This window comes from Leopardus geoffroyi, chromosome B1, assembly GCF_018350155.1.
Source record: "Leopardus geoffroyi isolate Oge1 chromosome B1, O.geoffroyi_Oge1_pat1.0, whole genome shotgun sequence".
NCBI lineage: Eukaryota > Metazoa > Chordata > Mammalia > Carnivora > Felidae > Leopardus > Leopardus geoffroyi.
The window spans coordinates 137,309,817-137,381,905 of NC_059327.1; the positions used below are offsets into that span (position 1 = coordinate 137,309,817).

Here is a 72,089-nt window from a genome sequence, read left to right on the forward strand (position 1 = left end):
CCTAGTTTCCTATTTCACGTAACTACAAAGCCCAGGGATCATGTTTATTAATGGTTGGGTTCCACTCTTTTCCCCTGTTGTATACCTTAAATATCTTAAGGAATGTATGTCATGAAGCCCAATTTGTCAGTACCTGCTTCCTCACAAAAAGTACCATATAAATAATATTATTGTAACCAGAAGTATCATCACAAACAATGACAGCATAAGAACCAAATCCTGGGCCAAGTTCATCCACAGGGAGGGTATATATAACTCAAGAAGTCACAAAGAACTGACAGAATCTCAACCCCGGCAATTCGCATTTTCAATCAATAAAACACCTGCGATGCAAGACAACCAATAAATAGTGGAAGGTGAATTGGGGGAAGATCAGCCCCCTTTCAGTCTTTCCAACTAGGTGTCCTTTCTTGCCAATGCAGTTGAAAAAGGAAGAGGCAGGAAGGGACTGGGGCTACCCCGTTACCGTTTTGTGATTCTTTTAACAGAGGGGATGCATTACTTAGGAATCCAGTAACAAATCAGAAACGATGTGGGAACCCAAGAGTCAAGAATGGCTTGCTGCCTACATTTGTTTGTTCCTGGGAGTCTGGAAATCGGAAAGATGGGATTTGCAACAGCAGGGCTCAGCTCCTAACCTGCAGCCTGGGCACAGCTAGTAGAAATTGCTGATTCAACCAACCTCATGAGAGAAAGCGTCATGCTCCATTTGGTGTCCCTAACCTGGTGCGGCCATGACTTACAGTGCGCGCCTGCGCGCGCGCGCGCACACACACACACACACACACACACACACACACACACCGGACAAGTATGTTAACAAAGAGGGGCAGCACCTGTCCCACGGAGAAATAAGCACATTAGCATGTTAGTTTTGATTTCTCAGCAACTACAAGGGAAACCGAAACACTTTGTTTCCCTCACTCCCTACCCCTCCCTGCTACTCACTCTCGGTTCCCATGCACAGTTTTTACTTTTTTTTCAGTATATGAAATTTATTGTCAAATTGGTTTCCATACAACACCCAGTGCTCATCCCAAAAGGTGCCCTCCTCAATACCCACCCCCCCCACCCCCCATCAACCCTGTTTGTTCTCAGTTTTTACGAGTCTCTTATGCTTTGGCTCTCTCCCACTCTAACCTCTTTTTTTTCCCCTTCCCCTCCCCCATGGGTTTCTGTTAAGTTTCTCAGTTTTTAAAAACCTAGTGTACCATGGGGCTCCTAGGTGGCTCAGTTGGCTAAGGGTCTGACTTCCACTCAGGTCATGATTTTGGGTTTTGTGGGTTCGAGCCCCGTGTCAGGCTCTGTGCTGACAGCTGAGCCTGAAGCCTGCTTCAGATTCTGTCTCCCTCTCTCTCTCTCTCTGCCCCTCCCACACTCCTGCTCGCTTGCTTGTGCTCTCTCTCTCAAAAATAAATAAACATTAAAAACCTAGTGTGCCAGAGAATTGGATTGAAATATCTTGATTAGCACCAGGATTAAAGTTAAGCCCCTTAGGCAAAGGGTATGTGCGCTATCCCTGTATTGTTTGTTACAACTGCATGTGAATCTACAATTCGTTCAAAATAAAAAGTGCAATTTTAAAAATCAAGCTACTCAGAATGTACTATGACAGGAAGAAAGAAAGAACAACCCCACTACTCCAAAAAAAGAAGCAAACAAACAAAAAAAAAAAAACCAAAAACAAACTCATTCTGAGAATCCACTTTTTGGTTTTTTTATTAAGATGAACTTCCCTCAAGCTATACTTACCTAGATGCCATTCTGTGCCTACTGGAAGATGGTATAACAGAAAATAATACCTGTTCCTTTTTTCTCCTTTCCTGTTGCCAACTGACAAGTTTCCTAATAGCAACTGAGACAGTGTCTCTAGTAATATAAACAAGAACCAGTAAGACTTTTTGCTCCAGAGAGAATAGAGGAGGGGGCCCGGAGAGAGAAGAGGTAGGTACACTTTTCATGATAGATACTTTCAGACTTTTGAATTTTATATCATGTGTACACGTTGCCCAGCCCAAAACATTATTCCTCAAATTTTACATATCCCTTAAAAGTCTAGCACAAACATAACCTTCTCTGTGAGTGTTTCTCATCCAACCAGTTTGAATGCACCATTCTCTCCTGTGTGTTACAGTGCACAATGGTTCTCAATCCTGACTGCCAGTTGAAAACGCTAAGAGCTTTTTAAAAAGAATGTCCATACTCAGGCCCCTCCTCAAACAACTGAATGAGCATCTCCGAGGGGAGGAGACTAACAGAGACTTTTTTTTTTTTTTTTTTAACTCCCCAGGTAGTGTTAAATATGTACTCAGGACTAAGAACTTCTGCCCTGGCACTTTATGGAGCCAAGACTCCAGCACTCACCCTGAAAGTAAACACTGAATAATTGATTGCAAAAATTAAAAAAAAAAACACTTTCCCACGTTTTATCTCATTTTGTGTGCAAAACCGACCTGTGAACTGGGCGTCATTGCCCTATGCTCGGAAAAGAAGGGGAGTGTCAAAGTGCTAGAAGTCACAAAGGGTGCCTTTGCGCTTCTTGGTTCTATACTTGGTTTGACCATCTCCCCTGAGTTTAAAACTGGATTCTGTGTTCCCTGCCCATATCCTAACGAGACACCTTGTGCACAGGTGGTGTCCAACAGTGAGTTATCAACACAATAAAAACTGAGTGTCCCTCAATCACCCAGAGCTCCATAGGGCAGTTTGCCAAATGTCCTCCAGGCAGCATTCCCAGATAGTAATTTATCTCCTTGTATGTCTAACCCCTTGTTTGCCCCTATCCACATCACCTCACTTGCTTGCTCAAGATGCAGATTCCTGGGCCCCGGGGTTTACAGTCTCAGGATCTCTGGAGATGACATTCAGGACTATCTGTGTGTGTGGTAAAATATACATAACATAAAGTTCACCATTTTCATCATTTTCAGTGGTACAGTTCAGTGGCATTAAGTTCACATTGTTGTGCAGCCGGCTTCACTCTACATCTCTAAGACTTTTTCCATCTTTCCAAACTGAAACTCTGCACCCATCAAACAATAACTCCGCGTTCTTTTCTCCCTCAGCCATTGGCAACTTTCATTATTTCCATCATTATGAACTTAACCACATATAACCACATTAGACACCTCATATAAGTGTCATCACCCAGCATTTGTCTTTTTGTGACTAGATTCATTTAGCATAATGTCTTCAAGGTTCATCCACATTGTATCATATGACAGGATTTCCTTATTTTTTAAGACTAAAAAATATTTCATTTTATGTATATGCCATATTTTTTTAATGCTTTCTTCCATCAAAGGACATCTAGGTTGCTTTCACTTCTTGGCTATTGTGAATAGTCTATGAGGAATATGGATATGCAAATATCTCTTTGAGATACTGTTTTCAGGGTTTTTTTTAATATATACATACCCAGAAGTGAGATTGTTGGATCATATTGTAATTCTATTTTTAAGTGTTTAAGGAAACTCCATGCTGTTTTTGAAAATGGTTGCACCATTTTACATTCCCACCAATAATGTGCAAGGGTTCCAATTTCTCCACATCCTTGCTATTTTCTTTCTTTCTTTTCTTTTTTTCTTTTTTTCTTTTTTTTTTGATATGGGACATCCTGTTAGATGTGAAGCGATATCTCATTGTGGTTTATATTTGCATTTCCCTGATGATTAATGATGTTGAGCATCTTTTGATATATTTGTTGCCCTTCTTTGAAGAAATGTCTATTTAGGTCCTTCATCCATTTTTTAATTGGGTTGTTTGGCTTTTGTTGTCGAGCTGTAGGAATATATTCTGGATATTACCCTTTTAACAGATATATGATTTGTAAATATTTTCTCCTAATTCTATATATTGCCTTTTTACTCTGTTGATTGTTTCTTTTTCTGCACAGAAGTTTTGAAGTTTGATATATTCACATTTGCCTACTTTTACTTTTATTGACTGTGCTTTGGCACAGTGATTCCCAAAAAATCACTCCAGAATACAGCGTTATAATGTATCACATGTTTTCTTCCAGGTGCTTTATAGTTTCAGGTCTTTCATTTTGAGTTAATTTTTTAGTTAAGTTTTGCATATGATGTAAAGTAAGGGTCCAACTTCATTTTTTTGCGTGTGGATATCCAGTTTTCCCAGAACCATTTATTGAAGAGACTACCCTTTCCCCATTGTGATGTCTTGACACTTGTGTTGAAGATAAGTTAACTGCATAAGTAAGAGTTTATTTCTCAGTTCTGTATTCGGTTTTACTGGTCTATATCTCTGTGTTTATGCCAGTCCCATATTGTTTTGCTTACTGTAGATTTCTAATATGTTTAGAAATCAGAAAGTACAAGGCCTACAGCTTTATTTTTCTTTTTCAAGATTGTGTCAGCTATTCAGGGTGCTTTGGAATTCCATATGAATTTTAGGATAGATTTTCCTATTTTCCAAAAAAAAAAATGTCATTGAAATGGATTTTTATAGGGATAGCATTGAATCTGTGGATAACTTTCAGTAGTATTAACATTTTAACAATATTCAGTCTTCTGATCCATGAACATGGGATGTCTTTCCATTTATTTGTATCTTTTTAAATTTCTTTCAGCAATGTTTTGTAGTTTTCAATGTACAAGTTCTTTGACTCTTTGGTTAAGTTTATTTCTGAGTATTTTATTACCTTTGATGCCATTTACAATAGTATAATTTTCTTAATGTCCTTTCCAGGTTATTCATTGTTAGCATATAGAAATGCAACTAATTTTTGCATGTGAACATTGTATCCTCCAACTTTGCTGAATTAGCTTCTCAGATCTAACAGTTTTTTGGTGGTGTCTTTATGGTTTTCTACATATAAGATTATGTCATCTTGAATAGGATGATTTTACTTCTTCCTTTCCAATTTTAATGCCTTTAATTCTTTCTCTTGCCTGATTGCTCTGACATATAGTACTATGTTGAACAGAAGTGGTGATAGTGGGCATCCTTGCCTTGTTCCTGAAAGCTTTCAGTTTTTCACCATTGAGTATAATGTTAGCTATGGAATTTTCATATATAGCCTTCATTATGTTCAGGTTATTTCCTTCTAATATTAATTTTTTGAGTAAATGAAAGAGTATTGAATTTTGTCAAATATTTTTCTGCACCAATTGAAGTGAACATGTGGGGGTTTTTCCCTCGTTCTGCTAATATGGTATATTACCTTGATAGATTTGTGTGTTAAACCATCCTTGCATTCCAGAGATAAATCCCCCTTGGTCATAGTATAAAATCCTTTTAATGTGTAATTGAATTCAGTTTGCTAGTACAGTAAAACCTTGGTTTGAGAGCATAATTCATTCTGGAAACATCCTTGTCATCCAAAGTACTCGTATATCAAAGCAAAGTTAAAGAACCACTGGCTCAGTTGTGATCATGTGACATTCAGCATCACATGCTACTCGTATTGCAAGACATTGCTCATTTATCAAGTTGAAATTTATTAGAAATGGTTGCTCAGGGCCCCTGGATGGCTCAGTTGTTAAACATCTGTCTTTGGTTCAGGTCATGATCTTGTGGTTCTTGGGTTTGAGGCCCATATCAGGCTGTCTGCTGTCAGCACAGAGCCCACTTCAGATCCTCTGTCCCCGTCTCTCTCTGCCCCTACCCTGATCATGCTCACTCTCTCTCTTGCTCCCTCTCTCTCTTGCTCTCAAAAATAAGTAAATAAGCTTAAAAAGTTTTATAAAAAAGAAACGTTTGCTCATCTTGTGGAACACTTGCAGTGCAAGTTATTCACAATCCAAGTTTTTAGTGTATTTTGTTGAAGGTTTTTACATCAGTAGTCATCAGGGATATTGGCCTGAGTTTCTTTTAGTATTTTGGCTGATTTTAATCTCAAGGTAATGCTGGACTCATAAAATGAATTTGGACATGTTCCCTTTTCTTTAATTTTTGAGAATAATTTGAGAAAGATTGGTGTTAATTCTTCTTTAAATATTTGGTAGAATTCTCCAATGCAGCCAGTTAGTCCTGGGTTTTTCTTTGTTGGGAGGTTTTTTGGTTTTTTTTTTTTTAAGATTTTTTTAAACGTTTATTTATTTTTGAGAGAGAGACAGAGTGTGAGTGGGAGAGGAGCAGAGAGAGAGGGAGACACAGAATCTGAAGCAGGCTCCAGGCTCTGTGCTGACAGCTCAGAGCCTGATGCGGGGCTCGAACTCACAAACCATGAGATCATGACCTAAGCTGAAGTCGGATGTTTACCGACCGAGCCACCCAGGCACCCCCAGGAGGTTTTTGATTACTGATTCAAAACCCTTAGTAATTATAGATTTATTCAGATTTTTAAACTCTTCTTGACTCAGTCTTGGTAGGTTGTATGTTGGCAGGAAATCATCCATTTCTTTTAGGTTATCAAATTTGTTAGCATATAATTGTTGATAGGAGTCTCAGTCTCTTATGATCCTTTTTATTTCTGTGGTATCAGTTATAATGCCTCCTCTTTTGTTTCTGATTTTTGTTATTTGAGTCTTCTTTCTTTTTTTTCTTAGTTTAGTTAAGGGTTTGTCAATTTTATTGATCTTTTAAAAAACCTCTTAATTTTGTTGATTTTTTTTCTATTGTTTTTCTACTCTCTATTTTGTCTATTTCTGCTCTAATCTTTATTATTTCTTCCTTTTGGTAACTTTGACTTAGTTTATTCTTTCTCTAGTTTCTTGAAGTGTAAATAAAGTTAGGTTATTGTTTTGAGATCTTTTTTTTTTTTTAATACAGGCATTTTTCACTGTACAACTTATCTCTTAGCTGTGTTTTGCTACAACCCACAAGTCTTGGTACGTTGTGCTTTTGTTTTCATTTCTCTCAAAATATTTTCTAATTTCCCTTGTGATTTATTCTCTGACTCACTGGCTCAAGAGCTAACTTCCTAATTTGAGGAGGTGGGGAGATGTTTCTATCTCAGCGATTTGAAGGCCAAGGGCAAAGTAGGGCAGAGCTCTCCTTATGCACAGCATGGACTTGAAGACCCAGCCTGTGAGATGCCCAGTTTGGAGAAGGGTCATCAGAACCAGCTGTGGAGACCATGGTGCTTGAGCATCTTGATCACCATCTCCACTTGAGGCTTGTGTCTATTTGTGGTTCTGTGCAGACAGAACTTTGATTTGTGGTGCAGTGACTATCCCCAGAGCATAGCACAGATGTATCTGTACCTAATCTTGTCCCCAAGCTCAGAGAGATCTAGCCACAGTCAGAGAGACAGTCCATTTGGTCTCCTTATTACTTCCTCTACCTACCCCTTCCTTGGAAGCCACTGCTCCCTTTTCTTCCCTCTACTCTCTTCCCTCATTCAAAGGCGGGGCCGGGGCGGGGGGTGGAGAAAGAGGAAATAATATACCACGTGATTTATATGTATTATCTCATTGAAGCCTCACTAAGTATTACTATCCCCATGTTACAGTTGAGAGAACGAAGGATCAGTTAAGTAACTTGCTCAATCAATGTTAAGTAAATAGACAGTTAATAAGAGGAAGAGATGGCGGGTGCCTGGGTGGCTCAGTCAGTTGAGCATCCAACTCTTGATTTTGGTTCAAGTCATGATCTCATGGTTTGTGAGTTTGAGCCCCTATTAGTGCAGAGCTGCTTGGATTCTCTCTGTCTCCCTCTTCTCTGCCTCTCTCTGTCTCTCAAAAAATAAAATAAATGAATTTTAAAAAAGAGGAAGAAATTGGACCTTGAAATAAGTCCTTCTGGATCTAACACCCAGACTCTTCCCATTGTAGCTACCTTCCCATTCATTCAACAAATACCCACTAGGTACTTGCCCTATGTAGCTCAGGGAGCTACAAAGGAAAACAAAATATGGTCCTGGAATCCAAGGAAACCACTGCTAATAGAGAGGACAGATACCAGACCTGTAATTACAAATGCTTTTTTCTTAAGTGCTAAAGAGTTGTAAATACTACTGGAGCACAGAGAAGCAGGGATTCTAGGTTACAAGCAGAGAGAAATCGCACATTTAGGGCAGGACTTCACTAGGAAAAAAAAAAAGAGAAGGAAGAAGGACATTTGGGTGGTTTAAAAACATAAATGCCAGATAGGAAATATCTCAGGCTCCGCAGGCTAGACAATCTCTGTTGTAGCCACTCAACTCTGCCACTGTAGCACAAAAGCAGACACAGACAAAAGTAAATGAATAAGCATGGCTGTGCTCTGAGAAAACTTAATTTACAAAAACAAGAAGGCAGATGGATTTTGCCTGGAGGCCATAGATTGCAGACCCCTGAAAAATCAAAAGTGATTAAAGCAGGGAAATAATCACATTTTCACTCTCAAAAGATCACTCTGGACAATGTAGTGGAAAGAGTTTATGTCTTCCCTATTCTCTCTTCAGAATAGCTCGGAGAAATGTGCACTACAGTGGGCCACAGGCTTTGGATTTTTTTAAATGAGGAGAGTAATGGGTTAGGAAATTTTCACACAACTTTCTCACTCCCTCGTTCTACTCATCTTCCCAATTCCATTTCATCCTATGTATTTTTTTAAGGTATTATTTATTTATTTTTGAGAGAGCAAGGGAGGGGCAGAGAGAGAGAAGGAGTGAGAGAATCCCAAGCAGGCTCCTTGCTGTCAGCTCAGAGCCCAGTGCAGGTCTAAATCTCACAAACCGTGAGATCACGACCTGAGCTGAAACCGAGTCAGACCCCTAACCGACTAAGCCACCCAGCGCCCCTCCTCCTGTGTATTTTTGTCTGTCCCCCTTTTGGGTATAAATTTGCCAGATTTAGCAAATAAAAACAGAGGACATCCAGTTCAATTTAGGTTTCAGGTACATAATAAAATATTTTTTACTATAAGTATGTCTCATGCAATAGTTTGGACATACTTATGCTAAAAATGTGTTCATTATTTATCTGAAATTCACATTTAACAAGGCTTCGTGTATCTCATCTGGCAATGCTACCTGGGGGCACCTTTGTTACCCACAACGGCTCCTCCTCTTGGTGGCTGCTGAGCTGAAAGACAGAACCAAGTCAAAGAATAGGAAAAGGAAAGGTTTTATTTGTAACAAGTAAAGGAGATGCTGGGAGTATTTCCCAAAGCAGTGTCTCCCTGAACAACAAAATTAGGGAAGTTTTAAGCTAAGGGCGCATACATGTTCATGAAGGGGCTTGAGCAGTGGGGAATTCACCACGGAATTGGGGCAGAAGTGGTCTTAAGGTGATGGAGTCCAGGCTGAAGTCATGAGCGCTCAGAAGGGTCAGCATGATCAATTCTCTGCTTTTAGTTGGTCTAGTATATGAGTTTTCAAATGGGTTTAGCTCCTACAAAGAGGGCTTAAGAATGCATGTCAGGCCGGTCTTTACTTTGAACCAACACTGAGAATTTTACCACCGATTTTTTTGTCCCCGATACGATTAGATTGTCTCCTATTCTTATACTCTTTCACAAGATGGCTGGAGGCCTAAATGATTTTTTCTTATGTCATGAAAGCTATGTGTTGTCTTTCTTTTTCTGGGAACCTTTCACTCTCTCTGCCTACACCTTCCGTCTGAGTTGCTCCGAATTTTAACATAAGAGCATGGGGATCAGGGCTAGATTGGGTTGTGAGTGACAGGTACATGGGCAGCAGCTACATGCAGGTAGGGCCCTGGAGTGAGGCCTAGTACAGAGAGTATCAAGGTAGATTCCAGCCCAGACCAGAGGTTGAGGGAAGGAAGATGCTGTTGAGAGGTTGCTAACAGGCCTGTGGGATGAAGGCTGGGCTGGGAAGTAAAGCAAGGGTAGATGTGGTACCTTTTATAACCCTTTCCATTTAAATAGAGCTTTACCACTTTAAAAAAGTGACTCTCACAGGAACCTTGTGAGGAGGGGGCATGAGTTTTTATAGTCAATGACCTCACTTAAAAATGATAAAACCAGGGGCGCCTGGGTGGCGCAGTCGGTTAAGCGTCCGACTTCAGCTCAGGTCACGATCTCGCGGTCCGTGAGTTCGAGCCCCGCGTCAGGCTCTGGGCTGATGGCTCAGAGCCTGGAGCCTGTTTCCGATTCTGTGTCTCCCTCTCTCTCTGCCCCTCCCCCGTTCATGCTCTGTCTCTCTCTGTCCCAAAAATAAATAAACATTGAAAAAAAAAAATTAAAAAAAAAAAAAAGATAAAACCAGGGGCGCCTGGATGGCTCAGTTGGTTGGACGTCTGACTCTTGACTTTGGCTCAGGCCATCCATCATCTGACAGTTCATGAGATGGGTCGGGCTCTGTGCTGACAGTGCACAGCCTACTTGGGATTCTCTCTCTCTCTCTCTCTCTCTCTCTCTCTCTCTCAAAATAAATAAATAAACACTTTTTTTTTTAATGATAAAACCAAAGACTCAATATAGGTCAAGCAAGTTCCCTTGGATAACCTGAGTTCATGGCCCAGTTGAGACTTAAATAAGGACTTCAAATAAGGATGAAACTTCACTTTCTCTGCTTTCTGAATGCTTGTTCTATAGTCCAAGAAACGAATAACAATTATAAGAAGCAACACCAGCCTCAGCAGCTAACATTTACTGAGCATTTGCTATGTGCCAGGCTCTGTTCTAAGCACTTTGTATATTTGACCCACTTATCTCTCACAGTATCTCTATGAAATAGGTATTATCATCCCCATTTAACTGGCGCAGAGAGATCGAGCAACTAGCTCCAGATGAGGCAGTATGAGAATCCAGATCCAGGCATTCCTGTTCAGGAGCCCAAGTACCTGATAAAGACACTCTCCTTAACTACTTCAAACTCCTCTGAACCCCGTCCTCCACTAGGCTTCGACCTTGCCCTCACCCTATCCTTGCTGTGTCTAGTTGTAACAAGAACCTTGCTAAGTCAGTTTAGAGAATCCGCCCCCTTGATATCTAATCCCCCTTGATATCTGATCAAATTCCTCACGCCCCACCCTCGCTATCTCATCAGCCTGGCCTGTCTTCAGCAGGAATCCCTTAATGTCTTAGCACTTTTCCATGCACTGACCTCTTCAGTCTGCTCACTGGCTGTCAATCCCCAGCCACCTTTGCTGTATTTGGAAGTAAGCCCCCTCCCTTTCCCCTCTTTTCTCTTTTCTTGACACCCATCACAACAATCCTGAATAAACAGTTCTTACAATTTGGACAAGTATCAGAATAACAAAATTTTTAACTTCACTAACCACTGGGGTGTGCTGCCTCCTCAGGTCAGAGGGCTGAAGACATGAAGAAGCACAGGTAGGAGGATGGGAAGCAGGAGTTAGCACAAAATGAGATAAACTGGGTGACAGAGCACCTCATCCGTCCCAGACTCCTCCTCCCTCTCATGCCTTTGCACAGGATGTCACTGAGCTGGCCCCACCACTATTCCCCACACTTCCTCACCCCAGGTTGTTTTGTCCTGTGAGAAGTTTCAGTTACCGTACAGGTGGGTTCAAAGGGTTGCAAAGTCCTATGCACCCTTCATCACCCTATTTAGATGTCACCTCCACTTTCCTAGATAGTGTTTAGAACTCCTCTCTCTGAGCAGCGGACTTCTCTCTTACTGCCAGTACTAGAGAACTGTATTGCCATCATTCACAAGCCTGTCTCCCTTAATATGCTGCGAGGGGCCATGCCGCCTTCAACCCTAAACTCAAAACTTTTTTTTTTTAATTATTTTTTTAATGCTTATTCATTTAAAAAAATTTTTTTAAATGTTTTATTTATTTTTGAGACAGAGAGAGACGAGCGTGAGCAGGGGAGGGGCAGAGAGAGAGAGAGACAGACAGACAGACAGAATCTGAAGCAGGCTCCAGGCGGTCAGCACAGAGCCCGACGTGGGGCTCGAACCCACAAACCGCGAGATCATGACCTGAAGTCAGACGCTTAACTGACTGAGCCACCCAGGCACCCTTGTCTTTATTCATTTTTGAGAGGGAGAGCGTGAGCAGGGGAAGGGGCAGAGAGAGAGAGAGAGACAGGGTCAGATTTAGGTCTTGCTAAATTCAAGATTTTTAAAACAATGCCTAATTTCTTGGTGGCTTACACAATAGAAGTTTTTTGTGAATTTTAAAGAGCAATTACTGATCTGCAGGAGGGCTTTCATGTGGTAATTTAAAAACCCAGGTTCCGGGCTCCTGGGTGGTTCAGTCAGTTAAGCATCTGACCTCAGCTCAGGTCATGGCCTCACAGTTGGTGAGTTCAAGCCCTGCGCTGGGCTCTGTGCTAACAGCTCAGAGCCTGAAGCCTGCTTCGAATTCTGTGTCTCCCTCTCTCTCTGCACCTCCCCCTTCTCTCAAAAATAAATAAACATTAAAAAAAAAAAAACCCAGACTCTTTTCATCTTGCGGCTCTACCTTCCAGTAAAAGCTTGAAGTTCTCTATATTCAGCAGGAAGATGAGGTAAGGCGATGAAGGGCTGCAGATGCAAGCTGGAGGTAGCTCCCTTCACTTCTGCTCACATCCCATTGGCCACAACTCAGTCACGTGGCCACAACCTAACTGCTGGGGAGGTTGGGAAGTAGAGTCTCACTGTGTCGCCTGGAAAAGGGGGACATGGGCAGCAGCCAAACTGCCTAGGTTTGAATTACGGTTCCATTACTTACCAGCTGTGTGACTTTGGACAAGTTACTTAATATTTCAGCCATAGTTCCATCATCTGTGTAAATGAGAATGATACCTACAGGGTTGAAATAGGAAATAAGTGAGTCAATATACATAAAGTACTTAGAACAGTGTCCAGCATCTAGTAAATGCTGTGTGAAGGTTAACTATTACCAGCATTAATATCCTCTGATCAAAATTCTCCTGCACCTTCCCCTCAGAGCCACAGTAAAAACTGAAGTCTTTACAATGGCCTATGAAACGCTTACATGAGCTGAACCCAGTTATCTCCTGCTTCGCTCATTACGCAAGCCACCCTGACCTCTTTGCTCTTCCTTGAAAGTGCCAAGCGCATTCCCACCTCATGCCTTGACATGCAGTCTCTCTGCCCAGAAGGTTCTTCCTGGGTTTCTGAGTGGCTTAGTATAAAACTCCCTCAGATGTCTGCTCAAATGCCGCTGCCCTGACTACTCTGTCGAAAACTGCTAACAGCCCCCTCCTATGCTTCCCATTTCCCTACTATTTCCCTACTACTATCCTCTCTTTTTCTGGGCCATCACAAGGGCAGGAGTTTTGGCTGTTTCCTTCCCTTCGGCATCCCTACCACCTACAATAAAGTGGGGCACAGAGTAGGCCCTCAATAACTGTTTATTCAACATTCAATAAATCAGCAAATAAATGAATGGCGATTCTCCACTGACACTCTAACATCTCTGGCCTTACTAAATGTCTGTCACATGGTGGGGACTATGATTTCTGTATTGTCAGACATCCAATTCATCTATTAAGCACGTACAATACACAAACACTCCGAACCAAGGGACAAATAACAAAGAAACTTGTTCTCTTATTTTTTGCTTTCACAGGGATGAATTCCTCCAGGTGTTAGCGTTAACTTTTGTAACTGTGTCTTGTTAGTACTTTCCTGCCAACTTTTTCTCTGTGTCAATTTGGGGAAAGAGAGGAACGTAGACAGGAGTCAGTTTTGCAAGATTTGCATCAAGCAGCACTTTTTTCCTCACAGCGATGTGAGAGATGGCCTTCCTTTGCTTCAAGTAACACTAACAGAATAGGTGAGATGTCCGGTATCACTTCTCCACCCAGGGGCTAACTCTAATTCTTGCTTCACACTGGGTGTATTTAAAGACACACTTCACAGAGTGTGTATTTCCCAGGCTGTGAAAACACTGAAACCGGTTTCGGCTGGTCTGGGTGGAGACTGGACTTGCTACTCACAAGTCTATTGAACCCACCTGTACGGCAACGGAACCTTCCCACAGAACAAAACAAGCTTCAATATGTCTGGCTGCTGCCAACAGCAATTAAGGGCAGGGTCCTGAAACTTCATTTTCAGAGGAAAACAAAGTCTGTGATGCCTTTCACTCCCCCACCCCCACCCCAGCCTCGGCGGCGTTCCTGAGCTTTATTCTCCCAAAGCACCCCTTTGCAATGCTTAGCATTTGAGGTGGTCTATACTTTTCTGTCTCCCCGCACTATAGTCAGCTCAGGAAGGGACCGGCTCTCTTGGGTCACATTCACTACATCATACTGGATGCGTGGCTCAGTAAGTGCTCAATAAATCCGTGTCTTGACCACCAACTGCCTGACAACCTCCTAGATGTGATTAATGTGTAGGGAAATGTAATAGGGCACCATGTTTAATCAGAATACCTGAGTCCCATCCTTGACTCCACCTTTTTTAGCTTTGTGACTCTGGAAAAGTTACCTAGCCTTTTTGAGCCTTTATTTCTTCATCTGCATCTGCAAAATAAGAATGATAATAATGCTATATACTCCTCTGGGGCATTTCTAAGAAGCAAATGTGATGACGGCCTTCAGAGTACTCCAGAGACACTCAAAGCACATCAGCCACAATCAGTTTACGTGGTCAACACACTAGCATTGGTGCTATGAAAGAACTTGATGGTGGAAAACCAAATGAGAAATTCCTCATTCGCTTTTGCTTCTTAAAGCATTCAGCATCATTGCCCTCGCCTCCTTCGTGAAAAGTTTCTACTGCACCGTCTCCAGGTGTGGTTTTCTCTGCTTCTTCTGCCTTCTTCGAGTCTTCCTGCCGTCTTATTGCCCTTGCTTTTCTCTTGTGTTCACTCAATATTTCTGGAGGGACTGCCGTGTGCCAAGCACCGGGCTCCCAGCAGGGACCAGAACAGATGTACCGTCTCCTTCATTGGGGTGGTTAAAAAGAAAACCACAGGCCTGAGACAGAGTCACTTATGCCAGGCCAGGTCACCAAACTGAGGCTAAACATTCAACATCACTGCAGTTTCAAATTCCCCCAGAAATGTAATTCTAACAGGTTAGTCGGGAATTTTTTGCCCCAGTGAGGCAATCTGGCCCTCTAGATCCCAGAGAGGAAGATGAGGATAAGGTAATCCACATGATAAAACCCCTGTTCTTGCCCCCTTAAAATAACACTTACAGACCAGGTGAAAGGGACTATGCCTGAAACAATTCTGCCTTTTCTTTTTCTCACAACTTCCTTGCCCCAGGAAGTTATTAAAACCTTCATTTTTTTTACAACTCCTGAGACTATCTCTCTACTTACTAGGTGAGGTGCCTGATTCATGAATTGCTTAATAAAGACAATTAGATCTTCAAATTCACTCGGTTGAATTGTGGTTTTCAACAGGGTGCCCCCAACGCTGGAGAGACGGGCGTGCAAGTCACCCAGGGAGAATGGGCCTGCAGTGACAGCTCGCAACAGGGGCCCCGGGTCATGGGGAGACAGGAAAGGCCACTGAGGCACAGATCTGAAGGAGGAGTCTATTAATCAAATTTTGGAGTCATTTTCAGCAGGTTTTGACTTAATTGTCCTTCTTACTGTTTTTATCCTATTGTTGTTTCTATGTATATCATTAATCTTAGCTTTTACCTTTATTAATCCCAATTTCCTGATTTATTTTTCTAAATTTTTAAGATGAGTATTTAGGGACACCTGGGTGGCTCAGTAGGCTGAGTGCCCCGTCTGGGCTCAGGTCATGATTTCACAGTTGGTGAGTTCGAGTCCCACATGGGGCTCTGTGCTGTCAGTGCAGAGCCTGGAGCCTGCTTCAGATCCTCTGTTCCCCTCTTTCTCTCTACCTCTCCCCCGCTCACGCTCTCTCTCACAAAAATAAAAATAAAACATTAAAAAGAAGATGGGTATTTAGTTCCATTATTTTTTTGGTTTCACTTTTAAATCACTAAGGCATTTTAGAGCTCTAAATGTTCCTTAGTATTACTTTCAGGGTCCAGCAGGTCTCAATAGAGAGTGGTTTGCTTTTCATTGGTTTCTAAAGAATGAATGAATTCCCTTTTATTTCCTCTTTCATCCAAGACTTACCTAGGAGTTTGTGCCTTCATTTCTGACAATTTAAGGTTTTTCAGTCATCTTCATCATGTATCTACCATTTTTCATTTTTATGAAAAATTTTTCTTTATTTGTGGGATGTAAGAAGTCCTTAGATGTACTATCTCAAGTTATTTGATTATATGACTCAGTTCATCTGAATAAAGTTTTGGCTAGTATAACATCATATTACTTGTAAAGCTGAATGATTATTTTTTTTTTTTTTGACTATTAATTCTGGCTGATTGTGAGAAAGGTATTTTGAAATCTCTCATTATAATTGTATAAAGTTCTCCTTCCTGCCTTTATGTATTTGGCTGCTATGTTCCTTGATGCCTACCTTGACTGTTATATCGGCTTATTTGTGCCTTTTATCACTACATACGCATGTTCCTTACACTCTAAGTGTTTTTAGCCTGAGGTTCTGCCTTGTCTGACATTAACATTACCACTCCTGTTTTCATTTGTCTTCATTTGCCCAGTGTCTCTTTGCCTGTTACTTTCACCTTTTTATCATTTTATTTCAAGTATGAATCGGTATGTCCAAAGAGCCGTATCTTTGCATGACCGTTTTTCTAACACTTCAAACTTCAAATGAGCTCATCATTTTCTCCCTAAAGCCCTTTCCTCTTCTTTCTTTTCCATCTCAGTCAGGATGGAAATCTCTTGTTTTGCTGTCTGTTCTGAAAAGAGTATTCAGATGCTGTCCTGCCAGGCTGTCCCTCCCCTTGCCCAGCCCAGGAGCCCTGCATGGCGTTTCCTTGCGCCCACCCCCAGGATGGGCGTGCGACTGCCACTGGCCAAGTAGACATCACTTCCCCTAGCCTTAGGGACCCAAACAAATTAATATAGTACAAACGGGTCCCAAAAGATGATGGCTGTTTTTCAAATGAAGCACTTTAAAGCACAGACTTTGAAACCAGACCCCTGGGCTCAAATCCTGGCTCTATCTCCAATTGGTAACTTTGGACTAGTTACTTAATCTGCCTCAGTTTTCTTGCCTACCTCATTCTTGTGAAAATTATAAGTATCACTATCTGTAAAAATAATTAGAACAGCAGGTGTTTGGTTGGCTCCGTCTGTAGAGTATGTGACTCTTGATCTCAGGGTCATGAGTTCAAGCCTCACATTGGGCATGGAGCCTACTTTAAAAAAAAAAGAACAGTGCCTATGATGTAGCATGCAAATGTGGGTGTTAACTCTTGTTATTTTCTCTTGCCCCAGGATCTGGGAGAACAAGCCTGGAGCTGTAGGCAGCCCCCGTGCCACCACAGGGGATGTGAAGTGTGAGTAGGAGTGAAGTCAGCATGAAGAAGAGGAAAGCCAAGCGGAGGAAAGACTCAAGCCCTGATCACAGGGTTGAGCCCTGGAACAAGTTGGTCCTAAAGCTGGGTGTACCCAGGATTTTTCAGACATGAGGCAATAAATCCCTTTTTTGTTTAATATTCTGTGACTTGAGGGGTCTGTGGGTGGCTCAGTTGGATAAGCATCTGACTGCTAGTTTCGGCTTAGGTCATGATCTCACCGTTTCGCGAGTTCAAGTCCCACGTCGGGCCCTGCACTAGGCAGTGCAGAGCCTGCTTGGAATTCTCTCTCCTTCTCTCTCTGCCCCTTCCCCATTTGTGTTCTCTCTGACTCTCTGGAACAAATAAGTAAATAAATAACTTAAAAAAATATTCTGTGACTTGATTCAAAAAGCCTTAAATGATTCAGCTATCGAGCAGTGTACCAGGCTAGAAAGTTGGGAACAATTTTGGTTTTCCCTCTCCTCACTGTCCACCTCCTATGTGGCAAGTCCGCACATTCTATTTCCTCAATTTCTTCTCACTATGATTCCTTGTTTCTGGGTTGAAAAAAGATCATTGATATTTGCAAGCACCCGTTATATGCTGATAGACTTCTAGGCCATGTTCATTTTCTAATCCTGTTAACAGCCCTGTGAGGAATCTGAAGCCAGTCCCAGGCCACACGCTGAGCCATTGGTGACTCCAACTCCAGAGGCCACACTTAGCAACCACTCTGCCTTCCTGTCTTGATAAACATTTGCTGAATGGCTAACCACAGGAGCCGTATCTATAGAATTCACTCCGGGCGTACCCCACGTCATATGGGCCAGTGGCTACTTAGTCCTTTTTGAAAATGGCAATGACCCTAAAGCAGTTTGCTCATGTCAGAAGTCACACACACCTGTCCTGACTATTTTTCTCAGGGAATTGGTCATCAACCACTAAATCTACCCATTCTCAGCCCCAAAGCTTGCTGAGCCTGTTTGCAAAGAGAGGAGCAGCAGAAGCTAGGTTGTGGCTGTTCCACTTCCTTCCATCAATCATGAAAAGACAAACAAATGGCCTGGTGATTTTCTCAGCATGAATTCACACACATGTACACACATGCATGTGTACCAACGATCCAGTCTGCCAGTCCATCTTTAAAATACAGCATTCCATGGAGTCTTTCCTGAAGAGTCCTATAAAACTACGTCTACCTCCATTCCTGGGCTCTTCACATGGTCCATTAGAATGTTTTTTGCTTGTCCCCCTCTCAGTTCCTTAAAATCTGCTGAGCTTAGGCTGGGACTTTTGTCTGTACCGAGATGCTCCTCCCACCCCTCTCACGACCGGCTCCTGCTCTTCCTTTGGCTCTGCTTCAGGGAGGCCCTTCCTGCCCCCCTGTCCAAGGTAAGCCCCCCTTCTTCCTATCCCCCCCCCTTATTGAGAATCTCAGCCCCTTGACAGTTTTCTTTAAGACCCTTAGAACCATGTGTGACTCTTTTGTCCATTTATATGTTTCCTTACGTTTTATTTGTGTTTGCGTGTGTTTTTCTTTTGTCTTTCTCCCTTATTAGAATAAAACCCAACAGGCATCTCAACAGCAGGGCGCCTGCCTGTTCCTGCTGGGTCCCCTAGTGTTTCACATAGGCCTGAGGTGTATAATAAATTCTCAATAAGGATTTGTTGACTGAATGGTAAAAAGGATCAGAGACTAGAACATAGGTCCTGGGAAGTTGATTTCACCCCAATCACAGATGACCTGGTGAGCATCTTTTAATTGCTTGATTGGCATAAATGGGCAAAATCCCCCAGACGTGGATCCTTCTCCACTTGATAGATTCCTTTTCCTGTTCATGAGCGGCTGGCTTAGACTATAACTCTAAAAACACTTTAATGTTATTCCGCGAGATCCTGAATTACATGCCTTTGCCTCGTGTGGCCCCAACTGTAAAGTCGTGCTGATGACAAAGCCTTACCTTCTCCAAAGGTCTCAGCGTCCAGCTGAGAGGCTAGGCAGGTGCAACGTCCAAGGCAGGTGGAGGAGAGGGTACTTAGGGGACTGGAGTGGAGTCGTGAGGAAGGGCAGGGATGACAAGGGAGGAGGGAAACACAGCTCTCTAATGCACACTTTTCCCGTGGCCACATCCTTCCCTCCCATTATCTCATTTAATGCTCACCACAGTCAACACACTTAATACTTTTATCACCATTTATAGTTAAGAATAGTGGCAAAACGTGGGCCTGGGCTCAAGTTTCACCGTCCCAGATTATCTGCTCCAGGGCTCTTGGCCAAGGCACTCTGTTTCTTTGTCTTAGGAGGATAAAAACAACTAATATATAACTGATACATTCCTCAAAATGAAGCAATTCTGTGCTTGGCACATAGCAGGTCCTCAATAAACCACCACCTTTTTTTTTTTTTTTTTTTTTTTTTTTTAAGAGATCTGCCCAAGAGCCACATAGTCAGTGGCCTAGAACTTGATGGCCTCTTGTTTTGTAAAATGCCAAGGATACTTTCTATACGGTCTGTGCAGTGTGTCTACCTTCCCCGGCTGTGAGCTCTTCCAGGACAGGCATGACATCACCTTTTTTATCAAGTGGCCTATGTGTGCAGTGACTATTGCTCGCACGGTAAGGTTCCGAAATAAGATAGCATTTTATACCGATAGTGTACCCAGCGGTACATGTGAAATGTTAATAGTCTAGGCAAATGTCCCTCGGAGATAAGTGAGCACTCATGAACCCTTTCCCACTTATCTTGTGCCTCCAGGAACAACTCCCTCTGTACATACCTCTAACCTGGGGGAACAGAAAACAGTGTAAGTGATGTGAGTCATTCAAGCTTTATGTTCAAATACCATGACAGAAAGTACAACTCATTAGGGTCACACCAATAGGAATTAAGGACATTTTAACCTTGGCTAAGCTAACACATTTTTAGTCAGCAACCTGGAAGCAATTGAGGTTTTATATAGAGTATTGTGTATTTATGTGCCTCTCTAATGATTCCTTAAGTGAATCATTCCCTCTTCCCTTCCCTCGCCCAATTCCAAAGAGCTGCTGTTTCCTATTAGGATTTTTAGTTAAATCCCTCCTCTTGCTCTCCTCCCTGCTCAGGCCCTCTGCATCCTTCATTCACTATGAAGTTGTGAGATGGACGTCGGTCTCGCTTTTCAGAAACCAGGCTCCACGCTGGCACCAGACAGGTGGCATCAGCTTGCCACTGACCACATCCCTGCTCTGCCCCCTACCCTTCAAGAGATATTCTCATCCAGCTCCTTAGCTAGGAATGTAAGTCCCAACAACCCAGCCAGAAGGAAGGTTACATATCTCTTCAGCATTTCTGAGACCTCAGACCAGCTGCCCAATGCTTACTTTTAAATGCATTTCATGCCCCTTAAATGCCTTGGGGAGTCAATAAATTAGAGAAACCCTAAATAAATAAACAAGCCTTGGATCTTCATAAAACATGTTGTTGTCTAATCATAAATAAATCTCACCATGGTGTCAGGCAAATGTCACAGAAAATAATATAATGAAATTAAATGCAGTGTGTATTTTCTTAAATAGAAGAACATTGACCCCCAAGGCAAAGAGACAATTCCCACAAGATTGCAGTCCCCACCTCCTAATTTTCCCCACCCCTAACCCCTCCCTCTCTGACTCCAGCCCTAAGGCTGAAGCCAACAAAGCAGTCGTGTTCCTGAGGCTTCTCCAGTTTGACCCGGGCTGCTGTCCTCTGTAGTTAACCAGAGTGTGGTAAGTATTATTGCGATACAAAGTAATACATTTCAGTTGTGTAACCTTTTCTCTTTACCATCTTCTTTAAAAAGAAAAAAATTATTAAAAAAAATAAGAAACTATAAAGCTAGTAAATTCTTACCATGTAATTAACACAAGCCAGGGCAGAATTGAATGGTAGGTATTCATCATGTGTCTCACCGAATTTTTTTTAAAAAGCATATGTCTGCAATATGCAATTGTCTTTTAAATTAAATTTGGCTGTAGTGACTCTTAAGAGCCTAGGTATATCATGACTGTTTCTTTAAAATGTGCTACTGGAAGATACATTTGTATGAGGAAAAAATATTCTTTATCCTTAAAGAAGAAATCATCATATTACCATTAAGACTCGTGTGTTTAAACATAATATTTTAAATTGCTTCTAGAAAGTTTCTTGTTTTATGATTGGTTTCAGGATTTGCTGTTGGAATTAGTTTTGCTAGTAAGGAGGCACGATTCTGCTTTCCATCATTTTGAGGTTTATCATTACTGTCAGAATTAACTCTAAATGTCTCTGTTTTGTTAGGGGGAAAAAAAACCATTTTTTTTGAAATTGTTGGGATCTGGCCACTTGTTACCTTTCCTGATTTGTAGCATTGTTATTATCAGCAGTAACACCAAGGCAGCTCTCAGTATTTTCCCTGTCGAGGGAATGATTAGCTTTTCTCACTGGCATGATTTAGAGGAAAAGGAAAAAAGAAACTTTTTTCCCTTCCTCTTATATCCAGCCCCTAAGAAAAGCACATTTGTTATAAATGGTATTTCTGACATCTAGATGTCTAAAGACTTTAAAATTATGTGTATGAAACTTACAATTTCTATATTCATACATTTTTCATTCAGATGTTTAAAAAAAAAAAAATACCCATTGAGTGTCTGCTCTGCTCCAGGCCCTGTGGTGGGATAAAAAGTTGAGTGGAGTTATGTCTCTGACTCCAGAAGAGGAGAAGGACCTGAGAACAGCTTACCTTAAAAATATCCAGGACCAGACAGACATCTTTAAACGTCTTAAATGCACTGAAATATATATGATGTGCTACCTGTCCACACCCTCTCATACGTAAATAAGGGTGAAGTCCAATATCATTATGATTATTTCCCTCAAGGATTACATTTATTTGAGCAGGGAGGCTAAATATTTTTCTAAAATTTTCTCTCATTTATTTTACTTTATTGGCCCAGCTTTATTGGTGCCCTAAGGATGTGCTTCATTTACCTCCTGGTAGGTAACCAACCTTGGGAGCACTTGATGCGTTAGCAAAATGTACAGGAAGCCCAGAGGACTGAGCAGGCATTCCATGGGTGGCCATCAATTTTACTGAGAAATCTGCACTTAACATTGCATTGATGCTCTCTTGGGTTTAACTTGGGGGTAGTGAAAATGGAGACAGATGTGGATTTCATGGATGACCCTTTGAGCATATAGACAATGTTTTGGAAGAGTACATCTGGAGGCTTTTGAAAAAAAAAAAAAACCATTATAATCAAGTGTTTGTATAGTCTGCTGCCTCTTCCCTGAACTAAATTTGTCATCATTTAAGTGTTCCATGGCCACAAGTAACTGTATTCTCATTGAAATTTTGAGACCTACGTATACCAATGAAAGCATTTGCAATGGTTTTGTTGTTTTCTTATAAAGTACTGGATGGGTCCTGCTCAAGTTTTAGATTACTGACACCATCCAAATTCAACAATCTGGAAGTTTTGATTATTGATTTTGTGGCTAAGGACCAGAACTATCTGAGCCTTATTTCCATCACCAATATGAGTAGTTAGCATTGGGGATAGGGGATAGGGGTGTGGAGGGAGAAATTCTTCCACCCACCCACCACAAAATAAAATTTAAAATCATTTAACAAACTTGACTGTTTACCAAACACATTTTTTAAAAAATAAAGTCTGTTCAAGATGTTCTGTACTGAAGTGGATGCAGCTGTTAGCTAGCTGTATTGACTTACCAGGTAAGGGACCTTAGGCCCACATAATTAAAAAGGACAGGTAATTCCAATTCAAATATGAGTCACAGCAAGATTTAAAATCGAGTGCATGCTTCCTAAGTCTTCTAGTTCTTTTAGCCAAACTATTAAGTCTAAGACATCTACAAGGCTGCTATACTGTGGATATGACCAGATACCAGATATGCTATACCAGATATGGGGGAGCCAAGCCCTCTGCAAATCCAGGAGATGGTGATACCCTCTTCTCCTTTTGAGATTCCTCTTTGCTGAGCTCCTCATGGAGACAGAGTTCCAGAAAGACTTGAAGAGAGAAACCGAATAAAGGCAAGGCACCAGTCTGAGGAAACAGACCATTACCTAAGTGAGAAATCTGGTTTTAAGTTGAGGGATGTCAGAGTCTTTGCATATGAATTAGGACTTTAAAGTTAACTCAAAAATTGATTCAGTCAGTTAATTGTATTTATTTTTTTTTTTCAAGTTTATTCATTTATTTTGAGAGAGAGAGAAAGCACCAGTCATGGAGGGGCAGAAAGAGAGGGAGAGAGGGAATCCCAAGCAGTACTATCAGTACAGAGCTCCATGTGGGGCTTGAACTCATGAACCATGAGACCATGGCCTGAGCCGAAGTCAGATGCTTAACGGACTGAGCCACCCAGGCACCCCTCAATTAATAGTATTTCAACCTTTAATTATGCAGATTGAAATAAATTGTGCGGTGAGCTGGAAAAACTCCAACTAAATTGTTTCTTAGAAAGAAAGACACTCTCTGCTCTTTTACACCCATCCAAGAGTCATAGTAAGGGTCTTGGCCAATCAGAGAATAACAATCCTGAGCTGGAGCACAATGATTGGATACCACTTCTACAAGAGGTGAACACCTGCTCCCCAAGTGTTAATGAACAGCAAGGGGAGTAACCTTCTCTATACTGTAGGAGAAATGGATTTATCGCTTAATTTAAAAGAATCTTCATTAAGACATGGTCCTGTACATGAATTGGTTTTTACTGGGCTCAATACAAGGCCATTACATCACAAATCTCGGTAAGGTTAACTTTGTATGGTAGATTTACCAGAGATTTTTTTCTTTTGATCGTTTTGTGATTGTTAGAGTATCTTCACTGAGCATATTATTTTGGCTACATTTTTATAATTATATGTATTTGCAGTAAAACTGTAAGTGGTAGGAAAAATTTGAAATTGGGGGGAAATAGTGTTTTATTTTTGTGTAAAAGACTTAAGTGCCACTACTTCAATATTCAAATCATCATTTCTGATGGACTTTCTTTAACACAGCGATTTGCAACCCTCACCACATCTTGGAGCCTCCTGGGACACATTAAAACTATCGGTTCCAAGGCCACTAACCCCTTTGCCCAGGCAGTGGTTCCGCAGAATCAGAGTGGAGCCAAGTGGTTGGTATTTTTAAAAGGTCAACTCATTACATTATCTAAGATTCCATGTTGCAATTCTTTTATCTCCATAGTACTGACCAGGAAATTGGTTCCCTAAAATTGTACTCCAAGAGTGTTTTACTGCCTTCTTTTATTGTCACAGTGGGTGGGTTTCATTAACACCCGACATAAGCATTTTCCCGGTTCTATGGTACACAACTTCGGGACTTTGATCACTCCTATGGTCACATGCAATTCATCAGCACATGCAAAAGATGTACCTCTTAGTGTGGAGGTTCCTCAGAAAATTAAAAATAGACCTACCCTATGACCCAGCAGTAGCACTGCTAGGAATTTACCCAAGGGATACAGGAGTACTGATGCATAGGGGCACTTGTACCCCAATGTTTATAGCAGCACTCTCAACAATAGCCAAATTATGGAAAGAGCCTAAATGTCCATCAACTGATGAATGGATAAAGAAATTGTGGTTTATATACACAATGGAGTACTACATGGCAATGAGAAAGAATGAAATATGGCCCTTTGTAGCAACGTGGATGGAACTGGAGAGTGTGATGCTAAGTGAAATAAGCCATACAGAGAAAGACAGATACCATATGGTTTCACTCTTATGTGGATCCTGAGAAACTTAACAGGAACCCATGGGGGAGGGGGAGGAAAAAAGGAAAAAAAAAAAAAAAAAAAAAGAGGTTAGAGTGGGAGAGAGCCAAAACATAAGAGACTCTTAAAAACTGAGAACAAACTGAGGGTTGATGGGGGGTGGGAGGGAGGGGAGGGTGGGGGATGGATATTGAGGAGGGCACCTGTTGGGATGAGCACTGGGTGTTGTATGGAAACCAATTTGACAATAAATTTCATATATTAAAAAAAGAAAAAAGATGTACCTCTTAACAAAACACTATATACTTCTTCTAAATGGATCATTCAAATGTCAATTGTATGTAGCCTTTGTTGGCCATTTTTCACTTCTCAGCTTCCCCCTCAGGGAAGGCCTAGAACTGGTGTCTGAGGAAAACACAGGCTTCTCATAAATACGCTTTTAACTTATCTGCACTTTGAGTTAGGATGGCTGTTAACTCAGTCTGTGCTACACTAGGGTGGCCTTCTATTCAGGTGTGTGTCTTGACTGCCTCATTTAATTTTGATGACAATACATTTGCCTTAAATGCCTTCCCTTCTGCATCCCTGTTCCTATGCATAAGCAACCTTCATGGGGAATCCAAACTCTGGTTCTCACCAAACACTTTTAATTCAGCCCCATTGCTGCCCAATTCTTACCATATCGTAGCTGGTTAAAATACTCATGGAGGGTTGTCCGAGCATATACATCCAGTGTTTCTCTGAACAATCTACAAAATTTGATTTTTAATCCTGAATCATCCAGATGATCAGGGGGATAAGTAGTTTGCTGGGATCATTTTAGTTTCTCATAGATTGCTTTCAGTGATTCTACTCCAGCATTGTGCTTTAACCCTATACTAGGAAATAAGTTCATGAAAGTCACTGTTCTATTTATTGTAGAGATTCTGTTAAAGGCTTTGACCACCACATGTCATACATCATCTCCTTTTCGAGGACCTTGATGAGAAATTTCTCTAGGTCTCAATCTGTTCTTATTTTATAGACATGGTCAGTTCCCTAAATGTTTGTGTTCCCTCTTTGCTTTGCCTGATGGGAAACTCAGAATTTTATTTGTAGCCCATGTCCAGCAATATACAGAAATTTTAAAGCATGTGCTAAATTTGCTTCAGACTTTACTTTCCCTGTGCCCAATTTCTTCATTTTCCATGTTACATCTTGTTATATTTGTAAGTTTGTAAGACGCTCAAATCTTCCTAAGAACAGCATAAGAGTATTAATCAAGAGTTTCTCAGCCTTGACACTATTGGGCCAAATAATTTGTTGTTGGCAGGAAAGAGGGATTAAATGGAGGATTAGGAAGAAAGAATGGGGAGTGATACCCTTGACCTCTCTCCACTAGACGTCAATAGCAGTTCCTGGTACTGGGGAGGTACCTTGCCCATGACAGATTTATCTCCTACTTTTAGGGAAGAAGGGCGAGAAAAAGAGGTCAAATGACCTTCCAGCCTCTGCCATTTTCTCCAACTCCTTTGGCTTAATACAGTCAACATGCCAACTTGCCATATTTTAGGGTGGTGTATCCTGAACCCCAACACTTAGTGTTTTCTAGGCTATGTGCAAGTCACTGTCTTTGGGGGATGCAGATAACTGGAATCCACTTTCACCCTCAGAAAACCTGCAAATGAAAAAACAAAACAAAACAAAATAAAAAATGTAAGTGTTCAGTTTGCACATATCTGAGTCTCATATCTGAAGCTGATATAGCTTCTGAGCGCTTCCCCGATGACCCTGGGGAGAAGGAAGTCGAGACACTGTTATTGGCTTTTAGAGGCAGCCAAGTATCAATAGTGTGGCTCGTGCCCAGTGTGCTGACCCCTATGTCCAGTGGGCTCTGTGCCACATCATGAGAGAGTTGAGCAAGGCTGAGTAGGAAGACAGGCAAATCCAACTTGGAGGATTAGGAACGGCTTCATGGAGGAGGTGGCATTTGACATGAGAGCTTAACGGGTAAGTAGGGAAACAAGGGGCAGGGTCTCACAGCAGGAACAGGGCGGAGGGAATTCCTGAAGAGTGGTGTGCAAAGTGGCCTGAGAAGGGAAGGAAGTGGTAATCAAAGGACTGGAAAAATAGGGTGGATCATTTCCTGAAGGTGACCAGTTTGGGAATGAAAAGGCATTCTTCCCCTGGAACCACTTACGCCTGAGAGCACATTAACAAATTTTAAGATAAAAGTAGAGAAGAAGCTGAATGAATTAGGTCACCGAAGAAGGAGTGTGGGAGAATGACAACAGAGACCTGGGAGGTTCCAATATATCACTGTTCTTTATCCCTGACCTTTGCCCCAGTTCACGGTTTTAATAAGAACCTTTACTTCCTTGATGAAAGGAGGATCACGAACTCTCCTGGTGTCAGGAAAATTCCCAAGCACAATCAAATAAATAAATATTCCTGAGAGGCTCCTCATTTACGGATTACCAAGCAAGCATAAGGGGCACCTGGGTGGCTCAGTAAGTTAAGCATCTGACTTTGGTTCAGGTCATGATCTCACGGTTCATGAGTTCGAGCCTCATGTTGGGCTCTGTGCTGACAGCTCAGAGCCTACAGCCTGCTTCAGATTCTGTGTCTCCCTCTGTCTCTGCCCCTGCCCCACTCGTACTCACTCACGTGCTCTCTCTCTCTCTCTCAAAAATAAATAAACATTAAAAAGAACATTTTTAAAGGATTACCAAGCATAAGCACCATTTTTAACAAAAGGGAAAACGTTTTGGAGTGGCTTTTTGGTTATAAAAATTATTTAGTTTAGGGGCACCTGGGTGGCTCAGTTAGGTGTCTGACTCTTGTTTTTGGCTCAGGTGATGAGTTCACGGTCAAAGGGGTGGAACCCCACGTTGGGATCTGCACTGATAGTTCAGAGCCTGCTTGGGATTCTTTCTCTCCGTCTCTCTCTGCCCCTCCCCTGCTCACGCTCTCGCTCTCAAAATAAATAAATGTTAAAAATAGACATTATTGGGGCGCCTGGGTGGCGCAGTCAGTTAAGCGTCCGACTTCAGCCAGGTCACGATCTCACGGTCCGTGAGTTCGAGCCCCGCGTCAGGCTCTGGGCTGATGGCTCAGAGCCTGGAGCCTGTTTCCGATTCTGTGTCTCCCTCTCTCTCTGCCCCTCCCCCGTTCATGCTCTGTCTCTCTCTGTCCCAAAAATAAATAAACGTTGAAAAAAAATTAAAAAAAAAAAAATAGACACTATTTAGCTAAAATTAGGAAATGCCATACCTTCAATTATACACAATCGTTTTTAATTTTACATATAACAGAGTTTTCGTTGTTCGGGCTAACATTTCAGAAATGATGCGATTGGTGGTACATCATCCAAGGATCGTACTGTGATACAGATAATGCAGGGTTCTGTAGGCGATCCAGATAACTGACTCCAGATGCAGACTCAGACCCAGGACTAACAGCAGGCCTGTTGTGGTGTTTCTGGGTGCTGGAGAAGCTCAGGGAGGAAGATTCCCTGGAGGAGCAGGATCTGAATGTGTCTGGGGAGGGAGGGAAACCGAGAAGTCAGATACTGGTAAACCTCCTTTCCCCACTCCGAGTCTATAATATGCAGAAGGGATGTATCCTCACCTATGGCCTACCATGGAGGCTTCACTAAGTTGTGCAGAATGCCCTCCCCACATCACCCCACCACCCCAGACAGTGACCAAAGGCTTTTTGTTTCCAGATATTATTTAGTTTAAATTCAGAAATGTCATACTTTCAATGATGCATAATCATTTTTAAATTTCCTTATAACTGAGAGTTTCCATAGTTTGGCTAAAATTTCAGAAATGATTGTGTAGGCGATGAAAAATAATTTACGCTCTATGCTTCCAAGTTCTCAACTGGGGCCCCTGAAACAAAATACGGATTAAGAAGAGAAAAAACAGAAGTTTATTATGCATGTATCTCATGTACACGGGAGATATGCAGGAAAATGAATAACTCTCAGAGGTGGCTTACAATTTGGGCTTACACACCAGCTTTCAGCTGAAGTCACTGGAGAGAAAGTGTAGGGAAAGCCAATTTTGGGGAGGGGAGCAGGTTAACAAGGTTAAGGTTTGTAATGAAGATTTGAGTCCATACTTTTTCCATTGATAAGAGTTTCTTGTGGTACAGAATCATCCCTCTCTTCCTGATATGAGAAGGGGACACTTACAAATGGAGATTTTTCCCTTATAAATGTAAATTTCCCTTATTGGGTAACTTCCTTGTTTTCAGAGCTTCTCCTATGTGTGCTGTCTCTCAAAATAATCAACTAAAAATAACTCTTATGCCAGAGAGGCATATTTTGGAATGGCATTTTCTGGTCTACACACAACAGGTGCAAAGTCAGAGTCCCCATGTGATGCAGAGACTGCATAATTCTGCTTGAGACGCAGGGGAGTGGGACAACTGGTTCCAGATGCAGATGAGACCCAGCACTAAAAAACAGGCCTGCTGGGGGCTGTTTGGGTGCTGGAGAAGCTCCAAGTGACTCAAAGCAGGGGCTTTCCCAATTGAGGTAATTTACTTTGCTTTTCCAGAAATGGGTTGCATACAACCCATGGAATGATCTGGTAGAAAGCTGAGAGCTGGAAGGAGGTAGAGGAGAAAGGCAGGATGGAAACAGAGGGAATGAGGGGACTAGGGAAACTCAAGTCAAGTGACATTCAGCAGTTTGGCGGATCCCAAGAGCATAGCTGAGACTGGTGGAGAGAAATGGAGCCCATGCAGGCCCTGGGCCAATCAATTGGACTCCTTCCTAAAGATAGGACTTGGTCGAATGGAAGAGCATGGACTTCAGCCTTAGCTCACCCACCTGGGAACCTGGCTGCACTGCTCCACGTATTTGGTTTCAAATTAGGAGAAAAGATTATTATGAAACTAGAATCCCCTCACATACCTAAGATTGCTTAACATGAACTCTGGCAGTAGAAACTGCTCAAGAAATTTCCGTTTCCTTCCCTTATCCATGAATAAACAACTGCATTCCCAGAGGAAATGCTCTTGTAAGAATTTAGATAGAAGTAATAAATCATGACCACCGACCGTTAGTGCCCTTTGGCCTCTCCCACTCTGTGGGGGGTGGGAGACAGCTTCCTGCACAACCTTAGGGAAGCCTCTTTGTTCTGGCCTCCCTTACACCAATCCCAATCCTGTAAACTGGGAGGCAGGAACCGCCCCCCACCGTGGAATTATCTAATTCCAAAATCATTCTCACAACTGTCCAAATAAATGCAAAATGCCCGGTTAAATTTCAATTTCAACTAATGGATGAAAAACTTTTTAGTGTAAGTATGTCTCACATATTGCTTGAGTCTTACTTATTCAAATTTAACAGAATCTCCTTTATTAATTTTCCTAAATGCGGCAACCCTGTTCAATCGTTTAACGCTAATTTCTGCTTTTCTGAGTCTTAGGCCTAGGCTTCTGCTTCCCAGCTTCTGTAGCAACCTATGGGTAAAATGAAAGATGGTGGTACCAACAGGTATTCCAAGGACATGGGGCAAATAGAACTCTCATCCTTTACTGATGGGAGTGTAAATTCTACTACTTCACAATACTGTTTGATACTTTCTACCAACCCTAGGGCCCAGCAATTCTGCTCCTAGATGTAGACACAACTGAAATACATACCTGGTCCGCCTAAAGATGGGTACAAGAATGTTCATAGCACTGCTATACCATTTCTAATAGTCCAAACTAGAAACAATACAATGGTAGCGTGGATAAATAAGTTGTGCATATCTACAGGATGATTTATTATATGACAATGAGAATAAGTGAATTATTGCTATACACGACATGGTTGAATCTCACAATCTTAAATTTGAGCGAAAGAAGCCAGACACAGAAGAATAAATAGTGCATATAATTAAATATATGTAAGGCTCAAAAGCAGGTAAAACGAGGCTCTGGTGTTTAAAGACAAAGTAGAAGTTGGGCAGAGGGGTATGAGTTCCTAAGAGAGTTCAGGAGGGCTTCTGCGGTGCTGGTAATGTCCTTCTTCTTGAACCTGCTGTGGTTACAAGGACTGTTCACTGTTAAATTCATCAATCATGCTTATGAGCTCTGTACTTGACTACATGTATATTGCACTTCAATTAGATGTTTACTGAAAGAGTTGAGGTCTGCCCTGATGGGGCTTTTTTCTCTGCAGACCTACATTGTTGGAAACACCTCGTGGAGTACATGTGTGGTTTCCTTATTCACGGAACTATGTGTTAGATCTGTGGGAAAGAACTACAAGACATCTCTCTGCTAAAATTATGTGAAAGACCTAATAGTCAACTTGTTTAAATCTTAGGTATTGGCGTATCCCAGCAATCTGTACAATTCTGGGGTGTGACAGTGTAGGGGTGAATATGATTCGAACTCATTCATGTTTAGAGAGTGTCTGAAATTGAGAACCAGGCCGATCCCTCTACTCTGACCCTAAACGTGTCCCTAAAGTAAAGAAACTGGATCCCAAAGAGTACAGGTGGAGAATTTGTGAAGCATGTCCATATTCAAGTAAAGGTCAAAAAAGCCCAACCGAAAGAACTCTGGACTGACAGTGACAACTGTAGATTGAACAAAAGTTCTTTTTTTTGTTTCTTAATGTTTGTTTATTTATTTATTTTGAGAGAGAGAGAGCAGGGGAGGGGCAGAGAGGGAGAGAGAGAGAGAGAGAGAGAGAGAATCCCAAGCAGGCTCTGAGCTGTCAGTACAGAGCTTAATGCAAGGCTCAAACCTATGAACTATGAGATCATGACCCATGCCGAAATCAAGAGTGGGATGCCCAACCAAATGAGCCACCCAGGTGCCCTGACCAAAAGTTATTTTTAAAAGACAATTTTGGCGGCACCTGGGTGGCTCAGTCGGTTAAGTGTCCGACTCTTGGTTTTAGCTCAGGTCATGATCTCACTCACGGTTTCGTGAGTTCAAGCTCCGCATCGGGCTCTGCGCTGGTAGTGTGGATCCTGCTTGGGATTCTCTCTCTGCCCCTTCCCCACTCGCACTGTCTCTGTCTCTCTCAAAATAAACAAATAAACCTAAAAAATAATAAAAAATAAATGAAAGGGCTGTTTTGAAGATTATGATTCTGGCTTTGGAGCAACTATAGTGATGGGCAGTAGAAGTTACCTTTTCTTCCTGAACAGGTCTTGTTTGCTTTCGCTGGCAAGATTATAATCCCAGACTGGTAGAGTCTGTGGAAATAATAATAAAAGCTTTAGAGTCCCAAGAACTGAATTTAAATCCCAGCCCTGCCACTCTGTTACTGCAGACACGTGACTTTCTGTTTCTTTCCCTTTCATCTGTGGCCTCATAGAAGAAATGCCCTTGTCTTTGAATATATAGGAGAGTGTAAAGGAGGGGTGGGGATTCTACTTGTTTCCCTCCAGGGCCAAGTACTCTCTTTAATGTAACTACTACTCAGGAAGAATTTACCCCATGCCAGCCACCACTCTAAGAGCTTTTCAAATATTATTTATTGCACCTGACAGCTTTGTTACTATGTAGTGTGCATATCCCCATTTCACAGATTCAGGACAATGAGGCACATAGAAGGGAAGTAACTCCCCCAAGGTCATTAGCTAGTGACTGCGGAGCTGGAGTCTGGCCAGCGTCCATGATGGAAACCACTGGATCCTGCTGTCTGGTCCACCTTCCCATCTTTGGGTTTCCATAATGTTTCTTGCTAGCTGTCCCATGTCTTTTCCCTGAAAGACTGGGAAGAGGGTGCAGGGCAACACTCCGTCTTCAAGACAAGCCTCATTTCCTCATCTATAAATTAAAGAGGTTGGACTAATGATCCTGACTTTCCTTGGCTCTGGCATGTAACCTCTCTGCCTCCATTTTCATGTCTGCAGTAGAAAGTGTCTTACCAGCCTTTATTCCCTGAGTGCTTCAGCGTGCTGGGAACATTAGAGATCAGGGTTAACTAGAGATCAAACACGAACACACTTTGGAAAGTAGAATGCTCCTTGCGAACATCAGCCATTGTTATATTGGCAACATATCACATTCAGGTTTTTTTCCATCTGCTTTCTTGCCACTGAAACTCTCTTTAGATTCTCCCTCATGTATATGGTAGTTTGCAGTTTTCAAACTTGATCTTACTTGAGCCTGCCAAATACCAGCAATGACTAAAATCCAAGCCTTTAGGGGTGCCTGGGTGGCTCAGTCAGTTGAGTGTCCAAGTCTTGATTTCGGCTCAGATCTTGATCTCAAGGTTCATGGGTTTCAGCCCCATGTCGGGCTCTGCGCTGACAGTGTGGAGCCTGTTTGGGATTCTCTCTCTCTCTCTCTCTCTCTCCCTCTCTCTCTGCCCAACCCCCAGCTCTCTCTCTCTCTCCAAATAAATAAATAAACTTAAAAAAATAAATAAATAAAATAAAATCCAAGCCTTGAGATTCCTACCCCATTGTTTACTTTATCACCACACTGTCATTAGCCTTCTGGAGCTGTGACCCCACCCACTATCCTTGCTACTTAGCAACGTTTAGTCTAAAATAGACACAGGGGAGCATATGTCAGGTCACTGGCATACAGGAAGCACAGTGCTTAATAGACATAGTCTATTGACATAGTCTTAGAGATGACTGCAATACAACAAACCATGAGAAAAGTGGTATTATACCCATTTTAAAGATGTTAGGGCACCTGGGTCGCTCAGTCTGTTAAGCATCTGACTCCGGCTCAGAGGTCATGATCTCGTGGTTTGTAGGTTCAAACCCCGTGCTGGGCTCTGTGCTGACAGCTCAGAGCCTGGAGCCTGCTTCGGATTTTGTGTCTCCCTCTCTCTCTGCCCCTCCCCCCACTCACAAGCTCACACGCTCTCTCTTTCTCTCTCTCAAAAATAAACATTAAAATTTTTTCAACATTAAAATTTTTTCAAAAAAAAAAAGAATATAGACTTATTGGTATACTTCTTTCTTTAATGATACACATGCAGCAGCCACAGCTATGCGTACATTTTGTCTGTAATGATTTTTCCAGTATATATTTTGAAGGTAATGGATAATTCATCCTTGAGGCCAGAAGTATATCTATAGCATTCCATACTGAGCAGCCCACTACCTGCACAATTTATTCATATTCTGTAACTATTTCTTGGATAATAGATTGAGCTCACACTGTGTGCCCGCTCTAATTAGACGGTGGTAGGAAAGGTATCATAATCCTCCTACATAATCAGAGAGGAGAAAGACCTTTGGACTCCAATGAAATATCTATCTAGCCCTGCAGTTTCAACACAGTTCCTAATGTGATTTGACAGTAAATATAGAGCCTTCTCAACCTGGTGGTTTTCCCTTTGTGTCATAAAGCAGGTTCTCGATAATAAATATTAGAGGCACCTTTCCAAGGCAGTCCAAAGTGCCTTGGCTTTTATTATTCCATAAAACCTCCACCCCCACCTTTTGTTTAATTTTTTTTTTTTTTTTTGATGTTCACGTTTGAGAGAGAGAGAGACACAGAGCGAGCAGGGGAGGAGCAGAGAGAGAGGGAGGCACAGAATCCGAAGCAGGTTCCAGACTCTGAGCTGTCAGCACAGAGCCCGACATGGGCTTGAACACACAGACTGAGAGATCATGACCTGAGCCGAGGTTGGATGCTTAACCGACTGATCACCGAGTCAAAACCTCCACCCCTTTTATAAGGACTCACCTGTTGGGGGAATCAGCTGATCACAGCCATGGATTTCAGCATATACAAAATCAATCAGGAAAAAGAGCAGGGCAGAGGAAGAGCTGAGAAGACTGGCAAAGGCTGAGAGAGACCTGTAAATCAGATCTCCATTGTTGTCTGCTTCACAATTGCCTCTTAAAATGTTACTCACCCAGGGTCCACCCCAGCTAGTGAATCAGAATCAAGTATATGTGTTTTGCAGCCAAGCACTAAGGATGAACCTAGTGCACAGCCAGGACTGAGATGCACGGTGGGAGCATCTTTTTTTTTTCAATGTTTATTTTTGAGAGAGAGAGAGAGTGCACAAGCAGGGGAGGGGCAGAGAGAGAGAGGGAGAGGGAGACACAGAATCTGAAGCAGGCTCCAGGCTCTGAGCTGTCAGCACAGAGCCCGATGTGGGGCTCAAACTCACAAGCTGTGAGATCGTGACCCGAGCCAAAGTCGGAGGCTTAACCAACTGAGCTACCCAGGTGCCCTGCAAGTGGGAGCATCTTTGACTGGGGCCTTCCCTGACAACATGGAGGAACAGGTGGACAGATAACAGGGCCTTGCACCTGGTTAAGGGAAACGTTGCAGGTGAACAGGGACCAAGGCTACAGAGCACTGCATATGGTTAGATATGAAGTAGTAAAGAAGAAAGCTTTAACATTAGTCGTTGTGAAACCAAACACATTCTCTCCCTTGGGAGTTCTGACTGGTTAAAGCTCAGGAGACTTCACTTGATCACTTGATGAAATCTAAAAAGTATAGGTACCACTTTGTTCAAGGGACACTATTCCTTAATGGTTTTTCAACTATTGCATTTTTCTGTGGAAGCTTGAAGCACCACCCCCTCACCCTTTTTTTTTCAGATTCTGGACTGACGATTTCACACAAAAAAAAATTAATCATTTTTTGGGGTGCCTGGGTAGCTCAGTTGATTAAGTGACCGACTTTGACTCAGGTCATGATCTCACAGTTCATGGGTTTGAGCCCCACGTCAGGCTGTGTGCTGACAGCTCAGAGCCTGGAGCCTGCTTCAGATACTGTGTCTCCCTCTCTCTCTCTCTGCCCCTCCCCCATTCATTCTCTCTCTCTCTCTCTCTCTCTCTCAAGAATAAATAAACATTTAAAAAAATTAATCATTTTTTTTAAGTAACCTAAGACATCTGTTAGCTATCAGGACACCACTAGTAATTATGCAATGAGGGCTGACATTAGCTAGAAGCATCTGTGTGGTGGCAATTTTTTGGAGAAGTAAAGAACTCTATATCACAAAGTTCTCTTAAGGAGAAACTGAGATAATGTCTGTGCAATCGCTTTGGATTCTTTTTATGTTTTTTTATTTATTTTTGAGAGAGAGAGAGAGACAGAGACAGAGTATGGGGTGTGGGGCGCACAGAGACTGGGAGACACAGAATCTGAAGCAGGCTCCAGGTTCTGAGCTGTCAGCATAGAGCCCGACATGGGGCTTAAACCCACAAACTGTGAGATCATGACCTGAGCCGAAGTTGGACGCTTAACCGACTGAGCCACCCAGGCGCCCCTCTGTGCAACAGCTTTGTAAAAGTTATTAGAATTACTATTAAATAAAACACCTCATACGCAAAATAGATATTGTTCAGGATACGGTTGTCTTGAAAAAAGAAGAAAAAAATCCTCTTGCCAATAAAAAGAGAAAAAGATCAGAGAAAGGGGCTACAAACCCCCCCAGAAAACCTGTGAAAGGAGCCCTCACCCCATCTCCTTGATGTTTCTAATTGCCTAGTATCGACAATATCTGGAAATGTCTTGTTAAGTCAGTTGAGTGTGGCCACCCCTAATTAAGAGAAATGTGATGAAATGTCTTCTCAACTGGAATCTGCGTGATATCCAACCAATACAGGCAGGCGTTTAATACTTTTTTGGGGGGCGCCTGGGTGGCGCAGTCGGTTAAGCGTCCGACTTCAGCCAGGTCACGATCTCGCGGTCCGTGAGTTCGAGCCCCGCGTCAGGCTCTGGGCTGATGGCTCGGAGCCTGGAGCCTGTTTCCGATTCTGTGGCTCCCTCTCTCTCTGCCCCTCCCCCGTTCATGCTCTGTCTCTCTCTGTCCCAAAAAAATAAATAAACGTTGAAAAAAAAAAAAAAATTTTTTTTAAAAAAAAAATACTTTTTTGGGTTTGTTTTCACAGGCAGTGCCCTTCGGAACTTAGCCTTAAAAATGAATCCCGTTGTTTCACAGCCAGGATATGGGACCGGGGGTGTGATGCATAGTGACTGGCAATCTGGCGTATTTGACTGCTGTGATGACCTGGGGATTTGTAAGTACACGTGTTATTGTTCTTCCTCGGTTCCCATAATGCAGGCTCCTGACTTAATAAAACTCATCTACTCATCCTGCCATTGAGCTCCTGCTTTATGGTCAACTCAGAAGTCACAAGCCGCAAGCCCGTGGGTGGATTTAGCCGCCAGATATGTTTTGTTTGTCCTGTACACAATGACCTCTCTTCATGCATTACTTTAAAAATACTAGGAAACAGGGGCGCCTGGGTGGCGCAGTCGGTTAAGCGTCCGACTTCGGCCAGGTCACGATCTCGCGGTCCGTGAGTTCGAGCCCCGCGTCAGGCTCTGGGCTGATGGCTCGGAGCCTGGAGCCTGTTTCCGATTCTGTGTCTCCCTCTCTCTCTGCCCCTCCCCCGTTCATGCTCTGTCTCTCTCTGTCCCAAAAATAAATAAAAACGTTGAAAAAAAAAATTAAAAAATACTAGGAAACATATAAAATCAGATTTCACATAAAAATCTGGCCTCACACTGTGGATTTCCAGCTTCTCTTGGAAATTGGAAAATATGGAGAGATGAGCCTTCAGCACACATGGTGGGAGTCTGCTGCTGCTTAGCATGAGCTAATCCCACTGAAAGAGATTCTCATTCTAGTTTGCCATATGTATTTATGTCCACCATTGTCTATTCTGTGTTTTTTGTCTCAATCTATTTCACTCATTTTAGCTGTGCGACCTTGAGTTTGTGATCCTTGCTTAGATCGATCACCTTTTGCAATTTTCCACCTCTTAGTATCACCATGTTCTTGACATATCGGTCTGGTTTGTCTTCTATTTACTTCTCCCTTTACCTACAATGCCGTCCCGTGTTTCCCAGCTTTCAGTGATGTTCTTGCGACTCTTGTCATTGTTCCATTTCAGGAAGCCTTGCGGGTTTTTAGCTTTACTGAAATCTAATTGTTTTCTACAACAAAACACACTCTTTATATGAGAAACCTTTTCTTATTTCAGAGTCTCATGCCATATGGGTTGCAGACATCCTCTGTGGGGCTCATCTTTCCATTGTGTGTAAGAAATAGCCTCCTTTTTTGTATGTGATGGAAGTTCCACCAGGTTCTTTGGAGATAGCCAAAAACAATCAATCAAGAAACCACAGACTCTCTTATCATACCAGAACTCCACCCCAGAACTTTTCAAAACAGATTTTTACTCAAAGCATATTTGAGAACAGTTTCCTGTTTGTTTCTATTTTCTTTTTTTTCTTTTTTATTTTTTTTAAACATTTATTTATGTTTGAGACAGAGAGAGACCGAGCATGACCGGGGGAGGGTCAGACGGAGAGGGAGACACAGAATCTGAAACAGGCTCCAGGCTCTGAGCTGTCAGCACAGAGCCCGACACGGGGCTCGAATTCACGAGCGAGATCATGACCTGAGCTGAAGTTGGCCACTTAACCGACTGAGCCACCCAGGTCCCCCTGTTTCTATTTTCTTAAGCCCTTTCTCTGCCTTACAGAGACTGTAAAGTGAAATTGCGCTCAACTTTTTAAACTACCAATACACATATCCCTTAATTCCTGCTTGCTTCCATCCACATGATGAGGACAGTGCCCTCCTTTTGCCTGAATGAACACCTAGAAACTATTTCTGCTCTTTGTAATGATTTCTTTACTCAGTGTTTTCTGCCCCTAAACACCCTCCCATGGTTTTTCCAAGGCTTCTCAGACATCCTGACGCCACAAACTTCCTCTGCAAGCGTGACCCGAATGTAACAAGGGCAGGGAAGAAAGATAATGGGAACAATCTCAGACTGGCAAGGCAGGAGCTTTTGCAATTAAATCTGACCCGGTAATAATGACTCACAAATTATCCCCAGTTCCTGGATAGCCGGCTCTAGAAGCAAGACACTGAGAGCCAGGTGACAACATTGTTTCCTCCAAGTCCCCATTAAAGTCATTTCCTGAGCCAACATCTTTTTGAAAGAGGTGTGATTTCATTGAAAGCATGGTGACTTTCACTAACTCTTCTATGTGGCTTCCCCCTCTTCCTCCCCGCACCCAGGCCTCTGTGGGACCTTCTTTCCCCTATGCCTTTCCTGTCAGATCGCCTCTGACATGAACGAATGCTGTCTGTGCGGAGCGAGTGTCGCCATGAGGACCTTGTATCGGACGCGATATGGCATCCCGGTAAGTCACCCGTGTGCACGGTGAGGCGTGAGCCCAGATACCAGAGGGCTCCCTTCAGTCTGACCACAACTGTGTGATTGCCCACCTTGCCTTCATGGCTTGGCCCTGATCTTTTCTCCACTCCTGTCCTAAATGTGTCAAGTGATTACCAGGGGCTGTGCTGCCACGGACACCAGGGAACAAATTAGTACCACAATCTTAAATTGTTCCAGTAGGTATGTCCCTGAAACAGTTGCTGGAGGTGAGTAGGTGAGGAACGGAGGGCCCTTAGCCTCTCCTGGCTTTACTCAGAGTCAGACATAGGACCCTACAAATCTGCAGGCTGAGCCACAGTTAGAAAGCCGTGGGGAGAAATGGGGGTGTAGTGGATCCCTTCACATCTGGCACGTCTGCCTTCTAAGCCAGTGTTCATTCATTCAAAAGTGATTATTGAGCATCTGGACCCTGGCTAAGTCCTATCGTATTCATTCATTCAACAGGGATTTATCCCGTACATGGGACATGCCGAATCCAGAAGCTAGAGACACCTCAGTGAACAAAGCAAATCAAAAGCCCTGTCTGCGTGTAGCTTACATCCTTTTTCTTCTTATGTTTTTGAGAGCTTTATTTGCACATAGTTTCAGACTTAAAGAAAAGTTGCAGAAATAATACAACAACAAAAAAGAAATAATACAAAGAATTCCTGAATACCCTTCACCCACATTCCCCAAATACTAAAATCTTGCCACCTTTGCTTTATTTACTCTTTCCTCAACCTCTCTGTCCATTCTGTTTTATTTTTTCCAAAACATTGAGAGGAAATTACAAACTTGATGTCCTATTACGTCTGTTACAGCATGTATTTCTTGATAGCAAGGACGTTCATTTATATAACCATAACATAATGATCAAAATCAGGAATTTAACACTGATACAACACTATCAGCTAATATGTGGATCTTATTTAAACTTTACCAATTAACCCAATTAACATTCTTTGGATGAGAAGAAAATCAATCTGGAATCACACATTTGTTCAACTGTCATCCCTAGTTAGTCTCCTACAATAGGGAATAGTTTCTCACTCTTTCCCTGTCTTTTTTTCCTCCCAAGTACAGATCAGTTATTTTGTACACTACCCCTCAATTTGGTGTGTCAAATTTGTCTTCATGGTTAGACAGGTTTTACACTTTCGCAGAACCTCCACAGAACTGACCCAGTATGTGCTGTGCTTCATGTCAAGAGGCACATGACATCGGTGTATCCCATTATGGTTGTTTAATTTGATTACTTAGTTAAGATATAGCGTCTGCTAGGATTCTCGACGGTAATGTTGCCTTTTTCCCCTCTATAATGTGTAAGCACCTTGGTGAGAGATATAAATATTTTATTCCTCACCAACCTTCATCCACAAGGAATAATAGCCATTGACAATTCTCGCCTGGATCAATTGTTACTATGATGGCTGTCAATGGCAGAGCTTACATTCTAATAGGAGAAGATGGCCACAATGTAACTAAGTAAACACTTTCTAGGGTGCTGATGAGCGGTACAGAAAAAATAAAGCCAAGATGAGGAATAAAGAGTGTTGAAGCATTCTAATTTTATTTTATTTTCAGCATCATAAAATGTATTTTCATCTAAACAAGGTTTATCCCAGGAATGCAAAGATGGTTCAGTATCAGAATACTCTATTTATAGATTCAAAAAGAAAAGCCATATGATCATCTCAACTGATGCCGAAAAAAGCATTCAACACAATTCAATACTCATCCACATTTTTAGGAAGGGAGTTCTAATTTTAAGTATGGTTATCAGGGAAGGCCTTGGTACAAAAGTAAAGACCTAAAAGGATGAGAAGTTGACCCACCTGGGGGTCTTCAGCCAGGCAGAGGGAAGGGCACCACCAAAGACTTTTAAAGTAGAGTTTATCTAGAATGTTCCAGAAACTGCAAGGGGCTAGGGAGGTAGGTATAGAGAGAGTGAGGGGGTGAGGGTAGAATGTTATAGAAAAAGATGACATCAGAGCAAGAGTTAGAACTTCTAGGGCCTTGAAGACCATTATAAGAACTTTAGCTGTTACTCTGAGTGAGCAGAGAAGCCATTGAAATGTTTTAAACAAAGAAGTGACATGATAGATTTTTTTCCTGAAAACTTAGGGGCGCCTGGGTGGCTCAGTTGGTTGAGCGGCCGACTTTGGCTCAGGTCACGATCTCGCGGTCCGTGAGTTTGAGCCCCGCGTCGGGCTCTGTGCTGACAGCTCGGAGCCTGGAGCCTGTTTTGGATTCTGTGTCTCCCTCTCTCTGACCCTCCCCCGTTCATGCTCTGTCTCTGTCTCAAAAATGAATAAACGTTAAAAAAAATTAAAAAAAAAAAAAAAAAAAAAAAGAAAACTTAGCCTCTGCCCCAATCACTGCTCCCATAGAAATGGGAACAAGTTCTTAATCTCCCTACGCCTCAGCCCCCTCACTGATTGAATGGTCATAATGATACCTCCCCTTGGTGGTGTAGTAAGAGTCATGTGAAATAATGTATGGACAATGTATATACTATCTATAGCACAGGATCTGGCAATTAGTAAGTGCTCAGTAGGGGCGCCTGGGTGGCTCAGTAGTTTGGGCGGCCGGCTACAGATGATCTCGCGGTCTGTGAGTTTGAGCCCCACCTTGGGCTCTGTGCTGAGAGCTCAGAGCCTGGAGCCTGCTTTGGATTCTGTGTCTCCCTCTCTCTGCCTCTGCCCTGCTTGCTCTGTGTCTCTGTCTGTCTCTCAAAAATAATAAACATTGGGGTGCCTGAGTGGCTCAGTCGGTTAAGCGTCCGACTTCGGCTCGGGTCACGATCTCACGGTCCATGAGTTTGAGCCCCACCTTGGGCTCTGTGCTGAGAGCTCAGAGCCTGGAGCCTGTTTCCGATTCTGTGTCTCCCTCTCTCTGACCCTCCCCCGTTCATGCTCTGTCTCTCTCTGTCTCAAAAATAAGTAAACGTTAAAAAAATTTTTTTTTAAAAAGTAGTAATAAACATTAAAAAAAATTTTTTTAACTAAGTGCTTGGTAAACAACTACTTTTACTTCTGTTCTTTTCTTCGAGAATCTCTCAGCTGTTTCACAGGGCAGAGGTGTGTTCAGAGCCTGACTCATTTCTCCTGCGTGTTTGCTCAGCTGCCTGACTTGCTCAGCAGCTGCAAGTGAAGCTGCTCTCATTCATGCTATTCTTAAGGCAGCATAATACACAGAGGTTCTTAATATTGTGCCCTGACCTTGAACTTCCTGAATTGCATGCAAAGTGTCATTCATATGTACTTATGTATATGGTGTGAGGGTAAGATTCTCAAAGCAACCCAAAACCTCAACATGGAATATAGGAAGGGGAACTTAGCTGGATCCTGGAGATAAGGGGTTAGGAAACACTCAACATATAGCAAACTGTTTGACTCTCTGCTAAGTCATTTGGTGGCATCAATTTTTTCATCTGTCATGAGGAAGTTGTGCAAGATGATTCCTAGTTCTAGGATTCTAGGATAAGGTATGGTTCCTCGATGTACAATGAAGCAATATATTTATAGACAGTGTATCTCTATTTCCTCCTTAGAACAGACCTAAAAATAATTCCCTGGACTGATTTGTATCATTCAGGCTCTCTGCTTCGTTTCTCTTTCATATCTATGCAAACTTTTATGGGGCTGGTACAATGCAGCCTCTCTGATCTGCGCACCCCCCCCCCCCCCCCCCCCCGCTTCATGGACACAGTCAAGAAAGCATCCCTTTGGCCAGGGCATAAGAGAGAAGGAGGAAGAAAAGAAAGAAACAACCACTGATTGTACTACTACTTGCTGGGATATTATTTTGATGTATATTTACTCATTTACTACTTGCAAACTCCTGTGGTACAGGAATTGTTACCTCCCTTTATAGATATGGAAACCATATATATGAGAAAATGAGAAAGGCTTAAGGTCATAGAACATGTGAATGTTGGAATTGTTCACCCAGTGTCTCCTGCACCAGAATAGGAGTCCTTTCAAGGGCATGTCTCCCAGAAGGTCGTTGAAGACCCAACTGGACCCTTCCATTGAGAAGGCCCCCAAATCCTTGCAAAGTACTCCATACCATGGTTTGCCAAACAATATTCATTACTTTCTTCTTTTCCCGATAATTTGCGTATCTCCTTTTCTCCTAACACCCCCCTTTGCAGAACTTGAGAGAGGTCAACGAAATTGGCTAGAGGGATGCAGTGTGGGGCCTGGGCTGGCACTACTTGCAAGCTACAGAAAATTTGTGCATTTCACAATCAGCTTTAAAGGGAAGCATTTTAGAAGAGATGACAGAGGACTCGGGCTATAGTTGTAAACTGCAGATCATTTGACATAGTGTCACAAGGGCACTGGCTTGAAAAAAGAAAGACCAAGAGCTGCCACCAATTTGTTATGTGATCTGAACAAGTCATTTAGCTTCACTTGGTCATCAGAAAAATGAGGATAATGTCACAGAATTCTCATGATAAAGCAGTTACATACAATGTACCTTTTTTTAATGTTTATTTTATTGATTTTGAGAGAGAGAGAGAGCAAAAGTAGGGGAGGGTCAGAAAGAGAGAGAGAGAGAGAGAGAGAGAGAGAATCCCAAGCAGGCTTCATGCTCAGCTCAGAGCCCAACACGGGACTCAAACCCAAGAACCATGAGATTATGACCTGAGCTGAAATTAAGAGTCAGACACTTAACCGACTGAGCCACCCAGATGCCCCCAATGTACCTTTTAAAGAGTTTTGAAAAACTATACAAATGCAAGGAATTGTGTGAATGTATTTATGGGATATATGTTGACCCACTGTTTGTTTTTCCACAGGGATCTATTTGCAGTGATTTCCTATGGCTGGGATGTTTCCCTCATTGCACCCTTTGCCAACTCAAGCGAGATATTGAGAAAAGAAAAGCAATGAATGCTTTCTAAAAAGGGCTTACAACTTGGTAAGTTGTTGGGAATTCTTTGATTTAGGAGTAACAAAACAAATTCTCAATAACATCTTTTATTTCCTTGGTCTTCTCTCACAAACACATGAAACATACCTTACAAAATGGGGGACAAATGATTTTTAATTGCCAGGCCACACCAACAGTCGGTAGTCAGCTTCCATGGTTTGACAGGACTAAATTTGATAGGATAACAACGAATTCTGGGATTTTTTAGGTTGTCTGCCACAGGAGGGGTGGCTGTGTGATGCACCAAGTGAGCATGCCACATATCAACCACGTATATCTTAACTAGACCATGACTTAAGGTAGTAGAGATATGTATGCGACCAGACCTTCATTTCCCTAAGTATGGTTCCTAGATCTACTGTTACCAACAGTAACCAGTTGAGGTGTTATACTAAACGTGACTGCGTAATGTGCCTAGTTCTGTGTTCTTGATGACATCAGAATGTTAATATAACAATCCTTCCTCCAAAGTGATGGGAAGCTAGTTTTTAGTCTCTATAAGTGTGGACAATTCACCCAGTTATGCCAAATTCCCAAAGCCCCCACTATGAAAAAGAGTTACTGACTTTTTTGTGACTATGTTATCAAAATTGGGTAGCTGCTCATTTACCTGGTTTCCTAAGCTCCCCTACTCACATTTTTAATCTTCTGAGTTCCTGCTTCTCTCAGGCAAGCAGGTAATAGTTTACTTGTCCTGTCTTTCAATCTCTTATTGCCAGTCCCCGTGGAATTTGCAATTAATGTTTAGTTTTCACGTGGAAATGGCTATTATCTATAAAATCCTATCTCCCAAGAGGCCTTTGAGAATGTTTGATTAGGATGGTACATTCATGTGCATAATAAGTTGTCACTGGCCCAATCTGTCCTTTTTTAGCTATTTTGCCACATGCTCCACAAAACAATGTCCTCTCCATGAGCATTTTAGTTCATTTCATGTTGCATTTTCATACCATTTTAGTATCCGAGCATTTGTCTCCCAATTGCTTTCAACCCTCAATGACTGAAATGCAGAGTCAAGATGGGGAGTTTTCTTATCATCCCTCTTCCTCCTTTACTCTACCTGCTGAGAATTGACTATTATCTCTCTTTCCAAGCAGTGACGTTTGTTAAAAGGCCTGTGTTAATAACTTGACTCAGAACCTGATGCCAAAGTAGCCCTAAGGGAAGGAGGATGTGACAGTTTACTGGCATAGTCATCCGGTCAATGAAAAAGATTGTTTAGTGTTCTCTGCCCTTTGGAGACTCTTAACTTGGCATGGTTGATGATTCATTGACATTTGATAACAGAAATTAACTCTGGCAATCTACAGAGTATTCTATTGGTTCCCTCAACCACCTAGCGACAGTGCCTGACACTCAGTAGGCACTTAATAAATATTGTGGAAGAATAACTCAATGCAACTTTCAAGCAAGGAAGCATAATGAGGCCCTCACCTAGGAGATTCATGTAAATCTTAACTGGTGATTGTGATTCTTTCTAATAGATTGTACTGAACCAAGGACCATGATTTGATGTAAATTTTAAATATGTAGCAATTTGGCAGTAGGGTTGGGGTGGAACAGAAGTTTCGATTTTTGGAACAAGATAATATAAAGAAAGAAACTGATAAGTCCTGATTTGTTCATTCATTCTCTCTTTTCTTTTCTTTTCTTTCCTTTTTTTTTTTTTTTTTTTTTTTCCTGATTTCTACAGGTCATATTCACAATGTGGTGAAAGAAATGCTGGAATGACACACTGCACCTGCTGTGCTATCTCACCCCAAATCTTAGAAACTAATTCAACTAATCATATGGCTTCCAATGGCTTCAAGACCTTTTTAATCTCCAGTTTATTCCAAAAGAAGTATATTTCCCATGCTGTTCTCTAAAATGACTGCTATTAAAAAATGAACATCCTCCACATTTCTTGTGTCTTTAAATCTAACTTCATGAAAAATTCAATATGATTTTTTAAAAAAATGAACCCAAGTTTGTTAAAATGTTAAAGTTGAATGATGGGTACATGGAGAGTTTTTTTTTCTTTCTTTTTTTAATTTTGAAAGTCTTTTTTTTTAAGTATAGTTGACACATAAAGATTCTTTTTTTAAATGTTTATTTTTATTTATTTTGGGGGGGGGGGAATGAGTGGGGGAGGGACAGAGAAAGAGGAGAGAGAGAATCCCAAGCAGGCACCATGCCCAGTGCAGAGCCTGATGTGAGTCTCCATCCCACAACTGCAAGATCGTGACCTGAGCCAATAACAAGAGTCAGATGCTTAACCTATTGAGCTACCCAGGCACCCACCCAACACATCAAATATTTATCCTACTCTTCTTTCATATATATATATATATATATATATATATATATATATATATATGCTTGAAAATGTCCAGAATAAAAAGTGTTTTAAATGTTGTCAAGTGAAAAACTTTTCTAATTGTAGACTTTCCCACCACTGGCAGACAAGGTGTCACCCTGTGCAATCTCTCACCCCAAAAAAGTGTGGTATTTTGATTCACCTTAGGCTTCCTTTGGTTGCTAAGATGGCATCTGGCACTTCCATACTTTAAAGTAAATACACTCCAGGAGTATTTGCTGAGCAATGTAGAGTTTACTGTAGGTTATACGAACCAAAGAGAGGATTTCTGTCATAAGCCACATAGCAGATCTTCTAATTGAAATTGCCATCAGACATTTCTATCCTCCCTAAGGTCTTATGCAGCAAGCCAGCCACAGGAGCTTCAAGTACATTTTTTTCTTTCTTTTTTCTCCACAGGTTAATGTGGCATTTTAAAAACCTGAGATAGAATTGATATATGATATTGTATTAGTTTTAGATGTACAATATTATGGTTTGATACATGTATGCACTGCATACACGTACATATTGCAAAATGATCACTACAATAAGTCTAGCTTATTAACATCCATCACTGAACATAGTCACAATTTTTTTTCTTGTATTGAGAACTCTTAAGATTACTCTCTTAGCAACTTTCCAATAGCAATACTTTACAATATGCAACACCACACTATACATTACATCCCCATGACATATTTCTTTTATAACTGGAAGTTTGTACCTTTGACTCCCTATCCCACCATGCCTACTTCTGGCAATCACCAATCTGTTCTATCTATGAGTTCAGGTCGTTTGTTTTAGATTTCACACATAGGCAACACCATCCAGTGTTTATCTTTTACTGACTTAACACTTAGCTTAATGCCCTCAAGGTCCATCCACTGCTGTCATAAATAGGATTGCCTTCTTTTTTATGGCTGGGAAATATATATATATATATATCACATCTTTATCCATTGATCCTTCAGTGAACACTTAGGTGTTTCCATGTCTTGGCCACTGTAAATAATGCTGCAGTGAATGTCGGGTCAGTCCACATACCTTTTTTTTTTTTTAAGTTTATTTCTTTATTTTGAGAGAGAGAGAGAATCCCAAGCAGGCTTCATGCTGTTAGCGCAGAACCTGATGTGGGGCTCGAACTACAGGTGAGATCATGACCTGAGCCAAAATCAAGAGCCAGATGCTTAAACAACCGAGCCACCCAGGCACCCCAGTCCACTTACCTTTCTTACACAAAGCAATTTAGTTCTATCTCGGCTTTCTAGTCTAGGAACCACAGCCCCAAAGGTGCAGGATGAGGGTGGAATTCTTAAAAAATGTTTTCCAGATCGCTTATTGGAAAATTACAACATACTTCATATGTGTTGTATATAAAAGTCATGATAAATAGGAGTTTTCTTGTAATCTTTGCTAGAACTGAGAAGTGTTATTATTTAGATTCATTCTCCCACTCCTTGACATCATGTTTCTTCTGGGCACTCCAAATGCCTAAGGCTGCCTTGCATCAAGCTCCTTCCTTTAAACCAAACCCTCCTTAAATGCTACAAGAGGCTAGAAATTGCTAATACGAAGGAGCAGCAACTCCTTTGAAGAAGATGGGGTTTGGAAGGGAGACATGTAGATGATTTACAAATTGACAAAGCAAAGAATAGCAGAAGACAATTTTTCTCAACTTCCAGGGTACAAAATGATTATCCGTACATTCCCCCCTCCCATGGATGTGGCATCAGAGTCAGCTGTGCCTGCTTAGTGGCTTGAACAACTAGAGTCATTTCTTCTACTCAATGGTCTACAATTTGGGGCAGAATCCCCCATCTCTGCTCATGCTGTATGACCTGGGGTGGCTGGCTTGGGGCTGGACCATCCCTTTTAGATGATGTACTCACTTTGCCTCTTGGCTAGTGGTTCAGCCAGGGCTTGAGCCTAGGGGCTTGGGTTGCTCTCCATATTAGCCAAGAGGCTGCTTGGATCGCCTCACAGCATGTTTGTTGGGTGTCCAGGGTAAGAATCGCAAAAGAATGTTATGGAAGTGCACATTTCTATGACCTAGCTTCAGAGGTCAGACGGCATCACCTCTGCCGAACTCTTTTGGTTGAGGCAGTTGCAAAGGTCCACCCAGGTCCAAAGGAGAGAGGACATAGAACCTAACTCTCAGTGTATTGTGGCAAGGTCCTTGAAGAGTAAAAGGGACAGGAGATATTGTTGCAGCCCCTTCCGGAAAGTACAATCTGCCACAGATGTTGTGAGGGGCTCTGTGTTGTGTTTCTTGGTATCGGACCTGTAATCCACCTATTCTCAGTAAAGCCCCTCTTCCAGGGTGGCAGGAGAGGGACGGCCAGCTGCCCAGTTCAGGCTGCCAGTTACAGTGGCATAAATTCTGTAACACCAGCTAAGTCTTTCTGGCGACATGAAAAGGTTTCCAGGGCATAAACGTGGTTAAAGCTTGTAACAAGAGCCTACTCATCCAGAGATTCTGATTCACACCTGTGCTGGGATGCAGGCGTCCAATTTTTCAAAACAGCAAGTATTTCTGATGCAGGTCATCTCTCTGCCATGAGATCAGTACTTTTCCCTGTGGGTCATAATGAGGAGTTCTAGTGCAGTAACTCAGGTATGAAACATGCTTACAGGGCCAGGAGTTGAAGTTATGAGCTGGGAGACATTGCTTTATCTGCCCCTTCCCTTCTGCTTCCTCTCCACTTTGTTTTAATTTCCATTTCTGCTCTGACCTCTGCATCCCAGCAACCTGGTTCCCTTAGGGATACAGCCTCTGTTCTATTTTGGGAGTAGGACAAAGCACAATGGAACGAGTCATTCTTTGCATTTCCCATCTAAGCCTCCTGTTAATCAGCCTGGTTTTCTCCACCCCCCATAGAATATCCAGGTTTCAGAGGCCAATTATCCTACAGTAGCTGCTTTCAGAGTTTTGGGATCTTCTCCTAGGGGAGGTGTTGTTGTGGCGTCCTCTGACTGGACAATGCCCCTCAGACACTTCTGACTGGGAGTCATTGTTGAGGTCATCTTAAAGCCCAATGCAATTGTCCCCTAAGCTTTGCCTTTACTCAGTTCTGATTCTGGCTTTTGTGTAATATCCACTCCAGAAGTAATAGATAAATCCCATTCTGCCACAAATTTCCATAGAGCAGCAGGTTCTGAATCTGCTCCTAGTCTTTTTTCCAAAGTGTTTTGTTGTGGTAAAATACACATAACATAAAATTTACCACTTTCAATTGTACAGCTCAGGGGTTTTAACTACATCCATATTGTACAGCCATCACATCATCCATCTTCACCGTCCCCCTTGTAAAGCCGAAACTCTGTAAACTCCATACCCATTAAGAACTAACTCCCCAACCCAATGTCCCTCAGTCCATGGCAGTCACCTCAAGATTCGATCCTCAAGATTCATCCATGTTGTACATATTCCAGAATTTTACTCCTTTTTAAGGCTGAATAATATTCCATTGTATACATAGACCACGTTTTCCTTATCCTTTCTTAGGTCAATGGACACTTGATTTGCTTCCACATTTTAGCTATTTTGAATAACACTTATATAAACAGGGGTGTCCAAATATGTCTTCAAGACCCTGCTTTCAATTCTTTTGGATATATACCCAGATAAGGTTTTGCTGGATCACGTGGTAATTCTATGTTTAATTCCTTGATAAACTGCCCTTATTTTCCATAGTGGCTATAGCATTTCACACTCCCACCAACAGGGCACAAGAGTTTTAATTTCTTTATATGCTCACTAACACTTCCTATTCTCTCTTTTCTTTGATGGTAGCCATCCTATTGGGTGTGAAGTACTATCCCATTGTAGTTTTGATGTGTGTCTTTCCCTAATGGTCAATGGTGTTGAGCATCTCTTCCTAGGCTTATTTGCCATTTATATATCTTCTTTGGAGAAATATCTTCAAGTTCTTTCACCATTTTTGAATTGTGTTGTTTATTTTTTTAATGTTGAGTTTTAGTTGTTCCTTATGTATTCTGGACATTAGTCTCTTGTTAGATATGATTTGTAAATATGTTCTCCTATTCTGTAGGTTGCCTTTTTTTGTTCATGTAATTCTTGTCTGGGTGGGAAGACAGATTCCTGGTGCTTACTACTCTGCGCTCCAAGGCTCACCTGAGTTTAGTCACAAACACTGTGAATGGGAAAAGGAACCATGCTCCATAAATTCAGTTCTTATAACACCACAAAAACCCCACTGAGCATTGGCCTTATTCATTTGCCAAGAGGGAAGAGAGGGCAATAATAACATAGCCATGTATGTAGCCAGAAATCTGTTTATCATTTGGAATAAAAATAAGTAACAAGGGATATACTCAGGAGCAGTGAAGCCTGACAGCCTGGTGGACTTTGTCTGCAAAGTAATCCCTTGGATGGGTTCCTTTATTGGTTTCAAGAATTTTTGGCTGGTGGTAGGGAAGAGAATTCAATTGTGAAAGATGTCAGAGTGAGAACTGAATGTCTGCACCTGGAGGTGGATCCAGACTGCTCCTTTCATCACAAAACCACAACCCTCAGAGAGGGACTGGCAGAATCATACACCCTTGAACTGGGGCCATGGGCAGATGGATGACCATGTGATTTCAGCAGAAACAGCAAGCACCTTCTCTGAAAGCCACACAGCACATAGTATAAACTTAAGGATAAGCAAGGAAACTTAAGAATAATTCAAGGGGCCCCCTGGTGGCTCAGTTGATTAAGCTTCCAACTTTGGCTCAGGTTATGATCTCACAGTTCATGAGTTCAGGCCCCACTTCAGGCTCTGCGCTGAGGGCATGGAGCTTACTTTGGATTCCCTGTCTCCCTCTCTCTCTGCCCCTCCCCCACTCATACTCTTTCTCCAAAATAAATAAATAAACATTTAAAAAATTCATTCAATGCTACATATTGTTTTCAGAAATAAACCTCAATACAGAACTGTTTAATGGGAAAAATGAAATCAGGCACTGAGCAATCCTATCCTTCTCTTAAAGCCTTTTGGGGCGCCTGGGTGGCGCAGTCGGTTAAGCGTCCGACTTCAGCCAGGTCACGATCTCGCGGTCCGTGAGTTCGAGCCCCGCGTCGGGCTCTGGGCTGATGGCTCAGAGCCTGGAGCCTGTTTCCGATTCTGTGTCTCCCTCTCTCTCTGCCCCTCCCCTGTTCATGCTCTGTCTCTCTCTGTCCCAAAAAAAAAAAAAAAAAAGCCTTTTTCCCCATTTGTTCTTCTCCCCCAACTCAGAGACGGTCAAAATTTGTCTTCTTCTCTCCCTTTTCTTCATGGCATCTTATGAAAAACATCCCCCTGGTGTACTCTCTCCCCTGCCCACCATGTCTCCCAAACTACTACCAGGGGTCCAACTTCTAGATTATTAAGCAACATATTTAACATCCTAATCTGATCTGTTTGCCTTTGGACAACTTCATCAAAGTCCAGATGTTCCCAAAGACAGTAGGGGGGATAGCAAAGGGGGACATTGTCAGGAAAACTGGTCTTATATAACTATGCCCCAAAATGTTCATCTCACTGTTCATCATTTTGTTTTTATTGATTGAAACAAAATAGAGAAATGTTTATCTGAGTCTCTGAGGTGGATGTATCTCTAGTTTTAAATCTGAGAAGAGAAACCAATATGTTTTCCCCTAAATTACTATCCCTTTATGTTCCTTTAGTCCCTGTTCCAGCACTATCCCAGTCCGCCCACTTTCAGAATACAATGCATACCAAGTCTTTTCAGTCTGGCCTATACCAACCCAGGAATGGCTGGTGAGGGGAAGAACTTCCTGTTTTGTGTGTTCAGGTTCAGATATGACTACTAAGGTACTTATATTTGAAACCATACTCATTAGGTGCTTCTGAGCACTCTAGATCTGCATGTTAAAGATATGCTTTTAAAACATCTGATGATTAGCTCAAATAAAGAAACTACCTTTTCTTCCTAAAACTTAAAATGAAATTGTTTCTCCCAGAACGAAAGAAGTATCTTCCCTACAAATTTGCAATTTTCACTGAATGCAAAAGATATAATTTCTGGCAGTTAAATTTTAAGTTTATTTACTTATTTTGAAAGACAGAGAGAGAGAGAAAGTGAGAGAGGGCATGAATGGGAGAGAGGCAGAGAGAGGGAGAGAGAGAATCCCAAGCAGGCTCTGTACTGTCAGTGCAGAGCCCAATGCAGGGCTCAAACTCACCAACCATGAGATCATGACCTGAGATGGAACTAAGAAACCTGACTGAGCCAACCAGAAGCCCCAAAGATGGCCATTTTTTAAATGTTTCTAGCCTTTAAGAATATGTAGGTCCAAACTCTGAGAGACCCAATGAGGAAAACTATACAGTGATGGATTTTATTGGTGGTGGAGGGTGGGGGGGGGTGGACTTTTCCCTTCTTGAATGGCCTAATAATTAAATTGACATAGATTAAGAGAAGAAAAACAAATTTAATTTCATATATACATGAGCTCTTGAAAATGTGAGACTCAAAGAAGTGACCAAAAGCAGGCAGCTTTTATACTTTTTAGACAAAACAACAACAACAATACATTTGTGAAGAACTGACACGACTAACATACACCCCCCAGACTTCCTGTGAAAAAGGCCTACCCACTTGAGCTGGAGCTTTAGCCAAGAGACAGGCATCAGGTTTACCACACATTGAGAAACTACAGAAGTGCTCTGAGGGAATATAGGTCAGGGGAATGCAATTTCTGAGCTCTCATTTGGCTTCACTATAGCTCATCTCCCAGAAAGGAGTTCACTAGTCTAGAGCCCCAAATTTTGCAATTGTCACTAACTTGACACTTCCAGGTCATTTTGTCTAGAGATTAGCACAGACTATAATTATAGTCTCACAGGACTATATATATTTGCATACCTTAACAACTGCTGCTTGAGGGTCTAGCTTCCAACCAGCCTGAAACTGGGTGCTAACTAAGATCCGTCCTTCCAAAACACTCACAGGTCTCAGTACAATTCCATCAATTGGAACTTATCAAGAATAAATCAGACTGCTTAGACAATCACAAAAGTTTGAGAGTCATCAAAGAGCTAGGGCAAGGTAAAACAGTTTTATCTCCTAAGGCCACTCCTGCAAGACTAGGAGAGATAGCCATTTTGCCTAATACATAAAAACAAACACAGGAGTCAAAGCAAAATGAGGAAATAAAGAAATATGTCCTAAATGAAAGAACAAGATAAATTTCCAGAGAAGGGGGAAACCCTAATGAAACAGAAATAAGTAATTTACCTAATAAAGCATTCAAAGTAATGGTCATAATTATGCTCACCAAACTCGAGAAGAATGGATGAACACAATCAGAACTTCAACAAAAAGAAAATATAAGAAAGTACCAAAGAGAAGTCACAGAACTGAAGAATACAATAATCAAACTGAAGAATAAAGTACAGAGGTTCAACAACAGACTAAGTGAAGCAGAAGATAGAATCAGTGAGCTAGAAGATAGGGCAGTGGAACTCACCCATTAGAGAGTAACAGCAACAAAAAAGAATTTTTAAAAGTGAAGATAGTTTAAGGGACCTATAGAACAGCATCAAGCAGAATCACATTTTCATTATAAGGGTTTCAGAAGAAGAGAGAAAGAGACAGAAAATGTATTTGAAGAAATAATGGCTAGGGGCGCCTGGGTGGCTCAGTCAGTTAAGCGTCCAACTTCAGCTCAGGTCATGAACTCATGGTTCATGTGTTCGAGCCCCGCATGAGACTCTGTGCTAACAGCTCAGAGCCTGGAGCCTGCTTCAGATTCTGTGACTCCCTCTCTCTCTGCCCCTCCCCCACTCATGCTCTCTCTCTCTCTCTCTCTCTCTCTCAAAAAATAAATAAATGTTAAAAAAATTTTTAATTAAAAAAAAAAAAAAAAGAAAGAATGGCTAAAAACTTTCCCAACCTAAGAAAGGAAACATACGTCTGGATCCAGGAAGTTCAGAAAGTTCCAAAGAAGATGAACCCAAAGGTACCCATGCCAAGGCACATTATAATGTTACAAAATGTTGAAAGTGAAGGATAAGGAGAGAAGCTTTTTTTTAAGTCTTATTTCTTTTGAGAAAGAGAGAGCACAAACAAGGGAGGGGCAGAGAGAGAGGGAAAGAGAGAAAGAGAATCCCAAGCAGGGGCCATGCTGTCAGGACAGAGCCCGACACAGGCTCGATCCCACAAACTGTGAGATTATAACCTAAGTGAAAATCAAGAGTCAGATGCTCAACCAACTGAGCCACCAGATACCCCTAAAGAGAGAATCTTTAAAGCAGCAAGGGAAAAGAAACTTGTTACATCCAAGAGAAGCCCCTAAGGTTTTCAGCATATTTCTCAACAGAAACTTTGAAGGCCAGAAGGAAGTAGATGATATATTCAAAGTGCTGAAATGAAAAAAATGTCCAACCAAGAATAGTCTACCAAACAAGGTTATCCTTCAAAATTGAAGGAGAGATAAAGAGCTTTCAAGACAAACAAAAGCTAAAGGAGTTCCTCAACACTAAACTAGCCTTACAGGAAATGTTAAATGGACTTCTTCAACCTGAAAAGAAAGGGTAGTGATTACTAATCAGAAAAAAGTACAGAAGTAAAAATCTTATTAGTAAAGGTAAATATGTAGTAAAGGTAGCAGATTAATCACTTATAAAGCTATATAAAGGTTAAAAGAAAAAAGTAGTAAAAATAATTATAATAATTAGTTAAGAGATACACAAAATAAAAAGGTGTAAAATATGCCATCAAATACATAGAATATAGGGGATAAATAAAAATGTAGAATTTTAGAATGTTTTCAAACTTAACTTGCTATCAACTTAAAAAGGATTGTTATATATGAGCCTAGTAGTAACCACAAAGCAAAAACCCATAGTAGATTCACAAGAGATAAAGAGAAAGGAATCTAAGCATAACATTATAGAAAGTCATCAAACCATAAAGGAAGTAACCAAAGAAAGAAAAAATGAAGAGAAAGTTACTACAAAACAGTCAAAAAAACAATTAACAAAATGGTAATAAGTACATACCTATCAATAATTAAATGTAAGAAACAATTAAGTGTAAGTGGACTAAGTTCTCCATCAAGACAGAAAATGTCTGAATGGATTAAAAAAAAAAGACTCATCTATATGCTGCCTACAGGATACTCATTTCAGATGTAAGGACGCACACAGACTGAAAGTGAAGAAATAGAAAAAGATACTTCATACAAATGGAAATCAAAAGAAAGCTCAGGGTAGCTATACTGATATCAGACAGAATGGATTTTAAAACAAATACTTTAATAAAAGACAAAGATGGGCATTACATAATGATAAAGATCAATCCAGCAAGAAGATACAACATTTGTACATACGTATGCAACCAACATAGGAGCACCTAAATATATAAAGCAAATACTAACAGATCTAAAGGAAGAAATTGACAGCATTGCAATAGTAGTAAAGGACTTTAATATCCAGGTAATGTCAATGGATAGGTCATCCAGACTGAAAATTAATAAGGAAACATCAACCTTAAACAACACATTAGACCAGATGGACTTAATAGATGTATACAGAGCATTCCATCCAAAAGCAGATGGATACACATTCGTCTCAAGTGCACATGGAGCATTCTCCAGGATAGATCACATGTTAGGCCACAAAACAAGTCTCAATAAATTTAACAAGATTGAAATCATATCAAGCATCTTTTCCAACCACAATGGTATAAAACTAGAAATCAATTATAAGAAGAAAATTGAAAAAATCACAAATATGTAGAAATCAAACAACAATGCTATTGAACAATCATTGGGTCAATGAAGAAATAAAAAAATAAATTAAAAAATAGTTTGAGACAAATGAAAATGTAAGTAAAATATATCAAAATGAGTGGGATGCAGCAACAACAGTTGTTAGAGGCAAGTTCATAGCAATACAGGTCTACCTCAAGAAAAGAAATCACAGACAATCTAATTTTACACCTAAAGAGACTAGAAAAAGAAAAACAAATAAATCCTGAAATTATTATCATAGAGGGAATAATAAAGAATAGAGCAGAAATAATTGAAATAGAGACTAAAAATACGTAGAAAAATCAGTTAAACTAAGAGCTGGTTCTTTGAAACAATTAACAAAATTGACAAATCTTTAACTAGACTCCCTAAAGAAAAAAGAGAGGGTTCAAATAAATAAAATCAGACAAGAAAGAGACGTTACAACAGATATCAAAGAAATGCAAAAGGTTATGAGACTACTATAAACAATTATATGTCAACAAATTTGACAACGAAGAAAAAATAGATACATTCTTAGAAACATATGCTCTTCCAAGACTGAATCATGAAAAAATAGAAAATCTAAATAGACCAATTACTAGTCAGGAAATTGAATCAGGAATCAAAAATCTCCCAACAAACAAGAGTTCAGGACCAAACAGCTCCACTGGTGAATTCCACCAAACATTCAAAGCTTTAATACTGATCCTCCTCAAATTCTTCCAAAAACTAAAGGGGAGAGAATGTTTCAAAACTTATGAGGGGCGCCTGGGTGGCTCAGTCAATTAAGCATCTGACTTTTGGTTTCAACTCAGGTCACGGTCTCACTGACAGTGTGGAGCCTGCTTGGGAATCTCTCTCTGTCTCTCTCTCTCTCTCCCTCTCTCTCTCTCTCTCTCTCTCTCTCTCTGCTGCACCCCTGCTTATGCTCTGTCTCTCTCTCTCAAAATAAATAAACTAAAAAAAATTTTTATTGAAACTTATTTTATGAGGTAAGCATTACCCTCATATCAAAACCAGAAAAGGACACCATAAAAAAAAGAAAAGAAAAAAAAAAGAAAATTATAGGCCAATATTCCTGATGAACACAGATGCAAACATCCTTAACAAAATATTAACAAATTGATTCAACAATTTTTTAAAAGGATCATACACTATGATCAAATGGGATTTATTCCAGGGATACAAAAATGGTTCAACATCCACAATTCAATCAAAATGATATACCACTTTAACAAAATGAAGGCTAAAAATCATGCTATCATCTCAATAGAAGCAGAAAAAGCATTCAACAAACTTTAATGTCCATTAATGATAAAACTCCCAACAAAGTGGATATAGATGGAACATACCTCAACCTAATGAAGACCATATAAGACATGCTCACAACTAACATCATACGCAATGGTGAAAAGCTAAGGCTTTTCCCTTAAGATCAGGTACAAGACAACTATACCCACTCTCGCCACTTTTATTCAACATAGTATTGGAAGTCCTAGACGAAGCCATTAGGCAGAAAAAAAAATAATAATATAAGGCATCCAAATAGGAAAGAAGTACAGCTATCATTTATTGAGAATGACATGATTTTATATATAGAAAACCCTAAAGACATCATCAAAAAACTGTTAGAACAGTTAATAAGCAAATTCAGTAAAGTTGCAGGATACAAAAATCAATACACAAAAATCTGTTGTGTTTTTATACACTAATGATAAACTATCAGAAAAGAAAAATTGAGAAAACAATTTCCTTTACAATTGCATCAAAAAGAATAAAATCCCTAAGAATAAATTTAACCAAGGAGGTGAAAGAACTATACACTGAAAACTATAAGACATTAATGAAAGAAACTGAAAAAGACACACATAAATGGGAAAATATTCTGTGCTCATGGTTTAGAATTAGTATTGTGAAAATGTCCATATTACTCAAAGCAATCTATGAACTCAGTGCAATCCTGTCGAAATTCCAATAGCACTTTTCACAGAAATAAAACAAACAATTCTAAAATTTGTATGGAATTATAAAAGATCTTGAAAAGCCAAAGCAATTCTGAAAAAGAACAAAGCTAAAGGCATCGTGCCCTCTGATTTCAAACTACTACAAAACTATGGTAATCAAAATACTATGGTATTGGCACAAAAACAGATACATAGGTGAATGGAACAAAATAGAGAGCCCAGAAATAAACCCATGGATATATGGTCAATTAATTTACCAAAAAAGGAGGTTAGAGTATACACTGGGGAAAAGACAATTTCTTTGACAAATGGTGCTAGAAAAACTGTACAGCCATAGGCAAAAAAGTAAACCTGGACGACTATCTTAAACTATACACAAAAATTACTCAAAATGAATTAAAGGCTTGAATTTAAGACTAGAAACCATAAATTTCCTAGAGGAAAATATCGGTGATAAGTTCCTTCATATTGGTCTTAACAATATCTTTTTGGATCTGACTCCAGAAACAATGGCAACAAAAGCAAAAATAAGTAAGTGGGACAACATTGGGGCGTCTGGGTGGCTCTGTCAGTTAAGTGTCCAACTTCAGCTCAGGTCACAATCTCAGTTCATGAGTTCGAGCCCCGTACTGGGCTCTGTGCTTACAGCTCAGAGACTGGAGCCTGCTTCAGATTCTGTGTCTCCTTCTCTCTCTGACCCTGCCTCACTCCTGCTCTGTCTCTGTCCCTCAAAAACAAAAACAAAAATAAAAATAAAAATAAAAATAAAAAAATAAATATATACATACATACATACATACATACATACATACATACATAAGACTACATCAAACTAGAAAGTTTCTCCACAGTGAAGTAAACCACCCACAAAATTAAAAGACAATCTACTGAATGGGAGTAGATATTTGAAAATCAGGGGCCCCTGGGTGGTTCAGTCAGTTACATGTCTGACTTCGGCTCAGGTCATGATCTTGCATTTCTTGAGTTCAAGCCCCACCTTGGGCTCTGTGCTGACAGCTCAAAGCCTGGAGACTGCTTCAGATTCTGTGTCTCCCTCTTTCTCTGCCCCTCCCCCACTAGCGCTCTGTCTCTCTCTCTCTCTCTGTCTCAAAAAATAAATAAACACTTAAAAAATTTAAGTATAATGAAAATCATATATCCAATAAGGAGTTACTATCCAAAATATATAAAGAATGCATACAACTCAAAAACAAAAAAAACAATCAAATTTAAAAAATGGGCAGAGGAACTGAATAGATATTTTCCAAAGAAGACATACAGTTGGCCAACAGACATATGCAAAGATGCTCAACATCACTAATCATCAGGGATGTGCAAATCAAAACCACAGTGAAATACATCTCACACCTGGAAGAATGGCTCTTATCAAAAAGACAAAAAAAAAAAAATCTGGTGAGGGTGTGGAGAAAAAGGAACTCTGTGCACTGTTAGTGGGAATGTAAATTGATGCAGCCACTATGGAAAACAGTATGAAGTTGGCCCTTTAAAAAAAAAAAAAAGGACCAACAACAAAAACAGTATGGAAGTTTCTCAAAAAAAAAAAAAAAAAAATCCACCATATGATCCACTTCTGGGTATCTATGTATAGAAAATAAAAACATTAGTTTAGAAATATATAACCACCTCTATGTTTATTGCAGCATTATTTACAATAGACAGGGCATGAAAACAATCCAAGTTTCCATCAGTGAATGAATAAATAAAGAAGATGTGGTATAGGGGCACCAGGCTGATTCAGTTGGTAGGGCATGTGACTCTTGATCTCTTGTAAGTTCAAGCCCCATGTTGGGTGTAGAAATTACTTAAAAATAAAATCTTTTAAAAAAAGAAAAAAGCAGAAGAGATGTGGTATATATATACAATGGAATACTATTCTGCTATAAAAAAGAGAATGAAATCTTACCATTTGCAACATGGATGGATCTTGAGTACATTATGCTAAGTGAAACAAGTCAGACAGAGAAAGACAAACACGATACAATTTCACTTATTTCTGGAATCTAAAAAACAAAACAAATGAACAAAGAAAACAAAACTCATAGATACAGAGATTGGTGGTTGCCACAGGGATGAAGAATTAAGGGGTGAATGAAATGTATGAAGGGATTCAAGAGGTACAAACTTCCAGTAATAAATAGGTCATGGTGATATAATGTACAGCATGGGAACAATAGTCTATAATATTCTATCACAAATTTGTTGATAAGAAAGTAAATCTTTTTTTTTTATTAAATATAATTTATTGTCAAATTGGTTTCCATACAACACCCAGTACTCATCCCAACAGATGCCCTCCTCAATGCCCATTACCCACTTTCGCCTCTTCCCCACCCCCATCAACCCTCAGTTTGTTCTTAGTATTTAAGAGTCAATAAGAAAGTAAATCTTAAAAGTTCTCATCACAAGGGGGAAAAAAAACTGTTATAGAGAAAAATAAGTAGAAGCTTCAAAGAAAAAAAATGCCTGACTCACCAGCTAACTAATTCAGTGACGTTTGGCAATTTGCTTAACCTCTCTGCCTGGCAGTTTCATCACTAATAAAATGAAGTTAAACATACGCTTCCTGGGGCACCTGGGTGGCTCAGTCAGCTAAGTGTCTGTCTCTTGATTTCAGTTCAGGTCATGATCCCAGGATCCTGGGACAGAGCCCTGCACCTGTCTCTCTTTCTCCCTTTGCCCCTCTCCCCTGTTCACACGTGCACACTATTTTTTTTCTCTCTCTCCCTAAAATTAAAAAAAAAAGTGCTTCATCATAGGGTTATTACAGAACTAAATTAGTTAACAATTGTTGAGCAATTAGAAAAGTGCCTAGCAGTTAATAAGAGGTTAATAAATGGATAAAAGAAATTGAAGCTTGGCTATGCCCTTAACAATATTCACATAATCACGATAATGTTAACATTGACTTTTTAACTATTGAGATTTCAACCATTAAAATTGTTAACCATTAACAAATTATTTAATTATGGGTACAGAACAGGATGTAAGTTTTATCAACTTTGAAAATATACAAGTAAAAGTAGAGATTTACAGAAGTTGAGAGGTAGCAATGAGGAGGTGAGCAAAGGGCATGGTACTGACACTGCTCTTCTCATGTTATAAATGGGATAACAAGAGGCACCTGGGTGGCTCAGTTGGTTAAGTGTCCGACTCTTGATTTCGGCTCAGGTCATGATCTCATGGTTTGTGAGATCAAGCCCCCTGTCAGGCTCTGCACTGTCAATGAGAGCCTGCTTGGGGTTCTCTCTCCCTCTCTCTCTGCCCCTCCCCACTTGCTGTCTCTCTCTTTCTCAAAATAAATAAACTTGAAAAAAAAATAAAAAAGAAATCAAGGGATACTTTTTAAAGTAGACAGAACCAAAAATAGAGGTTTATATATAGCACTTAAAATTATAAAGGAATTGAGGTGGGAACTAAAAATAGAGTTGGTGCTACGTTGAGAAAGAGGAGGAAGGGGAGTGCTATAAACTCTTAATCCTCCTCCATCATGCCAAGTCATAGATTATGCCTAAAACTATTCATCAAGACACAACAGTTATAATATATTATTCAGAGATACAGAGATAAACCCCAGGAAACCTAAAAACAGAAACAAAAATAATTGAGTTAAAATTACTTCTCTCTGTGGAGCAGGACTTCAACAATAGAAGGGTAGAGCAGGAAGCTGTTGCTTTTCATTATAAAATCTTCTATATTATTTGAAAACTTCTAGTTATTTGCTTATACTACTTTGAAGAAAAATGAAAACTTAAAAAAATACGCATTTATAGTTTTTCTTGAGACAATGTTACAATTGTGAGGTTCTTAAGTGATTACTATAATTAGCCATCATTGGCATCTTAAATTTTTTTTTACTTCTCCAGGATTAAATTTCTCTTATAAAATAAGGTAGTTAAGGAGATGGAAAACACAGCATAGGGAATATAGTCAATAATACTGTAATAACTTTGTATGGTGACAGATGGTAACTATACTTAACTGTGGTGAGTGTTTTGTAATGCATATAATTGTCAAGTAACTATGTTGTACACCTGAAACTAATATAATATTATATGTCTGGGAATGCAAGCTGGTGAAGCCACTCTGGAAAACAGTATGGAGCTTCCTCAAAAAACTAAAAATAGAACTACCCTGTGACCCAGCAATTGCACTAGTAGGCATTTATCCAAGGGATACAGTTGTGCTGTTTTGAAGGGACACATGCACCCCCATGTTTATAGCAGCACTATCAACAATAGCCAAAGTATGGAAAGAGCCTCAATGTCCATTGATGGATGTATGGATAAAGAAGATGTGGTATATATATATATATATATATATATATATATATATATACACACACACACATATACAATGGAGTATTACTCGGCATCAAAAAGAATGAAATCTTACCATTTGCAACTATGTGGATGGAACTGGAGGGTATTATGCTAAGTGAAATTAGTCAGTCAGAGAAAGACAAAAATCATATGGCTTCACTCATATGAAGACTTTAAGAGACAAAACAGATGAACATAAGGGAAGGGAAACAAAAATAACCCAAAAACAGGGAGGGGGACAAAGCATAAGAGACTCATAAATTTGGAGAACAAACAGAGGGTTACTGGAAGGGGTGTAGGAGGGGGGATGGGCTAAATGGGTAAGGGGCATTAAAGAATCTACTCCTGAAATCATTATTGCACTATATGCTAACTAATTTGGATGTAAGTTTAAAAAAATAAAAAGTTAAATTAAAAACATTTTTAAAATAAATTGATAATAAAACAAATTTTAAAATTTTAAAAATAAAATTAAAAAAAGAAATAAAAATGAATTAAAAAAAGAAATTAAATACTCATACATGTTGCAACATGTATGAACTTTCAAAACATTATGCTAAATGAAAAAAGTCAGTCACAAAGACCACACATTATATGATTCCATTTGTATGAAATGTTCAGAACAGGGAAATCTACAAAGATATAAAGCAGATTAGTGGTTGCTTAGGCCTGGGAGTGGGAGATTAGGCAATAGGGGGCTGATAGCTAAAGGGCATGAGGTTTCTTTTTGAGGTAATGAAAATGTTCTAAAATTGACTGTGGTAATGTTTGTGCATATGAGTGAATATAACAAAAAACACGGAATTGCACACTTTAAATGAATTATATCTCAATATATTAATTATATCTCAATAAAGCTGTTTAAAAAATAAAAAATATAAATATTATATGTCAACTATACATGAATTTTAGGCTGGAATGTTGAACAAAAATGTTTAAGATTGAAGGGGTACAAATTACTTGCCTTCCTAGAGAGCCCACAAGCTTTGGTCTCTCACTGTTTTAATTCTGTATTCTTTTTTCCCCCAAAATTGGCAGTTTTGCAGAATCATTAGTTTTCTAATGCCTTCAGAAGTTTCCACAATAGTCACAATTTCTCATATACACCTTAGTTTTCTTTCCTGATTGGCAGGGGGAGGAAGCTAAGAGGAATCAGGAAGACTCCTTGATATTCGGGATGAAGTTTAAGATCTCTTGAGGGTCCACAGACTCAGTAACAGAACCGAGTCCAATAGTCTTAGAATACAACAGTGGTATAATGCCCACAAACCCGGAAAAACACAGCTAAGATCCCAGGTTCCGACTAAGCCATTACACAGGGACCAAAAGACACACTGGGGCCACTGTGCCTTCTTCCCCACACTTCTCCCAGGTTCCAGGCAAGCCTGAGCCATCATAGGTTGAACCTTTGCTGCTCCCACCTATAGAGAGGAATCTCATCTTTTTATATGATTTTTGTCTACCTAGAACCATGTGACTACTTACTATTTCTGAGAATGCCAGTCTGCAATAAAAAAGAACAAAAATGAAATACTTGGTTTTGGTTATTTCTTTTTTTGAGGGGGGGGGGTTGGTTATTTCTAAAGATTATTTATATCCCTACTCTCAGGCTCTTGTTTCTTTTTTTGTTTCTTTTGTTTTGTTTTGGTTTTGTTTGGGGAAGAGGGCAGGTAAGTGGGTTCTATTACCTGTAGCCTAGACGTGGTCCCTGCCAAATGAGAGTTATGAAATTTCATGCAGAAAGCCCGGCCTACCTACAGGTCTGTAGCTATTGAGCATGGAGCCTGTTCCCCCAAGAAATGGAAAGTGTTTCATCAAGATACACACCAGGATTTTAGTCTGCAATGAGGAGCCCTGCAATAAAGATACAGTTTGCCCAGAGGAAAACAATCTCACAACCTTTTTCATATAACCTACTCATTACCATAAAACCATATCCCTGGGTATAACCTTCTGGGACTGTATTTCCACCAAAGATTGACCAGTTGCTGGCATGGGCTAGAAGTGAATGAGGAACTCACCACAGAAATAGATTTCCACAGAAACTAGTTTTAAAATATTTATCTTTTCCTTTACCAATTGAGTTGTAAATCATTAGGTCTTTGTTCATTTCATGTTCCTTCCCACTGAGGGAATGTTTGGGTAGGGAAAGAATTATGTGAACTGGACTACTTCTCTGCACCATGCTTCTTGTTAAAGCTGGTTCCTCAGCATTTAGAGGATATAGACTCTGCGGTCTTCTATTCCCAGTAAGCTTTATTATGTGTATTTAGTTTGCATGATTTAACTAAAAAACAAGGGAATATATGCCAAAATGATTTTTGCCTTCAGTTCTTTTAGGATATTACTTCATTTGGATAAATGCCATGATTTCCAACAATGTTTATAGCAATGGGCCCAGTGTACAAGCAAAGGAAATTAAGATTCATTTGCACATGACTTTATAAAAGCCTGTCAAGGAATATAAATGTTCTGCTCTCATTCACATCTGGAGAAGTTTAGGCTTTCTATAAAAATATTTATGTAATGGACAACTTTCTGGCTAGAAGAATATTAATGATTTCACAAGAATCTTTGTGATTTCACAAACAACTGGTTCTTTGTTTGATATGAATGGTTTAGCTCTAGTTATTCCAGGTGCTGATTATAAAAAGGTATGAATTGAATGCAGAGTTTAGCTCCATCTGTTAATTATCTTTTTAAATATGGAAGTAAAAGATGAGGGGCACCTGGCTGGCTCAATTGATAGAGCATGTGACTCTTGATCTTGGGGTTGTAAGTTCAAGCCCCATGTTGGGTGTAGAGATTACTTAAAAAAATTACATTAAAGGCCAAGATGGAGGAGCACCATGGAAATTCCCTGCTACTTTCATCCCTGAAATGCAGTTACATCAGCACCAAACAATTTTTCACACCTAGAAAATTGATCTGAGGACTAACATATCTGCATAACTTGAGCCTCAGAACTCAGCAGATAGACGGTGTGGAGAGGTGAACTAGGGGAGATAGAAACCGCAGAGGGTGGGGAGTTGTTTTTGTTTGAGGAGAGAAGATGGAGACAGAGGGGAGAGTATAAGAAAACCACTCCCCCCCAAATGTAGCTGGAGAGAAAGGATGGAAACACCCACAAGGAACTGAATAAGAAAGGGAGAAAAAAGAAAGGAGAAGAGGGAAGGTTTCAGTACCATTAGGGCCCTATAAACAGGCTCTATAAACTGCGGAATTAGAAACTCCACAGCTCGATACCTGGAGGTGCTCTGGCAGGAAGGACGAATACCCAAAAGCAGACAGCGAGGTCTGAGGGGTCCTCGGTCACATGGGGAGAGGCGGTTTTCCTGCTGGGAGGACATTTGTTAGAGGCCATGCAGTTTACCGACAGGAAAAGATCCCAGAAGACTCCAGATTACAGTCATTTTTGCTGGTATTGGAACAAAGACGCTAGGGAGTGGTGAAGCCTGGGGACAGATGTGTGTTGTGATTTACTATAGTCCCTGAATGGCTGATGCTACATGATCATGTGAAAATTTTCTGGGCAGGATGGCACCAGCCAAAGTCTCTGGGCCTCTGCAGCAGCACAGTCTCATGACGACTCCCAGGAATGAGCCAGCATCCGCCCATAGCCTGGTGAGACCCTCCCCCAGAGGGTTGGAGCTGGTTCAAGCTGCAGGACCCTCAGAAGTGAGGGGTTTGGAAACACAGCCCCATCTGAGATAAAATTCAGGAGGGAGGGGCTACTTGACAGGCTGACAGCTTGGTTGTGGACAGTGGAGAAGCAGGGATTGGACAGAGACTGGAGGCAAGGAGGGGTGCTTGATTGCTGGTTGGCAAGAGTACAGAGTTCTGATACTAGAGACTGGGAATCTGGATGTCGCCATTTTCACCTCTCCCGTGCATGTTCATGCACACATACACGTGCCACACCAACCCACCCCAGTAAGCTAAGCAATGCCTCTTCGTGGAGAATGGAGCTGTTACACCAAGCCCCATCCAACTGTGCCACCCAAGCCCTAGAGGAAAGCCACAATGTTCTCCACCAGCTTAGTGTACGGTCTATAAAATGCTTCATAGTTTGATTTCTAGGGGAAACTGGATGTAATTTCGTTCAGATTTCATTCTGTTTAATGGTCCATTCATTCGGGTTTTTTTTTTCTTTTCTTGGATAGAGAAAGAGAAAGAATTTATTTTTACTTTCCGTTTTTATAAAAAAAATATTTTTTTCCACTATATTTTTTATTATTTTTTTGTTTTTTTGTAATTTTTTTCAGTCTATTTTACTTTCATCATTTCATTTTACTATTTTATTGTATACATTTTTAAAAATTTTAAACATTTTCTTACCTTTTTTCTTTTTTTTAAATTTTATTTTCTTTCCCTTTCTTCTCTAGTCTATCAAGCTTCTTTCAGAAACCAGATCAACACATACCTAGAATCTAGTTTCCTTTATTTGATTTTTTAATGTTGTTTTAAATTTTTTATTTAAATTTTTTATTAATTTTTTTCTTTCTCCAAAATGACAAAACAAAGGAATTCACCCCAAAAGAAAGGACAGGAAGAAATGATAGTGAGAGATTTAATCAACACAGATATAAGCAAGATGTCAGAACCAGAATTTAGCGTCACGATAATAAGAATACTAGAGGGGTTGAAAAAAGCATAAAATCCCTTTCTGCAGAGATGAAAGAAGTAAAATCTAGTCAGGATGAAATTAAAAATGCAATAACTGGGGGGCGCCTGGGTGGCGCAGTCGGTTAAGCGTCCGACTTCAGCCAGGTCACGATCTCGCGGTCTGTGAGTTCGAGCCCCGTGTCAGGCTCTGGGCTGATGGCTCAGAGCCTGGAGCCTGTTTCCGATTCTGTGTCTCCCTCTCTCTCTGCCCCTCCCCCGTTCATACTCTGTCTCTCTCTGTCCCAAAAATAAAAATGCAATAACTGGGATGCAATCTCGAATGAATGCCATGGTGGCAAGGATGGATGAAGTAGAGCAGTGAATCAGTGATATAGAAGACAACTGTATGGAGAATAATGAAGCAGAAAAAAAGAGGGAAACGAAGGTAAAAGAGCACAATATAAGAATTAGGGAACTCAGTGACTCATTACAAAGGAATAACATCAGAATCATAGGGGTCCCAGAAGATGAAGAGAGAGAAAAGGGGGTAGAAAGTTTAAGTGAGCAAATCATAGTGGAGAACTTTCCTAACCTGGGGAAAGACACAGACATCAAAATCCAGGAAGCACAGAGAACTCACATTAGATTCAACAAAACCCAACCATCAGCAAGGCATATCATAGTCAAATTCACAAAATAAACAGACAAAGAAAGAATTATGAAAGCAGCAAGGGGAAAAAACATCCTTAACTATATGGGACGGTTCACAGCAGACCTATCCACAGAAACTTGGCAGGCCAGAAAGAGTGGTAGGATATATTCAATATACTGAATTGGAAAAATAGGCAGCCAAGAATTCTTTATCCAGCAAGGTTATCATTCAAACTAGAAGGAGAGATAAAGAGTTTCCCAGACAAACAAAAACTAAAGGAGTTTGTAACCACTAAATCAGCCCTGCAAGAAATTTTAAGGGGGACCCTCTGAGGGGAGAAAAGACAAAACAAAACAAAAAAGACCAAAAGCGACAAAGACTAGAAAGGACCAGAGAACACCACCAGAAATTCCAACCCTACAAACAACACAATGGCATTAAATTCATATCTTTCAGTGCTCACTCTAAATGTCAATGGACTAAATGTTCCAATCAAAAGACATAAGGTAACAAATGGGTAAGAAAACAAGATCCAACTATGTGCTGTTTACAAGAAACCCATTTTATTTTATTTTCTTAATACAATTTATTGTCAAGTTGACTTACATATAACACCCAGTGCTCATCCCAACAAGTGACCTCCTCATGCCCATCACCCATTTCCCCCTCTCCCCCACCCCCCATCCACCCTCAGTTTGTTCTCTGTATTTAAGAGTCTCTTGTGGTTTGCCTCCCTCCCTCTCTGTTTGTAACTATTTTTCCCCTTCTCTCCTCACATGGACTTCTGTTAAGTTTCTCAAGATCCATATATAAGTGAAAACATATGACATCTGTCCTTCTCTGACTGACTTATTTCATTCAGCATAATATCCTCCAGTTCCATCCCCATTGCTGCAAATGGCCAGATTTCATTCTTTCTCATTGCCAAGTAGCATTCCATTGTATATGTAAGCCACATCTTCTTTATCCATTCACCAGTTGATGCAAATTTAGGCTCTTTCCATACTTTGGCTATTGTTGAAAGTGCTGCTATAAACATTGGGGTGCATGTGCCCCTATGCATCAGCACTCCTGTATCCCTTAGGTAAATTCCTAGCAGTGCTATTGACCTCACATCGGTCAGAGTGGCTAAATCAGGAAACTATAGATGCTGGTGAGGATGTGGAGAAATGGGGACCCTCTTGCACTGTTAGTGGGAATACAAAGTGGTGCAGCTGCTCTGGAAAACAGTGTGGACGTTCCTCAAAATTTTTTTTTAAAAATTAAAAACAAGAGACCCATTTTAGACCTAAAGACACCTTCAGATTGAAAGTAAGGGGATGGAGGACCATCTATCATGGTAATGAATGCCAAAAGAAGACTAGAGTAGCCATACTTATATCAGACAACCTAGATTTTAAAATAAAGATTGTAACAAAAGATGAAGAAGGGCATTATATCATAATTAAGGGGTCTATCCACCAAGAAGATCTAACAATTGTAAACATTTATGCCCCCAACATGAAAGAACCCAAATATATTACTCAATTAATCACAAACATAAAGAAACTCATTGACAATAATACTATAATAGTAGGGGACTTCAACACTCCCCTTACAGCAATGGACAGATCATCTAAGCATAAAATCAACATGGAAACAGTGTCATTAAATGACCACCTGGAGCAGATGGACTTAACAGATATATTCAGAACATTTCATCCTAAAGCAGTGGAATACATATTCTTCTCGAGGGCACATGGAACATTCTCCAGAATAAATCACATACTGGAACACAAATCAGCCCTCAACAAGTACAAAAAGATCGAAATCATACTGTGCATATTTTCAGACCACAATGCTATGAAACTCGAAATCAACTACAAGAAAAAATTTGGAAAGACAACAAACACTTGGAGACTAAAGAACATCTTACTAAAGAAAGAATGAGTTAACCAAGAAGTTAAAGAGGAAATTAAAAAGTACATGGAAGTCAATGAAAATGATAACACCACAGCCCAAAACCTCTGGGATGTAGCAAAGGTGGTCATAAGAGGGAAGTAAATGGCAATCCAAGCCTTCCTCAAGAAGGGAGAAATGTCTCAGATCACAACCTAACCTTACACCTTAAAGAGCTAGAAAAAGAACAGCAAATAAAACCCAAAACCAACAGAAGATGGAAAATAATAAAGGTTAAAGCAGAAACCAATGCTATCGAAATCAGAAACAAACAAACGAACAAACAAAAACAGTAGAACAGATCAATGAAACCAGGAGCTGGTTCTTTGAAATAATGAACAAAATTGATAAACCCCTAGCCAGTTTGACCAAGAAGAAAAAGGAACGGACCCAAATAAATAAAATCAAGAATGAAAGAGGAGAGAGCACAGCCAACACTGCACAAATATAAACAATAATAAGAGAATATTATGAGCAATTATATGCCAATAAGTTGGGCAATCTGGAAGAAATGGACAAATTCCCAGAAACATATAAACTACCAAAACTGAAACAGGAAGAAATAGAAAATTTGAGCAGACCCATAATCAGTAAAGAAATCTAATTAGTAATCAAAAATCTCCCCAAACAGAAGAGTCCAGGGCTAGAAGCCTTTCGAGGGGAATTCTACCAAACATTTAAAGAAGAGTTAACACCTATTCTTTTGAAGCTGTTCCAAAAAATAGAAATTGAAGGAAAACTTCCAAACTCATTAGGGAAGCATTTCCCCTAATGAGGCCAGCATTACCTTGATTCCAAAACCAGACAAAGACCCCACTAAAAAGGAGAACTACAGACCAATTTCCCTCATGAACATGGATCCAAAAATTCTCAACAAGATACTAGCCAATTGGATCCAACAATACATTAAAAGAATTATTCACCATGATCAAGTGGTATTTATACTTGGGATACAAGGCTGGTTTAATATCTGCAAATCAATCAATATGATATATCACATTAATAATTTAAAAAAAAAAGACAAGAATGACATGATCCTTTCAATAGATGTAGAGAGAGCATTTGACAAAATATAACATCCTTTCTTGATAAAAACCCTCAAGAAAGTAAGGATAGAAGGATCATACCTCAAGATCATAAAAGCAATATATGAGAGACCCACCACTAATGTCATCCTTAAAGGGGAAAAACTGAGAGCTTTCCCCCTAAGGTCAGGAACACAACAAGGATGTCCACTCTCGCCACTGTTATTCAGCATAGTATTGGAAGTCCTAGCCTCAGTAATCAGACAACACAAAGGAATAAATGGCATCCAAATCGGCGAGGAAGTCAAACTTTCACTCTTCCACAGACTGACAATGATACTCTATATGGTAAACCAAAAAGATTCACCAAAAAAACTGCTAGAACTGATCCAGGAATTCAGCAAAGTCACAGAATAGAAAATCAATGAACAGAAATAAGTTGCATTTTTATACACCAATAATGAAGAAATAAAGGAATAGATTCCATTTACAATTGCACCAAGAACCATAAAATACTTAGGAATACACTAACCAAAGAGGTGAAAAATCTATACACTGAAAACTATAGAAAGCTTATGAAAGAAATTGAGGAAGGCACCAAAAAAAAACTGGAAAAATAGCCCATGCTCATGGATTGGAAGAACAAATATTATTAAAATGTCGATACTACCAAAGCAATCTACATATTCAATGCAATCCCTAGCAACATAACAACAGAATTCTTCACAGAGCTAGAATAAACAATATTATAACTTGTATAGAACTAGAAAATACCCTGATTAGCCAAAGCCATACCGAAAACGAAAACCAAAGCTGGAGGCATCACAATCCTGGACTTTAAGATGTATTACAAAGCTGTAATCATCAAGACAGTAGGGTACTGGCACAAAAACAGAAACTCAGATCAATGGAACAAAATAGAGAACCCAGAAATGGACCCACAAACGTATGGCCAACTAATCTTTGACAGAGCAGGAAAGAATATCCAATGGAGTAAAGACAGTCTCTTCAGCAAATGGTTCTGGTAAAACTGGACAGCGACATGCAGAAAAATGAATCTTGACCACTTTCTTACACCACACACAAAAATAAACTCAAAATGTATAAAAGACCTAAACATAAGACAAGAAGCCATCAAAATCCTAGAGGAGAAAGCAGGCAAAAACCTCTTTGACCTCCTCTGCAACAACTTCTTACTCAACACATCTCCAGAGGCAAGGGAAACAAAAGCAAAAATGAACTATTGGGATCTCATCTAGATAAAAATCTTCCACACAGCAAAGGATATTATCAGCAAAACTAAAAGGCAACTAACAGAATGGGAAAAGTTATTTGCAAATGACATATCAAATAAAGGGCTAGTATCCAAAATCTATAGAGAACTTATCAAACTCAACACCAAAAAAATAAATAATCCAGTGAAGAAATGGGCAAAAGACATGAATAGACACTTTTCCAAAGAAGACATCCAAATGGCCAACCAATACATGAAAAAATGCCCAACATCACTCATAATCATA

General features: G+C 40.5%; 1 protein-coding gene, 1 long non-coding RNA gene and 1 other non-coding gene across 4 annotated transcripts; 2 read left to right on the forward strand and 1 right to left on the reverse strand.

Annotated features, from left to right (window-relative positions):
• Positions 1-18,446: 18,446 nt before the first annotated feature.
• Positions 18,447-45,864, forward strand: LOC123595754 (placenta-specific gene 8 protein-like). 2 transcript variants are annotated; one of them, XM_045473504.1, is made up of 5 exons: positions 18,447-18,561; positions 36,736-36,864; positions 38,883-39,007; positions 43,829-43,950; positions 45,656-45,864. In XM_045473504.1, exons 1-4 carry the CDS (start codon positions 18,477-18,479, stop codon positions 43,931-43,933), a joined length of 444 nt encoding a protein of 147 aa, XP_045329460.1. In that variant the 5' UTR covers positions 18,447-18,476; the 3' UTR covers positions 43,934-43,950; positions 45,656-45,864. The 2 variants fall into 2 exon arrangements, with proteins under 2 accessions (XP_045329460.1, XP_045329461.1); XM_045473505.1 differs by lacking the exon at positions 18,447-18,561 and adding an exon at positions 20,824-20,913.
• LOC123595755 lies at positions 28,164-32,194 on the reverse strand. Its single transcript, XR_006711358.1, has 3 exons — positions 32,039-32,194; positions 28,754-28,785; positions 28,164-28,428 (listed from the first exon to the last, which is right to left on the reverse strand). It is a non-coding gene; the product is annotated as an uncharacterized LOC123595755 (long non-coding RNA).
• LOC123596634 lies at positions 31,037-31,169 on the forward strand. The gene has a single exon (XR_006711790.1). It is a non-coding gene; the product is annotated as a small nucleolar RNA SNORA18 (small nucleolar RNA).
• Positions 45,865-72,089: the final 26,225 nt, after the last annotated feature.

Excerpts from the sequence above, each read along its gene's own strand:
- LOC123595754 (XM_045473504.1), top strand. The coding sequence starts at position 18,477 with ATGCTCCTCCCACCCCTCTCACGACCGGCTCCTGCTCTTCCTTTGGCT. Across the intron at positions 18,562-36,735 it reads TTCCTGCCCCCCTGTCCAAG|GCAGTGCCCTTCGGAACTTA; the intron begins GTAAGCCCCCCT and ends TTGTTTTCACAG. Across the intron at positions 39,008-43,828 it reads GGACGCGATATGGCATCCCG|GGATCTATTTGCAGTGATTT; the intron begins GTAAGTCACCCG and ends GTTTTTCCACAG.